Source organism: Bos grunniens, chromosome 28 (genome assembly GCF_055505025.1).
Source record: "Bos grunniens cultivar Pamir isolate PY7600 chromosome 28, Bosgru_T2T1.0, whole genome shotgun sequence".
NCBI lineage: Eukaryota > Metazoa > Chordata > Mammalia > Artiodactyla > Bovidae > Bos > Bos grunniens.
In genome coordinates, this window is record NC_141192.1 from 32,842,523 (window position 1) to 32,914,611 (window position 72,089).

Consider the following 72,089-nt stretch of genomic DNA (forward strand, 5'->3'; position numbering starts at 1 on the left):
CAGCGTCTCTGGGTCTAAGATTTGAGCTTCGGTGAAGGAACCATTCAGGCTGGGTGTTGAGGGACCTAGGGGTGTTTGGGACACAGCCTTGGCCTTGAGCCCCATAAGGGAAGCCACACGGCCCCTCCCCTGTGCTTCCCTCGGTAGGTCTGGCTGGAGCCTAATCCAGCTGTGCCCAGCGCCTGTTCCACCTCCCCCAGCCCAGCAGCACCCTTCCCACCACAGTTACTTCCACTTGACCCTCCAACTGGCCTGGAGCAACGCCGATCACAGCATAGCACTCTGCCAAGAAAGGAACCCGGTTAGAACAAAACATCAGCTGCGGACAGGCCTGTGTGGAGACTGCGGCGCTTCCTGCTCCCTGCGGCTGACATGACAAGCTCCCTGTCCTCCTGAGCCCAGGCCTGACGGAGGGGTGCCTGTGGGGAGGTGGCAGGGTGGTGGCAGCAGGGCCCTGGTACCTCTCGAGGCAGGGGTGGCCCCAGCCTGACTCCTGAGCGGAAGCTGACATGTTAATGGTGGCGGCCGGGCCGCAGAAGCGAGGCCTTCATTCGATTTGGGAGAGCCTTTCCCGGGCCAGGCCTCTGGTTTGGCTCCTATTGAATTACTCTGCTAAGCAGAGCAGGAAGGAGCTGTTCACCTAATTGCACTTGATGGATCTCTTCGTCTTGTTCAGATGCCAGACACAAGATAGATGCCCTCTCTTTGCATCTGAGCCCCACGCTGGTGCTTTGGGGTCAGCAAGTGGCCGCTCCACATACCGCCTCCCCCAGCTTCAGCCGAGGGGCTGGGCCCCCACGAGGAGCGCCCTAAGCAGGGGCCGCCAGGGACCAGAGGGGAGCTCAGTCTTGCTAGCGGGGGTGGTGGGGGGTGACAACAAAGGCGGACCCGCGGGCGTGCCATTGACTCCAGCTCCACGGGGTTAAGGGCTCCTTGTCCGGGTAATTGTCTCCCCTTTAATTACAGTGACTGAAAGTGCCTCCTAATTTACTTTAGGACCCTCAGATGACATCTCAAGAAGGATCACATCCGCTCCCCGGCACGGGCCCTGGGAAGACGGCGCTGGCCTCTGCGGCCATTCAAAGACCGCAGCTTCTGCTCGGGGTCTCTGTTCTGCATCTGCTCCCCTCTCAGCCCCTCAGCCCGCCCCGCCCAACACACTTCTGGTGATGATGCAAGAGAGAAACAGAGAACAGAACACAGGAGGGGAGGCAGGCTTCCTGTCTTAAGAGAACCCAGCCCGACTCAGCCCCAGCTGAGGGGCCTGATCTTGGGAGCCCCAGCCCCAGTTGCCAGGGGGCCAACTAATCAGCTAACAGCTTCTGTTATATCCTAGGTGATATGTTGTCTTTGGAACAAATTCTGTTGAGCACTGGGAATGTTGGCCAGGTCTGGGAGAAAGAAAGAAACCATTTCAAAGGGCCTAACACAGCCAGCAGAGGAAGGGGGTCATGGCTCCTGACACCAGGAGAAGGAAGAGCCCCCTTGTCCCCCGTTTCACGGGAAGGAAGCAGTGAGGGGCTGCCTTGTACCTAAGGGTGTCCTTGAGCAATGGGCCTCAGCCACTGCAGGACTTGGGACACCACCCTGAGGACTTGGGATCCCCTCGGTGTCTGTTGGCCTCTGCACCACTGCCTTCCTTTCCCTTAAGGAGACCCAGGGCCTCGCACTCAGCCCAGCAAATGTCAACTGTGGACAGAAGGTGTTTTCATGGCAGGCACTGGTGCATCTGATATCCAGCAAGAAAACGAGAGTGTCCCACCCAAAAATACCCCAAAATGCATCCCAGAGCAATTTACATTTTAAAATTAACAAGGAAACCAAGAAAAGCCAAATGGTAAGCATGGGGAAGGCCTTTCCAATCATAAAAAACACTGAAAACCGTTAAAAAAATGAAGGCTTCAACTCATAACAAAATTTAAAAGGAAAGAAAAAAAAGTTAACACACAAAGCTCCCAGTAGAGTTCAAAGGCAAAAAACACTGCCCTCGGGGGGAATGTTGTCACATGAATGATAACCAAAGGATTGTTGTCTTATTGTATAAAGATCTCCTGTAATTCAATAAGGAGATGGTGAACAGAAGCCAGTAACAAAAGCTGTCACATTATTGAGGAGGCAGGCAGGCCAGCAACCTTCGGAGACTGGTTCGCAAAGCAAGGTGATTTTTTTTTGGTGTGAGTTGCTAAATTGTGTGCTGTTTTCTGTTTTGCCTTCTCAGGAAATGGAAAGCCCCTAGTGGGTAGCCACTCCCTTAAGAGGCTAATGCCCAGAATGGATGATGCTGGGTGTCCTGGGAGGAGAAGGCAGAGAGAACATTTGAGAAGCAGAAAGAGGCCAGGGGCTTTGAGGAGCCAAGAATGAGTGGAAGGGTCTGGGTGCTACATCAGCAGAAGGACCCAGAGCCCAGGTCCCGAGAGAAATAGGGTGAGGGGTATCTTATGGCCAAGGTAGGGAAGGAACAGCAAAGACTACAAATCTCAAAGGTCCATGCACATTGGCACCCTGGGGGTCTCAGGGGCACCCAGTGTAGAAGGGCTTCTTAGGCTACCTGCCCCACGGGGAAGTTCTGAGCTTGGAGTGAAAGCAAGTTGGTTTTAAGAAAGACAAAGATGAGATCTTTCTCCATATGTGCAAATTATACATAGAGTGACCCATGATTTATGATAAGGAATGCAAATTAAAACAATGCAGTAAAAGATTTTACCCATACTAAAGGCAAAGGTGGGACTTCCCAGGTGGCTCAGTGGTAAAGAATCTGCCTGCCAATGCAGGAGAGGCAGGTTTGATCCCTGGGTTGGGAAGATTCCCTGGAGAAGAAAATGGCACTCTAGTATAGAGTATAATACTCTCCACTCTAGTATTCTTGCTTGGGGAATTCCATGAACAGAGGAGCCTGGTGGGTTATAGCTGGGGTCACAGAATAGGAAAGAGCTTAGCTACTAAACAACAACCACCACAAAGCAAATGCAGTATTTTAAAAATAATCAAACATCCACATAGAAGAATGTAGGGCACACTGTGTGGGAGTTAATTTGGGATTAAATTTTCCAGAGGGCAATCTTAAAAAAGACCGTATCCTTTGACACCAAAATTCCCCTTTAAGAGTGTATCTTAAGGAAACAATCAGAGACCCATCTAAAGATTTATGTGTGTTTTTGTTCACAAAACCCACTGCAAAAATTAGAAACACTTAAATACACAGTAACTGGGGACTTATGGTATATATCTGGAGAAGGCAATGGCATCCCACTCCAGTACTCTTGCCTGGAAAATCCCATGGACCGAGGAGCCTGGTGGGCTGCAGTCCATGGGGTCGTTAAGAGTCGGACACGACTGAGTGACTTCACTTTCACTTTTCACTTTCATGCATTGGAGAAGGAAATGGCAACCCACTCCAGTGTTCTTGCCTGGAGAATCCCAGGGACGGGGGAGCCTGGTGGGCTGCCGTCTATAGGGTCGCACAGAGTCAGACACGAATGAAGCGACTTAGCAGCAGCAGCATGGTATATATCCATAAATGCTAAAATCGTATTTTAGGACAATATTTGATAATATAAAGATATACTTGAATTATTGCTAAGTGAATGTGTTCAAAATACACATGCACTTTATTTTTTTTTTAAAAAAAAAAGATCATATAAAAAATGTTTGAAGGTGTCCCTGAGGACAGCAGTAGTCAAAAAGTGGTGGAAGAGGCAAAGTTTTTGAATACTTGCTCTCTCTACACTCTTTGATGCTTTCCAAATTTTCTCCAGTAGGAATGTAATTACTTCATTTGTTGTTGTTCAGTCGCTAAGTTGTGTCTGACTCTGAGACCCCACAAACTACAACATGCCAGGATTCCCTTCTCCAGCGGACCTTCCTGACCCAGGAATCAAACCAGGGCCTCCTGCATTGCAGGTGGATTCTTTACCAACTGAGCTATCAGGGAAGCCCTTTTAATGAAAATCACTCAGTCGTGTCAGACTCTTTGCGACCCCATAGATTATACAGTCCATGGAATTCTCCAGGCCAGAATCCTGGAATGGGTAGCCTTTCACTTCTCCAGGGGTTCTTCCCAACCCAGGAATTGAACTCAGGTCTCCCGCATTGCAGGCGGATTCTTTACCAGCTGAGCCACAAGGGAAGTTCCAGGCTTCCCCATCCTTCACTATCTCCCAGAATTTGCTCAGACTCACGTCCATTGAGTTAGTGATGTCATCCATCTATCTCATCCTCTGCCACCACCTTCTCCTCTTGCCCTCAATCTTTCCCAGCACCGGGGTCTTTTCTAATGAGTCGGCTCTTTGCATCAGGTGGCCAAAATTACTTCAAAATGTAAAATAAATGTTATTTTTAAGTTAATCACAGAATCAAACTGTTAGAAAGGTTTTCTGAAGATCTGCTTGGTGGGGGAAACATGCTCTGAGACAAGAAGCCTCAGTCTTCCCAGAAGTCCATTGCAGTGGGTATATGATCTCTATTTTCTGATGAGAAAGTGCTGAGAGCTGAAATAACCAAGCCACAGACCAGGCTGAGAGGCAACAGACCCTGTCCTTTCCTGACCAGGTTTCTCTGTCTTCTATACCATCTGCCTCAGTTAAGCTTTCATTTGCAAATGAGCATACCTGAAGCTCACAACTGTAGAGCACTAAATACTTGCATTAGAAAAAAGAGGGACTTCCCTGGTGGTCCTGTGGCTAAGACTCCATGCTGTCAATGCAGGGGGCCCAGGTTCGATCCCTGGTTAGGCAACTAGATCCCATATGCCACAACTAAGAGTTTGTACACAGCAACTAAAAATCCTGCATGCTTCAACAAAGATTGAAGATCCTGCAGTCAAATACAGACCTTTTAGAAAAGAAAAGGAAAAATCAAAAGAAAGAAGGAAAGAAAATCAAAAGAAAGAAAGAGAGAAAGGAAAAGAAAACAAAAGAGGCAAAGTCTCAAACTGACAATCTAAATAACTGCACCAAGAAACGTAAAAAAAGAAGGGCAAAATAACCCAGAGCAAGCAGAGTGAAGGAAACCATAAAGATAAAAGCAGAAGTCAATGAAACTGACAACAGGACAATGATAGAGAAAAACAGTAAAACAAAACCCTGGTTCTCTGAAAAAAAAAAAACCTCTGGCAAGACTGTCAAAGATAAAATAGTGAGTACACAAATAGCTAATTCTGGAATGAAACAGAGATATCATCACAGACCCTGAAGCCATTTAAAGGGAGTACTGCAAACAATTTACAATCTTAAACTTGACAACAGAAAAATGGACCAGTTCCTCAAAACCCACAAACTACCCAGACTCAACCAATATGAAATATACATCCTAAACAGTCCTATAACAATTTTAGAAATGAATTTGAAATTTAAAAGAAATCTACAGGCCTAGATGGTATCACTGGAAAACACTTCTATACGTTTACGAAGACTGCACCCCACTCCAGCACTCTTGCCTGGAAAATCCGATGGACGGAGGAGCCTGGTGGGCTCCTGGTGGTGCAGTCCATGGGATTGTCTCTAAGAGTCCGACATGACTGAGCGAGTTCATTTTCACTTTTCACTTTCATGCATTGGAGAAGGAAATGGCAACCCACTCCAGTGTTCTTGCCTGGAGAATCCCAGGGACGGGGGAGCCTGGTGGGCTGCCGTCTATGGGGTCACACAGAGTTGGACATGACTGAAGCGACTTAGCAGCAGCAATGCCAAGTTTACACAATCTTTTCCAGAAAATAGAAGAAGCCGTTATTTTACGAGGCTAGTATTAGCCTGATACCAAAACCAGACAAAAGATAGTACGCAAAAAGAAAACTAAGGTCAGCATCTCTCATGAATTTCAATGCAAAAATGTTCAACAAAATATTAGCAAATCAAATTCAGCAACCTGTAAATCAAATTCAACACCATAAGTTGGGACTTATTCCAAGCAGGCAAGCCTGGTTCAACATTACAAAGTCAGTGTGACACCCCTTACCGAGAGGCTAAAGAAAAAACCACATAATCATATCAATTGATACAGAAAAAGCATTCAAGAAAATCCAATGCTTATTCATGATAACAACTCTCAGCAGACAAGCAATAGGAGGGAATTTCCTCAACCTCGTAAAGATCATCCACAAAAAAACTATAGCTAATATCATAAGTGATTTAAAAAACTGAATGTTCTCCCTCTCAGATTGAGAACCATGCAAGGATGTCTGTTCTCACCTCTCTTATTCAATGTCACACTGGAAGGTCTGTGTGTGTGTGTGTGTGTGTGTGTGTACACACGCACACACGTGCACAGTCAGTTGCTCAGTCTGACTCTGTGGCCCAATGGAGTGTAGCCTGCCAGGCTCCTCTGTCCACGGAATTTTCCAGCCAAGAATGCTGGAGTGGGTTGCTATTTCCTACTCCAGGGGATCTTCCCGACCCAGGGATCTAACCCATGTCTCTTGCATCTCCTGCATTGGCAGGCGGACTCTTTACTACTGTGCCACCTGGGGAGCCCCACTGGAAGTTTCTACCCACTCCAATAAAGGGAAAAAGAGGAGAGGGCATACAGTTTGGAAAGAAAAAAGTTAACTGTCCTTATTTGCATATGACTGATAGTCTACATAGAAAATGTCAAGGAATCTACATGAAACACCTAGAACTAATAAGTGTATTCAGCAAAATTGTAGTATATGTGATCAACACTCAAAAAAAAAATCAATCTCATTTCTAAGCACTAATGATGAACTGACTAAATACAAGATCATTTACAATCACCCCCAAAGTAATAAAATATTTAGGTGTAGACTTAACAAAACATACAGGACCCAGTGTAAAAACAAGGCCAATTCTTTCCAAATTGATCTACAGTTGGATCAAAATGTTAGCAAGATTTCTTGTGTAGATATGGAAAAACTTCAAAAAGGCACAGGCCCTGAAACAGCAAAAGCAATCTCAAAAAGGAAGAATAAAGCGGGAAGAATCGCTCTGCCTGATATTAAAGCTTACTAATCGAGACAGTGTGGTATCAGCAGAGCGACAGACAAATCACAGATTAATAGCACCCAGAAACAGACCCACACAAATTTTCCCAACTCAACTCTGACAAAGGTATAAAAGCAACTGAGTGAAGGAAGGATGGCCTTTTCACAAATGGTGCCGGAGCTGTGGACATGACGGACGTGTGGTCAGTCGTGTTCAGTCCATTGCAGCATGGGGTCTGTAGCCCGCCAGGCTTCTCTATGTGTGGAATTTTTCAGGCGAGGATACTGGAGTGGGTTACCATTTCCTACTCCAGGGGATCTTCCTGACCCAGGGATTGAACCCAAGTCTCTTGAGTTGCCTGCTTTGGCAGGTGGGTTCTTTACCACTGCGCCACCCAACTGACATGAAGGCAAAAATAAGAAATCTTGATCTAGATCTTATGCCTCATACAAAAATTAACTCAAAATGGATCATGGAGGTAAAAGTAAAACTATAAAATTTTTAGAAAAAAAATAGGGTAAAAATTTTATAATCTAGGACTAACAAGAGTTCTTAAATTTGACTGAATTTCTTTAAAATTAAAACAAAATTTAATTAAAATGGAAAAACAACTGAATTTCCTTAAAATTAAAAATGTTGTGCTCTGTGAAAGACCCTGCTAAATGGATGAAAAGACAAACTACACACAGGTAGAGTGTTGTAAAATCCATCTCTGACAATGGTTTTTAGTCTCTAGAATAAATACAGAACTCTCAGGAATCAATACTTTAAAAAAATACAAATAATCCAATTAGAAAATGGGCAAAAGACATGAGCAGATATATCACATAAGAGTCTATACAGATGGCAAATACACCCATGAAAACATGTTTCATCACCATTAGCCATTAGAGAAATGGGAGTTAAAACTACAATGAGATATCACTATATATCTGTAAAAATGGCTAAAATAAAAAATAGTGACAACATTAAATGCTGGTGAAGATGTGAAGAAACTGGATATTTTTGTCACTTGCAGGAATAAAAAATGTTACAGTCACTCTGGAAAACAATTTGTCAGTTTCTTATATATAAACATACAATTCCCACACACTCCAGAAATTGCACTTCTGGGCATGTATCTCAGAGAAATTAAGACTTATATTCACATAAAAATCTTTACATAAAAGTTCATAGTAGTTTTTTCATAATAACCAAAAATTGGGAACAACTCAGATGCTCTTCAGTAAGTGAATGGTTAAACAAAATTGCAGTATCATGGAGTACTATCTGTACTTTAAATTTCTATTAAAAAGGAATCAACTATTGATACAGACCCTAACTGGGATGGGTCTCCAAGGCAGGGTGAAAAAAATCAAGGCCAAAATATTCATAAGGTAATGATTTCTTTCACATAACATGGCTCAGTCCCTGGGGGTCGGAGGGAAGTGGGGTGGTTCTAAAAGACAGCAGGAGGGATCCTGGTGGGGATGGGCATGTTCTGTCTCAATGTCAATATCCTGGTTCTGACATTGTGCTCCAGTTTTGCAAGGTGTTACCGCTGTGGGAAACAGCACAGGGGACAGGGGATCCCTCTATTATTTCCTAGCTGCCAGGGAATCTCCAATTATCTCAAAATACAAAGTTAAAAGAGAGAGAGAGGTGATACAACTTGGTGAGGTTGAAGCTAGTGGGCTGGGCAGAGGTCTATCTTGCACCATATTCAGTCACTCGTTGAAGGCCCATTACACTTCAGAGCTGCCTCAGGAGCCAGACATGAAGGGCTGTCAACAGAGCCACATGGAGACCCTCAACAAGCGGAGACAGTGAGGGATTTCCCTCATGGTCCAGAAGCTAAGACTCCGCACTTGTAAGGTAGGGGACCCGGGTTCAAACCCTGGTCAGGTAACTAGATCCCACATGCCCCAGCTATGTTCCCATGCTGCAATTAACGATCCTGCATGCCACAACTGAGACTCGGCGTAGCCAAATAAATCAATATATATTCTTTAAAAAACTGATTTCTGTCAAATTAAAAAAAAAAAAAGAGTTGACAATGAGCCTTAAGAACAGGCCCCTTGACTTTCAGGCTTCTGGTGGAGCCTATAGGCCCTTTTTAAAAAATTATTTACTTATTTATATTTATTTTGGGCTGTGCCGGGTCTTTGTTGCTGTGCGTGGGCTTTCTCTAGTTGCGGCAAATAGAGGCTACTTTCTAGTTGCGATTCCTGGCTTTTTATTACAGTGGCTTCTCTTGTTCAGGAGCACTGGCTCTAGGGCACTCGGGCTTCAGTAGTTGTGGCGCACGGGCTTAGATGCCTTGTGGCATGTGGAATTGTCCCAGACCAGGGATCAAACCCATGTCCCTCATATCAGCAGGTAGATTCTTAACCACTGGACCCCTAGGGAAGTCCCTGGCCCTTTCTTATAGTAATATTTTTAAATGTACAATATAAAAATACATATGATTACAGAGGAAACCAAATAAATAGACAATCATCAAGTTAAAAGCAGATTTGAGATGCAGTAATCCACAGGCTTCTTTATTGACATGTTAAATAAAGAGATCTGTGAGCAGGTCTAATAATTGCTGTCTTTAGACATATAAACATTTTAAACATCTGTAATGTTATGTAAAACATTCAGGGACTCCTGAATTTCAAAGCTTGAACAGAAGGACAGTAGGGGGTTGCTTATTAGGGATGTAGTGGTGCCCCAGCTGGAGGCCACGCACCCGCCTTCACTGCTGTGGGTCAGCGTCACTTCACGTGGGTCATGAGACAGAGGGTTTCTGTGGCTGGGTCTGGGGAGGGGAGGGCTGGAGAGGCCCCTCCTTGAGGACACATGGGAGCAGGCTCCCTCTGGAGCCCCAGACGCTGACCCGCAGCAGTGAGGGCCGGGTGCCTAGCCTCCAGCTGGGGCACCACTACATCCCTAATAAGCAACTCAGCACCTCTATTTCTTCACCCCTGAAATGAGGACCCTAGCCAGGGTCTAACTGCTATGCTTTGGGGGGCTCAAAGGAGCTAAAAGACAGACGGGCCTATAGAAAGCACTCAGTATGTCATGTTCTTATTTTTAGTACTACATCTTGTTGAATCTTCCTGACAACCCCACTGAGGAGGCCTGTGGCCCCTTTTACTTCTAAGGAAACTGGAGAACACAGATGTCCTGTTACGGGCAGCGGGTGGAGGCCACGTGGGCTCAGGGCCTCCAGTCTCCCCACTGTGGCCGATAGCTTGGCATCCCCAGGGTGAAAGAGTGCGGAAAGGCTGCCGGTAAGAGCCTGGCCTGGCAAGGTGGTGGCCTCCGAGTCGGCTGTGGCTGTGGAGCCCACCCTCCTGTGAACCCCACACAGCCCTGGATCATTTTCTTCTACATTGCGCCACCCCTCTCCAATGCTAACACACTATGGAAATCTGAGAATCCCACCCAAAGGTGTCCTGAGCCCCTCTGTCCTTCTGGCCAGACAATTGTCCCAGCTGGGAGGTGCTGCTCCAGGCCAGGTTGACTTGTCCCTCGGGGTCCCATGGTTCCTGATACGACCCCTACTTCGGCCAGCTCTCTAGGCCAGCCTTAAACACACCCTGCTCCTCAGTGTGCAAGAGCTCTGCAGGTGGACAGCCGAGAGCCGGTGTGGACTGAGGCCTCCTCTAGCCTGGGGCAGCAGCAGCCTCGAAAGCTTCACAGGCCACATGGGAATCTTAACTTTTGCTCAGAACAGAGGAGGGCTCTGAACCGGCTTTCATCCTACAGGACCCTCTGGCACGTGGTGAGAAGAGTTATGACAACTGATGATGCCCATGACCTTTGTGGGTTGGGCCTTGGCCAGCAGCGTGCTCAGAAGTGTTTGCTGTGGGACTTCCCTGGTGGTCCAGGGGTTAAGAATCCATCTGCCAACGCAGGGAACTTGGGTTCTATCCCTGGTCCCGAAACTAAGATCCCACATGCCTTGGGGCAAGTAAGCCCATGTACCACAACCAATGAGCCCACACTCTAAAGCCTGAGCTTTGCAACAATAAAACCCATGGCAACAAAACCTGCACTGCACCTAGATAGCCTCCCCCTTCTCACTGCAACTAGAGAAACCCCAGGCACACCAATGAAGATGCAGCACAGCCACAAATAAATAAAATTATGGGGAAAAAAAAGGAAAGAAATGTTTGCCGTGGTGATCATTGCTGTATTGTGTGAGAAGACAGAGACAAGTCCTGGAGGATATAAGCCCAGGGGTGGGTGGGTGCCTGGAGGGAGAAGAGCCCTTTCCACCCGTGGGGCTGGGCTAAGAGAGGGTTGGCTGTCGATGGAGCCCAGAGCAGGCCCCTCACGAGGGGAACATCTGGGCAGGAGGCCGGAGCCTACGATGTCATCGCTCTTGGACTCCGAGCCTGCAAGCCAGCACAGCCGGCTCACCCGGCCACCTGCTGTCCCCAGGAAACCCCTGCTCAGGGATGACGCATCTGCCCAGCGCACCCACGGCACTCCTCCGCGTTTTTGGACTTCCCTCCTGGGGACTTCTGGTCTCTGTCCTCATGCAGCAGCTGGAGCAGCCACCCCCTCAGCACACATCCCTCCCCCCCTGTCCTCCCAGTCCCAGGCTGTCCCAAGATAAAAGACACAGAGGCCCTGCCATGTGAGCCCAGCATGAGAGTGGGCAGGGGAGGGCAGGCCAAGCAGGGCATCCAGCTGTGAAGAGGGAACCCGAGCATGTCGAGCCTGTGTCAGTCTCCAAAAATGAGCACCGTGTGGGGCCAGGAGCACAGGGAGGCCCTTGCTTGGGCCACGGGCACACACACTCGGGCTGGTGGGTGGCAGCCAGGCTCTCCACCCCAGTGCAGAGTAGGATCTGGTTTCAGGGACTGGTCCACTGCTGGTCAATAAATAAGTTCAATAGACACTGGGCTCAGGCACAGAGAAATGGCCCCAGATAGCCTCCTTCTCCCTGCTCCCCTCCTTCTCCCCGCTCCCAGGGGTTGGGGTGGGTTCCCATGGCCAGGCTGACACTGCAGGCTGAGCCAGGGTGGGGCCTAGGTGGAGGGGGCATGAGTGGTGATGTTCACAGGTGCCCAAGGAGCTGAGGGAGCTGGAGAATAATCTCCCCTGACTTTGGTTCCCCTGGAGTGGCAGTAATGGCCCCTGGGAGGAGGAATGCCCAGAAGAAGGGCCAGTGGAGGCCAGGCAGCACCGGGTGTGAGTGTGGGACAGGCTTGCCTGGAGTCCAGAGGAGCCAGTCTGTGGGAGGCCTCGGAGCTGGCTGTTCAGGGACATCTTAGAAACAATGATGGTGTGCCATAAACATGATCATTATTGCTGTAGGTGCTTACAATATGTCAGGCCCTCCTGTAAACCATCATATCATGGTGAGTTATGCAAGAATGGTTTCCTTTTATTACAGAAGAATGAATAAAGATTGGCACATATATACAATGGAATACTACTCAGCTATAACAAGGAATGAAACTGCATCATTTGTAGAGACATGGATGGACCTAGAGGCTGTCATACAGAGTTAAGTAAGTCAGAAAGAGAAAACAAAATATCGTATTTTAACACATCTATGTGGAATCTAGAAAAATGGTACTGATGAATCTGTTTGCAGGGCAGGAATAGAGACACAGACATGAGGATGGACATGTGGACACGGCAGGGAGTGGTGGGATGAACTGGGAGGTTGGGAGGGAGGTATGTGAACTACCAAGTGTAAAACAGCTAGTGGGGACCTGCTGTGCAGTAGAGGGAGCTCAGCTCAGTGTTCTGTGGAGACCTAGATGGGGATGGGGGGAGGGGGGATATATGTACACATATAGCTAATTCACCTTGTTGTATAACACTGTAAAGTAACTATATCCCAATTAAAAAAATAAAACACAATGGAGTCCCGGAGAGGCTCTCACACCAAGTCACACAGGCAGCAAGAAAGGACAGGACTTCGGTGGGGCCCTCTGAGACTTTAGACCCAGGGCTCTGGGCTGATCTGTCTTTCTCTCAGAGGGGGTTGGCTCTGCTGGGCAGGCTAAGTCAGGGTCTGCTCTGAGCTGCCTGGGGAAGCAGCTCTGGAAATGTCACCCTTGGAGCGTGGACCACCTCGGAGTGAATCTAAATTGGGAAAACAATATGTGGTCTTAATATAGCGCCGGGACAATCTCTGTAAACAATCCCAAAGCTAATACTGCATAAACAGAAAGACCTTCTAAAGAGAGGCCAGGGAGGCCCCGGGGATGGAGGCTGTGAGCCGCATGGCTGAGTCCCTGCCTCTGTGGGCACTGTGCAGGGCTGGCTGGACCCCAAGGACAGCTGAGAGTACTTTGGAGACAGCCAACAGTGATTAGCCCTGAGAACATTCGAACAGTTGCTCCTTGGAGTGTCTTCTGCAGGACGGGCCAGTGGGCAGGTGGTCAAGGGTGGCTGTTTTCCCAGTAAGTGAGGCGCAGAGGGGTCTGGGGGTGAAGTGGCAATGGAAGCCGCACTGGCCATTCCTGGGCTGGTCTGTGAGGCCAGGGAGGCCCTGGGGATGGAGGCCGTGAGCCGTGTGGCTGAGTCTCTGCCTCCCCGTCACCTGAGCCCATCTGCTCCTCAGGGGCCTGCAGGCGCTCATGCCTCTGGAAGCAGTGTCTGCTTATGCTCCCAGTTCTCTGTCCCAGAGCCCTGTAGATGGAGGCACCACGCCCGCAGTGTGATCTCATTAAGGCTAGAGGGATGCCGGGGGCAGGGAGGTGGCTCCAACTGACAGCTGGACAGAAGCCTCTAGTGGGGTGTGGGCTGCCAGGCGTGGCTGCCTGCATGAGTGAGAGAGGTCCTGACCTGAGAAGCTCCCACTCTGACAAAAAGCCTATGTGAGCTCAGAAGCACCCAGTCGCTGACTTGAGCATCTCGCCTCTGCCAAGGATGACACTTTGGATGCCTCACAAGCCCAGATATCTGCCGGAGCCTTCACTTCTTGGCCAGAGTCTCTGCTGAGGCTTGGAGGAGCCCAGGAGGAGCTGGGCCACCTCTTACTTTGCCTTGCTGCTGCTGCTTAGTCACTTCAGTCGTGTCCGACTCTGTGCAACCCTATGGACTGAAGCCTGCCAGGCTCCTCTGTCCATGGGATTTTCTAGGCAAGAGTACTAGAGTGGGTGGCCATGCCCTCCTCCAGGGGATCTTCCTGACCCAGGGATTGAACCCAGGTGTCCTGCATTGCAGGCAGATTCTTTACTGCTGAGCCACCAGGGAAGATCCTGACTCTGCCTTAACAGCCCGTAATCATTGCCCTGGCACGTGACGCAGGCACAGCTGGTTCACAGCAGAACACCGACAGCTGAGCCCCTGCTGCCCTCTGTCCCTCCAGCAGCAAACCCACAGATGTGAGGCAGAGGAGTTGCAGGGGGGGAGGCAGTCCTTCTTCTGGAACCAGGGGATCCCATTACACAGGATCCACAGCCTCCTGAGGTTGCATCCAGCAGAAACTGTTCGCTGTGTTTTTATCTGTGTGTTCTCATCTAGCTTTCATCAAGTCTTAAAGAGGCCCATGACCCGAAGAAGGTCAGAGCTGGAGTCTAGGACACGGAGGACTCCAGAACTCCCCCGCCCCGCACAGGCTGCAAGTGCATGTTATAAGCGGGGTGGAGTAGAGGGTATGGCAGTTGGAAGGAAGAGATGTCAGCTTCTGTGGATAAGACTGATCTCTCAAATCTCCCAAAATCTTAGAGACAAAATGCATTGCACAATTTTGAAATTATATAATTTGGAAACTTAAAAATCCAACCAGTCCATTCTGAAGGAGATCAGCCCTGGGATTTCTTTGGAAGGAATGATGCTAAAGCTGAAACTGCAGTACTTTGGCCACCTCATGTGAAGAGTTGACTCGTTGGAAAAGACTCTGATGGTGGGAGGGATTGAGGGCAGGAGGAGAAGGGGACGACAGAGGATGAGATGGCTGGATGGCATCACTGACTCGATGGATGTGAGTCTCAGTGAACTCTGGGAGTTGGTGATGGACAGGGAGGCCTGGCGTGCTGTGATTCATGGGGTCGCAAAGAGTCGGACACGACTGAGCGACTGAACTGAACTGAACTGAACTGGACACATTGATAATATGCTTGGCTGGATACCTACATCAGGTCTTCCACTTAAAACAACTGAAAACCTGGACAAGATACAAAAATAATTTTCTAAAATGCATTTAAAAATTAGTCAAAAAAGCAAGAACTTCTTAAGTCAAAACATTTAGACAATACGGAAATCCAGAAAGACAAGCCGAGATCCAAGTATATGAAAAATCATACCCATGTTTTCTAAGATTTTAATAGCTTTGGCTTTTACATTTTGACCTTTGATGCCTTTGAGTTCATTCTTATATATGGTGTGAGGTAGGGTTCCTCCTTCATTTGTCTGCATGTGGATATCCAGTAGTACCAGCATCTTTGTTGAAGACTAACTTTTCCCTATTGAATTGATTTAGCACCTTTGTCTAAAATGGACTGATTATAAATGTAAGAGATTATTTCTGGACTCTCAGTTTTATTCCATTAGTCTCTAAAGTCTGGCCTTTTGCCATTACCACATTGTCTTGCTTATTGTAGCTTTATAGTAAGTTTTTTTTCAAACTTTAAACATTTATTTTACATTGGGGTATAGCCGATTAACAATGCTGTAGTAATTTCAGGTGAACAGTGAAGGGACTCAGCCAGACATATACTCCCTCAAACCATCCTCCTCTCCTCCAGGCTGGTTATAGTAACTTTTGAGATAGAAAAGCATGTGTCTTGTGATTTTGTCCTTTTACAAGATTACTTTGATTATTCTGGGTCCCTTGTATTTCCATATGAATTTTAGAATCAATTTCTTGTCAATTTCTTCAAATAAATAAGCTGGAATTTTGATAGGGAGTTTTAGAACTGTACGTCAATTTGGGGAGAATTGCTAACTTAATGATACTATCTTCCAATCAATTAATGTGGATGTCCTTCCATTTATTTAGGCCATCCTTCATTTCTTTCAACAATGTTTTATAGGTTTCAGTATATAATTCTTGTACTTTCGTTAAATTATTCCTTCGTATTTTATTCTTTTGATGCTATTGTAAATGGGTTTTTTAAAAAAAGATTTCACATAGGGATGTTCAAGTGTTTCCAACTACAACTGATTTTTGTCTATTGATTTTGTATCTTGCTGATTTTGTTTACTAGTTCTAACATTTTTGTGTGGATTCATTAGGATTTTTCACATGAAAGATCATACCATCTGCAAATAGAGAATTTTACTTCTTGCTTTCTAATCTGGATGCCATTTGTTTTTTTCTCACCAAATTGCCAGGGTATAACTTTCAGCACAATGCTGAAGAAAAGTGCAGACTTGCTTGTCTTGGCTTTGATTTCCAAGGGAACATCCTCAGTCTTTCAGCACTAAGTATGATGTTGGGTACGTGTGTGCTAAGTCGCTTCAGTCGTGGCTGACTCTGCGACCCTATGGACTATTAGCCTGCCAAGTTCCTCTGTCCATGGGATTCTCCAGGCTAGAATACTGCAGTGGGTTGCTATGCCCTACTCCATGGGATCCTCCTGACCCAGGGATTGAACCTGCATTTATTAAGTCTCCTGCATTGGCAGACAGGTTCTTTACCTCTAGTGCCACTTGGGAAGCCCCAAGTATGATGCTAGCTATGGGATTTTCATGGATGCTATTTAGAAGGATGAGGAAGTGCCCTTTTACTCCCAATTTGATGATTGTTTTTGTTAAAGAGGTATTGAATTCTGTCAAGTGCTTTTTCTGCATTGGTTCAGATGAGCATGGGTTTTGTCCTTTATAGTAATATGCTATGTTACATTAATTGTTTTGGTTTGTTAAACTAGCCCTGCACTCCTTGAATAAACCCCTTTTAAAAGACGATTACTCCTTGGAAGGAAAGTTATGACCAACCTAGATAGCATATTAAAAAGCAGAGACATTACTTTGCCAACAAAGGTCCGTCTAGTCAAGGCTATGGTTTTTCCTGTGGTCATATATGGATGTGAGAGTTGGACTGTGAAGAAGGCTGAGCACCGAAGAATTGATGCTTTTGAACTGTGGTGTTGGAGAAGACTCTTGGACTGCAAGGAGATCCAACCAGTCCATTCTGAAGGAGATCAGCCCTGGGATTTCTTTGGAAGGAATGATGCTAAAGCTGAAACTGGAGTACTTTGGCCACCTCATGCGAAGAGTTGACTCATTGGAAAAGACTCATGCTGGGAGGGATTGGGGGCAGGAGGAGAAGGGGACGACAGAGGACGAGATGGCTGGATGGCATCACCGACTCGATGGACGTGAGTTTGAGTGAACTCCGGGAGTTGGTAATGGACAGGGAGGCCTAGCGTGCTGCGATTCATGGGGTCGCAAAGAGTCGGACACGACTGAGGGACTGAACTGAACTGAATTATGGTATATAGTCCTTTTAAAAGATATTTATTTATTTATTTATTATTTGCTCCAGGTCTTAGTTGCAGCACACAGGGTTTTTGTTTGTTTGTTTGTTTTAGTTAAGGCACACAGAATCTTTGGCTGTGGCATGTGGGATCCAGCTCCCTGACCACAGTGGACCCCCTGCATTGGGAGCACCCAGTCTTTGCCACTGGACCACAGGTGAAGTCCCCATAGTCCTTTCTATATACTGCTAAATTCAGCTTCCAAGTATTCTATTGAGCAATTTGTGTCTATATAGTAATAAGACTTTTTGGCCTACAGTTTTATTTTCTTGTGATGTTTTTATCTGGCTTTGGAATCAGGGTAATATTGCCCTCATAGAGTAAGTTAGAAAGTGTTTCTGACTATTCTGTTTTTTGGAAGAGTAGGTAAAGGACTTTTTTTTTTAATGGCCCACCCTGGATTCTAAGTTCACTCCAATAGCCAGTTTTATCTGTTTTGCCAAATCCAGAGCTCTCTGAGCCCAAGTAGATGAACGCTGGCATTGAGAGATGGTCCAAATGACAGGACTCTTTAAATATTTGGTTTGCTTTACCCGTAAAGATATCTGAACCTAGATTTTACTTTGAGAGCAATATTTTGATTACCATTTGATTGCTTCCCTTGTCATAGGTCATCTCAGCTCTTCTCTTTCTTCTTGAGTCAGTTTTAGTAGTTTGTGTCTTTCTAGGAACTTCATCTGAATTATCTAATTTGTTGCACTCAATCATTCATAATATTTTTGTAATTATTTTTATTTCTATAAGGTCAACTCCAGAATTTCCACTGAGATCATTTTATAACTTCTTTTCATTGATATTTTATTTTTGATGAGACATTGTCATCTTAGCCTCTTTCATCTTTTAAACATGGTTTTCTTTAGCTCTTTGAGTGTATTTTAATAGCTCTTTTAAAGTTTTTGCCTGTTAAATCCAACGTCTGGGCCCTTTCACAGAAACTTTCTGTTGCCTGCTTTTTTCCTTGTGTATGAGTCACACTTTCATGTTTCCTTCCATATCTTATGATCTTCTGTTGAAGACTGAAGAGTTTAGGCAATAGATTGCAGAAATTCTGGATACTGATTCCCTTTTTCACCCTCTCCAGGGCTTGCTTTTGCTATTGTGATTCTCTTATTTTTTTAGTGAGCTGGCAAAATTCTTCTAGTGAAGCATTCTGCTACTCAGAGTGTACAACCTCAGATATATACACAGCCACCTTGGGATAACAGTGGCTTTCTCAGGGCTCTCTCTGACTTTCTCTTTCCCTGATCTCTATGTTCATCTCTATACCTCATTTGCCATCACATCCAATTGTCAGTTTCCATTAGTTGATGGTAGATACTCTATGTTTTTAATAATGTCCATCAATTATTCCATAGTCCAATTCAAGTAACTTATGCAGGGGTAATTTTTGGATTTTTTTTTTTTGACCCTAGGAGGTTTTTTCTTAGCTATCTCTTTGGTTCTTCCTGGCAAACTAGCTGTCCTACAATTTAGCTTGGTGCTCATAGAGTTACCAACTTCTTTGCCTACCAATAAAATCTCCATTCTCTTAGATAATTCTTAGGTATGAATTTGCCTCTATTCTGTTTCAAATGAAGACTTCCTCAGCAGAGAGTTTGGGAGCTCTGTGTTCTCATGGATGGCCTGTCCCTCAGGGAAAAACCTCATGGACACTCTTCTAGGTCACTGGGTGGGAGTGGTAGCCTCTGATCTTCTCACTTTGTTTTTCCTGGTGTGGAACAACTGCTTGTAAGTGAGTGAGAGTAATCAGGGACCCAGTATTCTTGGCCTGCTGTGCCTGAGTCAGGAAATGTAAGAATGGATTCCTCAACTTTTCAGCAGCACTTGACTGTAATTTCGCTTCTGCCACTCAGAGTTCACTAGAGGGTCCAACAGCAGGTTTGAGCAAGCAGATGATTGAATCAGTGAGCTTAAAGATAGGTTAATTGTGATTCTCCGTTTGAGGATCATTAAGAAAAATGAACAGATCCTAAGAGACCTACGGGATACCATCAAATGTACCAACATATGGATTATGAAAGTGCCAGAAGGAGAAGTAAGATAAGGTAGAAAATATATATATATATATATTTTAATTAATGACCCAAACCTCCTATGTTTGAAGAAAGAAGTGAATACATGCTTTAAAAAAATCATCAAGTAGGATAAACTCAAAGAGATCCACACTGAGACATGTTATAAATGAACTATTAAAAGATAAAGATGAGAAGAGAATCCCAAAAGCGAGTAGAGAGAAGCTACTTGTAATACACAAGAGATTTTCAAAGACATTAGGCAGAAACCATGGAGGCCAGAAGGCTGTGGGATGGAATATCCAAAGTGTTGAAAGAATAAGATGGTTAACCCCAAATTCCATATCTAGCAAAATTATCCTCCAAAAAACCAAAGAGAAATTCCCAGATTTAGAGAACAAAACTGAGAGGGTTCATCACTAGTACAAAATATACTAAAAGGGAGTCCTTCAGGAAAGGACACTAGTGAGTGAGTGAAGTTGCTCAGTCGTGTCCGACTCTTTGGGACCCCATGGACTGTAGCCCACCAGGCTCCTCTGTCCATGGAATTTTCCAGGCAAGAATACTGGAGTGGGTTGCCATTTCCTTCTCCAGGGGATCTTCCCGACCCAGGGATTGAACCCAGGTCTCCTGCATTGCAGGCAGATGCTTTACCATCTGAGCCACCTGGGAAGCCCTCGAAGGTTGTGGGATGAAATATCCAAAGTGTTGAAAGAATAAAATGGTTAACCCTAGATTCCATATCTAGCAAAACTATCCTCCAAAAAATCAAAGAGAAATTCCCAGATTTAGAGAACAAAACTGAGAGAGTTCATCACTAGTACAAAATATACTAAAAGGGAGTCCTTCAGGCTGAAATAAAAGGACACTAGACCATAACTCAAATCCACATGAAGAAACAAAGTGCACTGGAGAGGGTAACTGCATAGATAAATATAGAAGTCAATATTAACATAGCTTATTTAGCAATTCCCCCTTTTATTCCATATGATTTTAAAGACAACTACATAAAACAATAATTATAAACCTATGACAATTAATATCCAATTTAAAAAAGCTTAATTTGTAATAATGACACAGAGGAGGTGCTGCTACATAAAAGAAGAGCTTTTATATACTAATGAAACTAAGTTGGTATGAATTCAAACTGGATTTTTATAAGTCAAGGTGATAATTATCACCTGCAAGGCAATCATTAAGAAAATAACTAAAAATATATAGGTAAAATAAATAAGAAGGGGATCAAAATGGTATACCACAAAATATCTACTTATCACCAAAGAAGGCATTAAAGATGAACATGGGAAAGGGGAAGAATATGATCATAGAAAACAACAAGTAAAAAGGCAGATGTAACTCCAACTATATAATAACATTACATGTGAATGAACTACTCTTCAGCAAGTGGTGCTGGGAAGGTTGGACAGTTGCATGTAAATCAATAAAGTTAGAACACACTCTCACTCCATGCACAAAGATAAACTCAAAATGGCTTAAAGACTTAAATAAAAGACAAGACACCATAAAACTCCTAGAAGAGGTCATAAACAAAATAATCTCTGACATAAATCATACCAGTGTTTTCTTAGGTCAGTTTCCCAGGCAAGAGAAATAAAAACAAAAATAAACAAATGGGACCTAATCAAACAAAAATCTCTAGCACAGCAAAGGAAACCATAAACAAAACAAAAATATAACCTATGTAATGGGAGAAAATATTTGCAAACAATGCGACCAACAAGGGCTTAGTGTCCAAAAAATAAAAATTGCTCATACAACTCAATAACAAAAGAAACAAACAACTCAATCAAAAAATGGGCAGAAGACCTAAATAGGCATTTCTCCGAAGAAGACATACAGATGGCCAAAAAGCACATAAAATATGTTCAACATCGCTAAGAGAAATGCAAATCAAAACTACAATGAGGTAACACCTCATACCTGCCAGAATGGCCACCACTGAAATGTCTATAAATAACAAAGCTGGAGAGGGTATGGAGAAAAGGGAACCCTTTTATACTGTTCAGTTCAATTCAGTCGCTCAGTTGTGTCCAACTCTTTGCGATCCCATAGACTGCTGCATGCCAGGCCTCCCTGACCATCACCAACTCCCGGAGTTTACCCAAACTCATGTCCATTGAATCAGTGATGCCATCCGACAATCTCATCCTCTGTCATCCCTTTCTTCTCCCACCTTCAATCTTTCCCAGCATCAGAGTCTTTTCAAATGAGTCAGTTCTTTGCATCAGGTGGCCAAAGTATTGGAGTTTCAGCTTCATCATCAGTCCTTCCAATGAATACTCAGGACTGATCTCCTTTAGGATGGACTGATTGGACCTCCTTGCAGTCCATGGGACTCTCAAGAGTCTTTTCCAACAGCACAGTTCAAAAGCATCAATTCTTCGGCGCTCAGCTTTCTTTATAGTCCAACTTTTACATCCATACATGACCACTGGAAAAACCATAGCCTTGACTAGATGGACTTTTGTTGGCAAAGTAATGTCTCTGCTTTTTAATATGCTATCTAGGTTGGTCATAACTTTCCTTCCAAGGAATAAGTGTCTTTTAATTTCATGGCTGCAGTCACCATCTACAGTGATTTTGGAGCCCCCCAAAATAAAGTCTGACACTGTTTCCACTGTTTCCCCATCTATTTGCCATGAAGTGTTGGGACCAGATGCCATGATCTTAGTTTTCTGAATGTTGAAATTTAAGCCAACTTTTTCACTCTCCTCTTTCACTTTCATCAAGAGGCTTATACTCTTAGTGGGAATGGAAGCTGGTGAAGTAACTATGGAAAACAGTATGGAGGTTCCTCAGAAAATTAAAACTAGAATTAACATAGGATGAAGCAATTCCACTCCTGGGCATATCTGGACAAAAATATATTTCAAAAAGACATATGCACTCCTTTGCTCATAGCATCACTATTCACAATAGCCAAGACATGGAAACAACCTAAATATCTATTGAAAGATCAATGGATAAAGAAGCTATGGTACATATATACAATAGAATACTACTCAACCATAAAGAAGATGGAAATAATGCCATTTGCAGCAATATGAATGCAACCAGAGATTATGACACTAATTGAAATAAGCCAGAAAGAGAAGACAAATACCATATGATATCAGTTACCTGTTTATTTAACTTATATAGAGAGTACATCATGCAAAAAACCAGGCTGGATGAAGCACAAGCTGGAAGCAAGATTGCCGAGAGAAATATCAATAACCTCAGATATGCAGATGACACCACCCTCATGGCAGAAAGCAAAGGAAAATTAAAGAGCCACTTGATGAAAGTGAAAGAGGAGAGTGAAAAAGTTGGCTTAAAACTCAACATTCAAAAAACTAAGATCATGGCATCCAGTCCTGCCGGGGTCCAGCCCCAGCTGATCCAGGGAGTTCGAAGTGGAGACGGCGTCGGTGAGGATCAGGATACAATAGCTTCAATTAGATATTCATTAAAGATGTAAAGAGTAATAGAATGAGGATAGCTCAGTAGGAAAAATCAGTGGAGAAAAGAGGCTGAGTAGCTTGGTTTACACGGGAGATCAATAAAACTTCAAGACAAGAAGCTTGTACCACTTACGGAGGCCGCAGGCGTCCTTCTGTTCTCCCGAAGGAGAGGAGACACTGAGGCCTCCCCGGTCAGATCTTAGAAGCCCAGGCAAAATTAGTAAGCTTGGTGGGTTCCAAGCTCCAGATGGAGACTCAGCCAGAGTCTAAGAGAGAGAGCGACATGGGGAGACCAGTATTTTGAGAAACTGATCCCAATTCTTTATTTTCCATGGTCTACTTTTACACACTGAGATGTTATGCAAAAGTCACGTGGGGTCAGCAGTCCTGACTTTTATCAAAGTCAGGTGCTTCATACAAATGTATACAGAGGTCTTAGGGGTGTTACATCATCTTCTGGCCAGGGGGGCCTGCTGACAGTTTATGACCCTCTCCTTGCGACAGCGGTCAGTCAACCAGGACACTTATTTCTCCAGGGGTGATTATTCTTAAAACAGACACCACCCAAATAAAGTTACATTCCTATAGGGTGAGGGTATAGTGGGTTTTAGTTAAGGAAAGAATTTACTTAGCCTAAGGTCTAACATGATTTATATCAAAGGTTAATACTTATTTCTTCTATATATTCATTAATGTGTGTAAGGGCAGGGGATGTGGAGACTTAGCAACAAACATTGGCTCAACAAATGAAAAACCCTTCACCAATACAATTTCTAATCAGCCCATTATACTTATACTAATAGTTTTCTAACTTTTCTAAGGAACCTGTTTTTAGAAGGTTTAAAGCATCTCGTGCCTCTCACGGTTGGGAGGCTGTGAGCAATCACATGTGGCCGGACAAGCCTGTCAGGCAGGCTAGAGAACCTTCAGAGGAGTTTGTAGGTTAAAACACTCTTGTCATGCCCAGGAGTTTTTATTAACTGGAGCTCTAAGTTAACTCCTTCTCCGAAAGAGGTGGTGGGGGACAGCCCCCCGTAAAGTCAGAGGTGTAGGGGAGAGCACAAAGTAGTAAAGTAGGCAGGCTCTGGTTATGGGGGTAGATGCTCGAGGATTTCCAGGGGGACTCCTGAGGCTCGATCCCGCCTTTGCGTATGTCGAGCCTCCTTCCTCATGACCTTTGCCACGGGCCGAGTGCCTCACTCTGGCCCCCAACACAGTCCCATCACTTCATGGCAAATAGGGAAACATTGGAAACAGTGAGAGATTTTATTTTTGGAGTCATCACTGCAGATGGTGACTGCAGCCATGAAATTAAAAGATGCTTGCTCCTTGGAAGAAAAGCTATGACCAACCTAGACAGCATATTAAAAAGCAGAGACATTACTTTGCCAATAAAGGTCCATCTAGTCAAAGCTATGGTTTTCCACTGTGGTCATGTATGGATGTGAGTTGGACTATAAAGAAAGCTGAGCGCCGAAGAATTGATGCTTTTGAACTCTGGTGTTGGAGAAGACTCTTGAGAGTCCCTTGGACTGCAAGGAGATCCAACCAGTCAATCATAAAGGAAATCAGTCCTGACTATTTTTTGGATGGACTGATGCTCAAGCTGAAACTCCAATACTTTGGCCACCTGATGCAAAGAACTGACTCATTTGAAAAGACCCTGATGCTGGGAAAGGTTGAAGGCAGGAGGAGAAGGGGATAACAGAGGATGAGATGGTTGGATGGCATCACCGATGCAATGGACATGAGTTTGAGCAAGCTCTGGGAGTTGGTGATGGACAGGGAAGCCTGTTGTGCTTCAGTCCATGGGGGTGCAAAGAGTTGGAGTGAATGAGTGACTGCACTGATTGAAAATATGGCACAAATGAACTTATCTACAAAACAGATTGACAGACGTAGAGAACAGACTGGTGGTTGCCAAGGGCAGGGGTGGGAGAGGGATGGACTGGGAGTTTAGGGTTCAGTTTGGTTCAGTTCAGTCGCTCAGTCGTGTCCGACTCCTCGAGACCCCATGAATCGCAGCATGCCAGGCCTCCCTGTCCATCACCAACTCCCGGAGTTCACTCAGACTCACGTCCATCGAGTCGGTGATGCCATCCAGCCATCTCATCCTCTGTCATCCCCTTCTCCTTCTGCCCCCAATCCCTCCCAGCATCAGAGTTTTTTCAAATGAGTCAACTCTTTGCATGAGGTGGCCAAAGTACTCCAGTTTCAGCTTTAGCATCATTCCTTCCAAAGAAATCCCAGGGCTGATCTCCTTCAGAATGGACTGGTTGGATCTCCTTGCAGTCCAAGGGACTCTCAAGAGTCTTCTCCAACACCACAGTTCAAAAGCATCAATTCTTCAGCACTCAGCCTTCTTCACAGTCCAACTCTCACACCCATACATGACCACTGGAAAAACCGTAGCTTTGACTAGATGGACCTTTGTTGGCAAAGTAATGTCTCTGCTTTTGAATATACTATCTAGGTTCGTCATAACTTTCCTTCCAAGGAGTAAGCATCTTTTAATTTCATGGCTGCAGTCACCATCTGCAGTGATTTGGGAGCCCAAAAAAATAAAGTCTGACACTGTTTCCACTGTTTCCCCATCTATTTCCCATGAAGTGATGGGACCAGATGCCATGATCTTCGTTTTCTGAATGTTGAGCAGTAAGCCAGCTTTTTCACTCTCCATTTTCACTTTCATCAAGAGGCTTTTGAGTTCCTCTTCACTTTCTGCCATAAGGGTGGTGTCATCTGCATATCTGAGGTTATTGATATTTCTCCCGGCAATCTTGATTCCAGCTTGTGCTTCTTCCAGCCTAGCATTTCTCATGATGTACTCTGCATATAAGTTAAATAAGCAGGGTGACAATATACAGCCTTGACGTACTCCTTTCCCTATTTGGAACCAGTCTGTTGTTCCATGTCCAGTTCTAACTGTTGCTTCCTGACCTGCATATAGGTTTCTCAAGAGGCAGGTCAGGTGGTCTGGTATTCCCATCTCTTTCAGAATTTTCCACAGTTTATTGTGATCCACATAGTCAAAGGCTTTGGCATAGTCAATAAAGCAGAAAAAGATGTTTTTCTGGTGATAGAAGCAAGGTCCGATGCTGTAAAGAGCAATATTGCATAGGAACCTGGAATGTCAGGTCCATGAATCAAGGTAAATTGGAAGTGGTCAAACAGGAGATGGCAAGAGTGAACGTCGATATTCTAGGAATCAGCGAACTGAAATGGACTGGAATGGGTGAATTTAACTCAGATGACCATTATATCTACTACTGTGGGCAGGAATCCCATAGAAGAAATGGAGTAGCCATCATGGTCAACAAAAGATTCCGAAATGCAGTACTTGAATGCAATCTCAAAACCGACAGAATGATCTCTGTTTGTTTCCAAGGCAAACCATTCAATATCACAGTAATCCAAGTCTATGCCCCAACCAGTAATGCTGAAGAAGCTGAAGTTGAACGGTTCTATGAAGACCTACAAGACCTTTTAGAACTAACACCCAAAAAAGATGTTCTTTTCATTATAGGGGACTGGAATTGCAAAAGTAGGAAGTCAAGAAACACCTGGAGTAACAGGCAAATTTGGCCTTGGAATATGAAATGAAGCAGGGCAAAGACTAATAGATTTTGCCAAGAAAATGCACTGGTCATGGCAAACACCCTCTTCTAACAACACAAGAGAAGACTCTACACATGGACATCACCAGATGGTCCACACCAAAATCAGATTGATTATATTCTTTGCAGCCAAAGATGGAGAAGCTCTATACAGTCAACAAAAACAAGACCAGGAGCTGACTGTGGCTCAGATCATGAACTCTTTATTACCAAATTCAGACTGAAATTGAATAAAGCAGGGAAAACCACTAGACCATTCAGGTATGACCTAAATAAAATCCCTTATGATTATACAGTGGAAGTGAGAAATAGATTTAAGGGACTAGATCTGATAGATAGAGTGCCTGATGAACTATGGATGGAGGTTCGTGACATTGTACAGGAGACAGGGATCAAGACCATCCCCATGGAAAAGAAATATAAAAAAGCAAAATGGCTGTCTGAGGAGGTCTTACAAACAGCTGTGAAAAGAAGAGAAGTGAAAAGCAAAGGAGAAAAGTAAAGATATAAGCATCTGAATGCAGAGTTCCAAAGAATAGCAAGAAGATAAGAAAGCCTTCCTCAGCGATCAATGCAAAGAAATAGAGGAAAACAACAGAATGGGAAAGACTAGAGATCTCTTCAAGAAAATGAGAGATACCAAGGGAACATTTCATGCAAAGATGGGCTTAATAAAGGACAGAAATAGTAGGGACCTAACAGAAGCAGAAGATATTAAGAAGAGATGGCAAGAATACACAGAAGAACTGTACAAAAAAGATCTTCAGGACCAAGATAATCATGATGGTGTGATCACTTACCTAGAGCCAGACATCCTGGAATGTGAAGTCAAGTGGGCCTTAGAAAGCATCACTACAAACAAAGCTAGTGGAGGTGATGGAATTCCAGTTGAGCTATTTCAAATCCTGAATGATGATGCTGTGAAAGTGCTGCACTCAATACACCAGCAAATTTGGAAAACTCAGCAGTGGCCACAGGACTGGAAAAGGTCAGTTTTCATTCCAATCCCAAAGAAAGGCAACGCCAAAAGAATGCTCAAACTACCTCACAATTGCACTCATCTCACACGCTAGTAAAGTAATGCTCAAAATTCTCCAAGCCAGGCTTCAGCAATACGTGAACCGTGAACTTCCAGATGTTCAAGCTGGTTTTAGAAAAGGCAGAGGAACCAGAGATCAAATGGCCAACATCCAATGGATCATCGAAAAAGCAAGAGAGTTTAGGGTTAGCAGATGCAAACTATTACATATAGGATGGATAAACAACAAGGTCCTACTGTATAGCACGGGGAACTGTATTCAATATCCTGTGATAAACCATGATGGAAAAGAATATTACAAAGAATGTATACATGTGTATAACTGAATCACTTTGCTTTACAGCAGAAGTTAACATCACATTGTAAATCAACTATACTTCAATAGAAAAAGTAATTAAAATGCAAATCTTTCTTCAAAACATGTGAATGAACTAAACAATGAAATCTAAAGGCAGAGATTTTCAGATTAAAGAAAACATGGTCCAACTGTACACTGTCTATAGAAGATGCTTCCTCAATAAGTTAAACATAGAATTACCACATGATCCAGCAATTCCACCCCAGGTACGTACTCAAGCAAATTGAAAATTTGTGTCCACACAAAAATTTTTACACAAACGTTCACATGTTTGGTTTCATAATAACCAAATAGCAGAAACAACTCAAATGTCCATCAAGTGATGAACAGATAAACAAATGTGGTATATCCATCTAATGAAATAATATTCAGCCACAAAAAGGAATAAAATATTGATGCATGCTTCAAAATGAATGAACTTCAAAAACATGTTGAGCAAAATAAGCCAGCTAGACAGAGCCACAGATTGTATGATTCCATGTATACGAAACATCCAGAACAGGCAGATCCACTGAGACAGTAAACAGATTAATTGCTGCCAGGGTCTTGGGGGAAGGGTGAGGAGGGGGAGTTACTATTTAATGGGTACAATATTTCTTTTGGAAGAGATAAAAATGTTCTGAAATTAGATAGTAGCTATCGCTTTACAACATTGTGAATATACTGTAAGCTACTGAATTGTACTCCTTAAAATGGTAACTTTCAGGGGACTTTCTTGGCAGGCCAGCGGTTAAAACTCCACACTTCTAATGAAGGGGACACGGGTTCGATCCCTAGTCAGGGAAATAAGATCCTACATGCCACATAGCACTGCCAAATAAATAAATATAAAGTGATAACTTTCATGTCATGTGAATTTTACCTCAATAAAAAAGGAATATTTGAAAAAAAAAAAGAATATTTGACCTTGCTTGGTGAAAAAACCCTCAGAATGGGAGAAAATAATAACAAATGAAACAACTGACAAGGAATTAATCTTCAAAATATTTAAGCAGTTTATGCAGCTTAATACCAGAAAAACAAACAACCCAATCAAAAACTGGGCAGAAAACCTAAACAGACTTTCTCCAAAGAAGACATAGAGGTGGCTAATAAACACATGAAAAGATGCTCAACATTGCTCATTATTTGTTTAGTCGCTAAGTCATGTCTGACTCTTGCCATCCCATGGACTATAGCCCACCAAGCTCCTCTGTCTATGGGATTTTCCAGGCAAGAATACTGGAGTGGGTTGCCATTTCCTTCTCCATACTCATTATTAGAGAAATGCAAATCAAAACTACAATGAGGTGTCATCTCATACCAGTCAGAATGGCCATCATCAAAAAGTCTACAAACAATAAATGCTGGAGAGGATGTGGAGAAAAGGGAACCCTCTGACACTGTAGGTGGGAATGCAAATTGATACAACCATTATGGAGAACAGTATGGAGATTCTTTAAACAACCAGGAATAAAATTACAATAGGACCCAGCAATCCCACCCCTGGGCAAATACCCTTAGGAAACCATAATTGAAAAAGACACATGTATCCATGTTCATTGCAGCACCATTTACAATAGCTAAGACAAAGAAGCAACCTAGATGTCTGTTGACAAATGAAAGGATAAGGAAGTTGTGGTATGTGTACACAATGGAATATTACTCAGCTTAAAGGAACGCATTTGAGTCAGTTCTAACAAGATGGATGAACCTAGAACCTATTATACAGAGTGAAATAAGTCAGAAAGAGAAAGACAAATATCATATATTCATGCATATGTATGAAATCTAGGAAGATAGTACTGATAATCCTATGTACAGGGCAGCAAAGGTAAAACAGACATAAAGAACAAACTTTTGGACACAGTGTGGGTAGGAGAGGGTGGGCTGATTTGACAGAATAATATTGAAACATACACATTACCACATGTTAAACAGATAGCCAGTGGGAGTTTTCTATATGACACAGGGAACCCAAAGCCGGTACTCAGTTACAACCTAGAGAGATGGGGTGGGGAGAGAGATGGGAGGAGGGATCAAGAGGGAGGGGACACATGTATCAGTCAGTTCAGTTCAGTCACTCAGTCGTGTCCGACTCTGCAACCCTATGGACTGCAGTATACCAGGCTTTCCTGTCCTTCACCAACTTCCGGAGCTTGCTCAAACTCATGTCTATCGAGTCGGTGATGCCATCCAACCATCTCATCCTCTGTCGTCCCCTTCTCCTCTTGCCTTCAATCTTTCCCAGCACCGGGGTATACCTATGTATGCCTGTGTATCTGTAGACACATGTATACCTATGGCTGATTCGTGCTGATGTATGGCATCACAATAGTGTAAAGTAATTATCCTCTAACTTTTTAAAAAGGAATATTTGATAGAGATTTTGGGTGGAGAAAGTCTAGGGAATGGGAGAAAAAAGATACTAAGAAAAAAATATGTGAAAACTAAATTTTATGTTCTATACACTACAATGGTTGAACAAAGTTCAAACTAATAATAAATTTAAATACAAGATACATGGTAAGTTGTAGTCTAAGAATGACATAAATAAGAGTCAGAGAGGAGGACGAAGCCCTCCAGAGAGGACTAGAATGTCAGATCTAGAATGTAGAGGCCCCCGAGGTATCACTCAGCATGTTAAGATAACTCAGGTTCACACAGAACAGATACTTTTTCTCTAGGTCCACCTTCAACCACTTAAAAGGTGAAAACTTGAGCACTACCTCTAATACTTCTATGCTGGCTCTGGGAACTCGGTTCTGGAAATTCTCATAGCTAGTCCCTGCATTCACAAATAAAGGATTGCTCAGCCACACCCTTGGCTGAAGGGCACGCTTCCTAACAGCGAATCCCCTAATTGTAGTATCTTTTGCAAACTGGATAGGCTGAGAATTTTCTAACTCATCAAAGGCTGGTTCTTTTTTGCCTATCAGTTCTTTCCTCAATTTCTCTATCGCACATTTTTCTGTAAGCAACAAGGAAGAAAACAAAAAACAAAAACCTGCATCTTTCACACTAAGCTTGGAAATCTCAACCAAACATCCAACATCACTGTTAGAAACCCTGCTTTCCATACAACCTGGAACACACTTCAGCTCAGTTTCCTGACATTAAATACCGAGGATTGCCTTTCCTCCAGTTTCCAAATGTTCCTCATTTCCTTCTGAACCTTCCCCAGAAGTTCCTTTAATGTTCCTGTTTCTAACAGTGTTGTGTTTATGATGATATATGGATTCTCTATGACAATGCAGCCTTGCACACCTGAGCCCTCACAGGCCGAATCTTTAACAACCATATTTTTACCAACTGTCTGTTCAAAGCAATCTTGGATTTTTCTATCGTATTCTCACAATTCTTCCAGCCCTACCTATTATCCAATTCCAAAGCCACTTGCCTATTTTAGGTATTTGTTACAGCAGCACTCCACTCCCCAGTGTCAAAATGTGTATTAGCTTGCCGTGGGTGCTTTAGCAAAAGACCACAAAGTCGGTAGCTTAAAACAACAGAAATTCACTTTTTATGAAAGTACTCACGGTACAATTGCAGAAGGGCAACTCTGTTTCTGTTTTCCCTTTTCTTATTTTCCCTTTACATAAATCAAGTCTGTGTTATGAATCCATTTTATTTCCTTTTTAAGCTCATGAGCTGTAACCCTGTTTTGTTATTTTATTTTAAAGTTTAGAGTACATATCATTACCTGATCACAGTCCACCCCTTCAAGTGCTATTGGCCCAGTCATCTATATTTAACAAACCCTCCAGGGGTGCTGGATTTTGTGATACACTGCGGTAGAGATGGCCACGTCTCCAGCTGTATCACTGGAGAGCTGACTAACTCAGGTAATAACTACACAGTCACCATCTATTTTTAAAAACATCTATCAAATTCCAAGGGTTTACATACACTGCCATTTAATCTACACATACCCTGAGCAATGGGACTGTTCATTCTTTTCACAGATGAAGAAGCCAAGGCTCAGTGGCTATAAATGACCCGCCCAAGGTCCCCTGATGGCCAAGGGCAGCACCCAGGGTCAAGTCCAGTGAATATGATTCATACAGGCCATCCTCTGCTCCCAGCTTACCCTATCACCCTTGAGAGATTCAAGGCTGGTGGGGTTCATGGAGCATCCCCTTGCTCTGTTCATGCAGGAACCCCCAGAGTACGCCTGGCTTGGGAGAAGGCAGTGCACACTGCTGTGCCTTTTATCTCCCTGTATGGTCCAGAGGGGCCTGGGACCAGAGAGAAGGCCCCAGATGTGTGCTTAGCTGCTTCAGTTGGCCAGAGGAGGGAGTGGAGGCAAGGAGTGCTGGCCACCTACCCAGGGATCAGATGGAGGGCAGGCATGGCCTGGACAGACTGTAGCAGTAGGAGGCAATGGCTCACAGTTAAGGAGACTATAAGGGAGGAAGAATAAGTTCCTGATCATCCCCCTTGGTCAATACACCCAGGGAGACATCTGTATCAGAGTAAGGGTATGGTTTTACTCATGAAGCTTGGAGCACAATCAGAGGCAGTGTCCTAGCTCTTGCCTGTCCCCACTGACCACTGAACATGCAGCCAACTGTCCAAGTCCAATGCCGGCACAGGGCCAGGCACCTGGCAACTTCGGTTTAGGGGGTCTAGCCCTGAGCCCCGTCCTTCCATCCTAGGCCCACCCTCTCTCCAGCCCTGCTCAGTCCTCTGCACAGGTTGGCAGTGACCTCTTCCCAGGGAACTCTGCTGCAGCTGTTCCTTGCGCCTGTCCTGAGGCCCACACTCTCTGGTGTCTCTGGCCTTCAAAGTCACACCAGTTCAGCTTTGGTCCTTTGTGAGACTCCTCTGATGGCTCAGACAGGGTGATGAGGGCTTTTCACAGGACCCCATATCGTGTGGCCTGTAACTCCTCATGGGACCATCATGGCTTCCCTGGAATCAGGCTCTCTCTGCAAGTCCTCTCTGTAACCTGTTGAGTCTGTGAGATCTTGTATGATGGGCTTGAATCAGGGTCACCTCCAAAGACGTCTGAGCCCCTTTGCAACCTTGCCAAAAGCTCCCCTGATCGTCACCAGCAGACTTCATAATCCCAAATTAGGCAAAAATGCCCATCCTGCTAGTCACTCTAGAGTGCCCTAACCAATCACCTAATGCCAAACTTCCAGCAGGAATTTTCTTTGTCCTGAGGCCATAAAAGTTGACTACTAACCCATGAAAATCGTCGATTCCCCCTGGTTTCTCAGGAGGTCAGCCAGCTGTGCTTGCAGTGCCCACATTAGCTCTGCTCTTTGCTCTTAATAAACTCATTCCCTCTGAAATTCTTTTCCAAGCTCATGTTTGGACTCTGCCTCAACACAAATGGAGCCTCCTGGAAGTCCTGATGGACTTCTGGCTAGCTCTGGGGAGCTGGGGGGTCTGTGGGCCCTGGCAGTGCCCAGACAGGTTGGACAGCTCTAGCTCACCTGCCCTGGGGAGGGAAACAGTGCCCAGCATGCCTGCTGCCTGAGGATTCCACACTCTCAAAAACCTGAGTCACAGCTTGGGGTGGCCCCAGCAGGAGGTGTCCCTGGGCAACTGCAGAGGGGCTATTTTAGGTTCTGTTGTATTTTTCATAAGAAAATATTTTTAGACCAGATTCACCCTGAGTGGCAACATGTAGCTTCGAGCTAATTATGCAATTAATCAGTGGGAGTGGGATGACGCTGGTGAGTGTGTGAAGAGCACACTGTGCCACTCGGCTGGCTGGGACCCAGGTGGGAAGGCCACAGCCACCAACAGCAGAGACCACACAGAGTCCAAGACACTTGCCACTTCTCAGACCAGCCTGCCCTGAGTCCAGCAAGGAACCTGAGCACCCCCCTGCCAGGGGCTGGGACTGCTTACCCACAGCTGCAGCTCCCCTGAGAGAAGGAGAAAGGCCCCCTGTCCTGCTCCTGGGAGCGAAGATAACAGCCAAGACTGGGCCCTGCAGAGGTCAGAAATCTGGGAGCCAGCCTGCTCGGGAACTATGTGGGGCCCACAGTGCAGAGGTGCTGCATGCAGCTATGGGAGCCACACCCCGAGTCAGGGTGTTCGCCAGCCTGGAGATCAGAGCCAGGAGCCCACCCAGCCCACCACCCACCCTGACTCAAGGCTGCCTCCTCTTCTTAACTCACACCAAGCCTCCCTAAGAGTCAGGGCGGTTCAGAGTGATTCCCTGATGGCCCTGCTGAGCGAACGTGTGGGTGACTGAGCTGCAGGTCAAGAGGCCTTTCCTCTGCCGGATTCCAGGGAAGCCCCGCTACCGGCAGATACATCCCTGCTCTGAAGGACGACAACACATTCTGTCCCGGAGTCCACGGCCAGGGTGAACCCTCTGACCAGTGCAGCCGCACCCCGCCTGCTGCTGCAGCACGTGGCCTCTGCACTCAGACCCCAAGTTTCTGCCATGGGACTGGGGACCGCAGTGGGTAATCAGGATTCTTTCTATCTTTCCCTTTTGCTCCTGCACCTAAGAAGTGGGGAGTTGTGACTTTTCAAAAGGTTGACTTTGATGGTGCTTCACTCAGTTGTTGGGCTTCCCCCATGGCTCAGCACTAAAACTCTGCCTGCGATGCAGGAGACCTGGGTTCGATCCCTGGATGGGGAAGATCCCCTGGAGGAGGACCCGCCCAGCACCCCACTCCAGTATTCCAGCACTCCAGTGGCCCGCTCAGCACCCCACTCCAGAAAATCCCACGGACAGAGGAGCCTGGCAGGCTAGAGTTCATAGGGTTGCAAAGAGTCGGACATGACTGAAGCGACTAAACACGCACACCCTCAGTTGTGAGGGTAATAAGAAGGTGAAACTGGCCAGGAGACACATCCTGCCTCCTCAGATGAGGGAATGTCACCTCCCAGGTAGCTGTAAGGGTTGCTCAGAGCTGTGGGAAGCAGCTGCTTCCACTATGCCAGCCCTGTTGGGAGCCCCCCAACTCCTGGCCCTATGACAAAGCCAGAGCATCCCCAGGAGAGGTTCCTGCCCCCACAAGGACTCCCTGAGCCTCCTTCCTTGCCTTTTGCTCTTTGCCCAGAACTGCTCAGCTTAACAAACTCCTATGCTCTTGCCCTATTCAACTGCTGACTGGTAGTGAAGACTGTCCCCAGACCCCAGCCCACCCAGAGACAGTGCCTATGGCCTGCGTCATGGGGTGCATCCTTCGCCTGGCCGGCCTGGCAGGTATCTGCTTAGACACCTGTCCCCTCCCTAAACTGAGCACCACAGAAGCTGATGTTGACAGGAATCTGATTTCCCTGCTCCAAGGGCTCCTCCAGGCTCTCCTCCAGGGGTGTTGACCCCTCACCCAGCCTGAGCTGGGACCAGCCTGGCCCTGTTCCCAGGCAGCTGGAGGAGGTAGGCGAGCCTGCCACTCACCACCCACGGTGCTACCACGGCAGGTGCCTGCTGCCTGACCCAAAATAGCCCGAGCTGGGGAAGCCGAGCGTGACAAGGACCACACAGCCCAGCTGTTGGGAACGCAGCACCCTCTCCTCCTCCTCCTCACTCGCTCCCGTTCAGCTGAGCTCCATTTCCCTGGTGACATCTCTGCTGACTGCCTCAGCCCTCCAGGTGGGCCCCCCGCCCCTCCCTCGGGTGTGGAGTTTCTATCCCTGGGAGATGAGCGGCAGGAAGAGGTGACGGAGCTCTGTGGGGAGAAGACAGGACAGCAGATGCAGGCTGTCACAGAATTTTGAAAGATGGAAACTTGGAGGATGAGCGGTACCTAACTTCACAGAGTGGAAAAGGCCGAATCTTAGCACCAAGGGCAGGCAGGGCATCAGTAAGTGAGAAGCGAGCCTGACTTCCAACAAGGTGGGGGGCCCCGGGTGGAAAGGGGGACTGTTAGCTCCCCCCCGACCCCCTGCCGCCGCTGCCCAGGCTCTGATGTCATCTCCTCTGGTTCCCTCCTCTTTTCCATCGCTCTGTCTCATCAGCCTGGGGACACACCAAGCTTACTCCCACCCAGGGCATTGGGGCTTTCCGTTCCTCCTGCCTGGATAAGCTCTTCCTCCAGAAACCCACAGGGCTCAGATCCGTGATCGCCCTTGTCAGGTGATCTAACTTCTACTGTTAAAAAAAAAAAAAAAGGAAAAACCAAACCCAATGCTCAAGTATTTGGACTTTTTAAAAGTTATTTTGATCAAGTATCGAAGACACGAAGTTCACCTTGTAATGGCCAGAAGAATTTAGGAAACAAGATCTCCCTTGTCAGGCCCCTAGTGTCTCCTCCGTTTGCTCTGAGAAGACTGGAGCCCTCCCTGGAGCTGTCCTCAGCTAGTAGTCGGTAAGGCTCTGTTGAGAGATCCAGGGAGGGTTTGAAAGCTGCTGGGAAGAATAACACCCAGAGTCGTCAGCATTTTTATCTATTCTTACTTCATCCCTGATATCAATTTACTTCTGCATCTCAGTTTTTCATATTACCTAAAGGAAAGAGTCGGACACAACTGAGCGACTGAACTGAACTGAGAGGAAATAACTAAGTAGATATTAAATTCTACTTCAATTTTTAGGTACTGTGTTCTGTTTTCTATGTTTGTTTAAAGGCTGAGTGCAAACACTGTTCCCTTTTTAGCACCTATACCATTTTATACACCATTTCACACACACACACACACACATGCTGCACAGATCTGAGAGTTGGCAATTCTCAGTAGTCCTGTTTCCTAAATTCTTCTGGCCATTACAAGGTGAACTTCGTGTCTTCGATACTTGATCAAAATAACTTTTAAAAAGTCCAAATACTTAGGCATTGGGTTTGGGTTTTCCTTTTTTAACAGTAGAAGTTAGATAAATTTTTAGATCAAACCATGATGTATTCCAATACATAGACATTATTACATCTCTAACACACAAGCTCGTGACATTAAAAAAAAAGAAAGCATGCAAATGCTGAAGACCTTCAAATCCAATTGACTAGGAACAGAAGTAACTGACATGGAGGTTGGCTGCTTCCCCACAAGACACTGGCCCAGTAATATTTCTTCCCATTCCTCTTTCCATCTCTGACCATTTTTTCCCTAATTCTTACACCATAAAGGTTTTTATCATTTTTTTGTTCACCTATTGCTTTGCCCTGGCCCAGAAAGATAATGTTATCGTTCACATATCTCAGGCTGCTACAGTTCAGTTCAGTTTAGTTGCTCAGTTATGTCTGACTATTTGCGACCCCATAAACCGCAGCACGCCAGGCCTCCCTGTCCATCACCAACTCCCGGAGTTCACTCAGACTCACGTCCATTGAGTCAGTGATGCCTTCTAACCATCTCATCCTCTGTCATCCCCTTCTCCTCCTGCCCTCAATCTTCCCCAGCATCAGGGTCTTTTCAAATGAGTCAGCTCTTCGCATCAGGTGGCCAAAGTATTGGAGTTTCAGCTTCAACATCAGTCTTTCCAATGAACACCCAGGACTGATCTCCTTTAGGATGGACTGGTTGGATCTCCTTGCAGGCCAAGGGACTTTCAAGAGTCTTCTCCAACACCACATTTCAAAAGCATCAATTCTTCGGTGCTCAGCTTTCTTTATAGTCCAACTTTCACATCCATACATGACCACTGGAAAAACCACAGCCTTGACTAGACCGACCTTTGTTGACAAAGCAATGTCTCTGCTTTTTAATATGCTGTCTAGGTTGGTCATAACTTTCCTTCCAAGGGGTAAGCGTCTTTTAATTTCATGGTTGTAGTCATCATCTGCAGTGATTTCGGAGCCTCCCAAAATAAAGTCAGCCACTGTTCCCACTGTTTCCCCTACAAACAAAGCTAATTCATGTTACTCTCTCCATACATCCCTGGAAACATATATACCATCATATGTAAAATAGATAGCCAATGGGAATTTGCTGTATGATGCAGGGAACTCAAACCAGGGCTCTCTAACAATCTAGACAGGTGGGATGGGGAAGGAGGTGGGAGGGAGGTTCAAGAGAGACGGTATGCAGGTATACCCAGGGCTGATTCATGTTGATGTATGGCAGAAACAACACAATGCTGTAGAGCAATTATCCTTCAATTATAATAAGTAAATTTCATTCTTTTAAAAAGAAAGGTAATCTAAGCTTCAAACGTTGGATTTGCTACAATGTTGGGAATCCTATAGCTCTGCCAGTTGCAAACTTCTGCTTGACTTCTGAGGCCTCTGTTTCTCTGAAACAAGAGATCAGTGCTTCTGGGGAAGTGGAGACACAGTTACATGAAATACATAAATAGGTCAACTGGCTTCAAGAAGTATCCCTAAGGTATGCAACAGGGCCAGCTTTATATATATATGAGACTTAGCTTTCTCCATTGCCTTAAAAAAAAAAAAAACTTGACATGCTTCCTATGTGTCTTTATATTAGAATTGTTGTTCTCCTTCCTTATTTCTGCAACTTGTCACCTTTAAAACAAAACTGTCCTCTTTTTTTTAAATTTTAAAGACAAGGTTTTCCCCATTATTCTTGATATTTTAGGAAAACAAGAATGTATAATAAATTGGAAAATCACATATCTCTGCTATAATACCAAAGAAGCATTTTAATCAAAGCTCTACTAAAAATCCTAACAAGAAAAGGCAGTGCAGCCATTAGGGAAAACAGTATGGAGGCTCCTCAGAAAACTAAAAATGGAGTTGCCAAAGGATCCAAGAATCGCACTCCTGGGCATATATTCAGGCAAAACTATAATTTGAAAAGATACATGCATCCCTATGTTCATAGCAGCACTATTTGCAATGACCAAAACATGGCAACAGTCCAAGTGTCCATAGATAAGTGAATGGATACAGAAGATGTGGTATATATACACAGTGGAATACTAATCAGCCACAAAAAAGAACAAAATAATGCCATTTGCAGCAACATGAATGGACTTAGAGATTGTTTACTGTGAAGTAAGTCAGATAAAGAAAGACAAATATCATATGATATCACTTAAACATGCAATCTAAAATAGGGCACAAATAAACTTAGGAAATAGACTCACAGACCTAGAGAACAGCCTTGTGATTGCAAAGGGAGAGGAGGATGGGGGAGGAGGAAGAATGGATTGGAAATCTGGAGTTAGCAAATGCAAACTATCACATATAGGATAGACAGACAAGAAGGCCCTACTGTATAGCACAGAGAACTGTATTCAGTATCCTGTGATAAACCATAATGAAAAGAGTATGAAAAAGAATGTATACATATATATATAACTGAATTACTTTGCTATACAGCAGAAATTAACACAGCATTGTAAATCAACAATCTTTAATAAAAAGAGACATTGCATGATTATAGAAAAATCAAAAAATGAAAGTTAATAGAAAAAAAATCATGAATGTCAAATTATCACCAAAAGGTGATGCTGCTGCTGGTACTGCTTTTTGACCTAAGCATGAAAGTTACAATACGATTGACAGTTACTCAACATTCAGTGAAATACCTGACACAGAATTATTGGGTTGGCCAAAAAGATTGTTCAGGTTTTTCTGTAAGTTGTGATGGAAAAACCCAAACGAACTTTTGACAATACTTCTATATTGTGGGCTTTTGTAGGGGAGGACTAGTACTCATTCTGAATACTCATAGTCTAACACAGCACTAGGAATAACAGTAGACACTCAAGCATTTGCTGTATTGACATGTTCCTTTTCTTATTAATATAGTCAATTCTTGGCAGTTCATCTACTATATAATATTTTGTGGTTATTGCTCAAGAGCATTTTGCACCCCATTCTCTAATCCTCTGTAGTGCTTAAGACTAGAAAAATAATCACATATTTGTTTCTTATCCAGCTCCTTGAGCCTCAATGCAAAGCATTTCATTTGTTTTGTTCTGTGCTGGGTCCTCAGTACCCAGAACAGTGCCTGGCTCATACTAGGCGTGCATGCCTGGGTGAACGAATAGAAAAGGATCTGACTTGGCTATAAAAGATATTTACTTAATCATATATTAAGAAGTAAAATTAATTTAAAACGATATCATAAGAGGGACTTCCCTGGTGATCAGTAGCTAAGACTCCGTGCTCCTAATGCAGGGGGCCTGGGTCCGATCCCTGGTCAGGGAACTGGATCCCACGTGCCACAACTGAAGACCCTGCTCACTGCAACTAAGATCTGACACAGCCAAATAAATAAATACATATTATTTTTTTAAAAAGAAGCTGTCATGAGATAATGCCACTGGAAGTTGAGGGCAGGGGGTGGAGAGAGGAGGGGATGTAAGCAGAACCAAACTCTTAGTTTCCTTGAAAGCAGGTTCATCACTTAGTTGACATCTAAATGGAAAAATCAAGAAATAGCAATGTAAGCATTTTTCTTAGAATCTGAAAGTATATACCAGATGGAAGATCTATAAAGCCTAAATGAGATCCTTCTAGGGGTGGAGAGCGTTAGGGCAAAGGACTGCCATTTTTCTTTATAAGCCTTGTAATAGGCTTAAACGTTTTATATCGACAATGTATACAGATCACTTGGATGAAGTTTAAAAGTCAGGTAATCAAAGGTAACTTTGTTTTAATGCTTTATGTCATTAAATTCACAGCTTAGCTTGATTTTGTTAAATCTAGGCAACTTTCTTAGTACTTTTTAATGAAACTTTTAATTTTTAAAAACAGATTCATATGAAATTCTAATAAATAATACAGAGGTTTATTAGTACATTTATAATGTACTTTTTACCCAATTTCCTCCAATGATAACATCTTGTAAAACTATACTACAATGTCACAATCAGGATAACCATAGATACAGTGGAGAGACACAGTATTTCCATCACCACAAGGATCTTCATGTTGCCATTTTATTGTTATACATGTCCCCCCGCCTCAGCTCCCCCAAGGAAAGGAGCTCCCTGCCCCTTAACCCTGCCCCATCCTTAACCCCTGGGAAACATCAATCATTTCAAGAATGTTATGCAAATGGAGTCAGAGTATGTATCCTTGGCTTTGGTTTTTTTCACTTGGCATAATCCTCTGGAGTTTCATTCAGGTTGATGCATGGACCAATAATTTGTTCCTTGTTAATGCTGTGTAAAATTCCATGGTGTGGATTTGCCATAGTTTGTTTAACCAATCACTCAATGAAAGACTGTTTTCTAGGGTGTTTGCAATTTTCAGCTACTACCAAAAAAGCTGTTATGTATCTTCTTGTACAGATTTTTGTGTAAACCTAAGTTTTCATTTCTCGTATATAAATGCCTAGGAATGCAGTTGCTGGGTCACAGTGTAGTTGCATACTTAGGGATTTTGTTGTTGTTGTTATTGCTGCTGCTTGTTTTGTTTTGTTTTGTTCTTAAAGAACTGCCAAACTGTTTCCCAGAGTGGCTTTACCATTTTATGTTCTCATGAGCAATGTATCCAATGGATCTAGTTTCTCTGCATCCTCACCAGCATTTGGTGCTGTCACTATTTTTATTTTAGACATTCTGATAGATGTGTAGTGGTTTTAATTCTCATTCCTCTGATGGTCAGTGATGTTGAATATCTTTTCATGTGCTTATTCGCCATCTTTGGTGAGATGTCTCTTCATGTCCTTTGCCCATTTTCTAATTGGGTTTTTTTTTTCTTTATTGCCTCCTGAGAGTTCTTTGTATATTTTATATTTTTATCAGATATGTGGCCTACAAATATATTTTCCAAACATATTGTCTATAGCTTGTCTTTCATCCTCTTAATAGAATATTCTGCACAGCAAAAGTTTCTAATTCTGAAGAAGCCCAATTTATTGATTTTTTAAATGGATTGAGCTTTTAGTGTCAAGTCGAAGAACACTTTGCCTAATCCTAGGTCCCGAATTTTTTCTCTTATTTTTTTCCAAAAGCTTTATAGTTTTAACTTTTACATTTAAGTCTATCATCCTTAGTAAGTTAATTTTTTAAAATCAGATACGAGGTTTAGATTGAAGTTCAACTCATTTTGTTCCCCAATGACTATCTGATTTCTGCAACACTATTTGTTGAACAAGCTATCTTTCCTCTACTGAGTCACTTTTGCACCTTGCCAAAGATCAGATAAGATCAGTTGCTCAGACGTGTCCAACTCTTTGTGACCCCATGAATCGCAGCATGCCAGGCCTCCCTGTCCATCACCAACTCCCGGAGTTCACTCAGACTCACGTCCATCGAGTCAGTGATGCCATCCAGCCTCTCATCCTCTGTCGCCCCCTTCTCCTCTTGCCCCCAATCCCTCCCAGCATCAGAGTCTTTCCCAATGAGTCAACTCTTCGCATGAGGTGGCCAAAGTACTGGAGTTTCAGCTTTAGCATCATTTCTTCCAAAGAAATCCCAGGGCTGAACTCCTTCAGAATGGACTGGTTGGATCTCCTTGCAGTCCAAGGGACTCCCAAGAGTCTTCTCCAACACCACAGTTCAAAAGCACCAATTCTTCGGCGCTCAGCCTTCTTCACAGTCCAACTCTCACATCCATACATGACCACAGGAAAAACCATAGCCTTGACTAGACAAACCTTTGTTGGTAAAGTATGTCTCTGCTTTTGAATACCCTATCTAGGTTGGTCATAACTTCCCTTCCAAGGAGCAAGTGTCTTTTAATTTCATGGCTGCAGTCACCATCTGCAGTGATTTTGGAACCCAGAAAAATAAAGTCTGACACTGTTTCCACTGTTTCCCCATCTATTTGCCATGAAGTGATGGGACCGGATGCCATGATCTTCATTTTCTGAATGTTGAGCTTTAAGCCAACTTTTTCACTCTCCACTTTCACCTTCATCAAGAGGCTTTTGAGTTCCTCTTCACTTTCTGCCATAAGGGTGGTGTCATCCGCATATCTGAGGTTATTGATATTTCTCCTGGCAATCTTGATTCCAGCTTATGTTTCTTCCAGTCCAGCATTTCTCATGATGTACTCTGCATATAAGTCAAATAAACAGGGTGACAATATACAGCCTTGACGAACTCCTTTTCCTATTTGGAACCAGTCTGTTGTTCCATGTCCAGTTCTAACTGTTGCTTCCTGACCTGCATACAAATTTCTCAAGAGGCAGATCAGGTGGTCTGGTATTCCCATCTCTTTCAGAATTTTCCACAGTTTATTGTGATCCACACAGTCGAAGGCTTTGGCATAGTCAATAAAGCAGAAATAGATGTTTTTCTGGAACTCTCTTGCTTTTTCCATGATCCATTGGATGTTGGCCATTTGATCTCTGGTTCCTCTGCCTTTTCTAAAACCAGCTTGAACATCTGGAAGTTCACGGTTCACATATTGCTGAAGCCTGGCTTGGAGAATTTTGAGCATTACTTTACTAGGGTGTGAGATGAATGCAATTGTGTGGTAGTTTGAGCATTCTTTGGCATTGCCTTTCTTTGGGATTGGAATGAAAACTGACCTTTTCCAGTCCTGTGGCCACTGCTGAGTTTTCCAAATTTGCTGGCATATTGAGTGCAGCACTTTCACAGCATCATCTTTCAGGATTTGGAATAGCTCAACTGGAATTCCATCACCTCCACCAGCTTTGTTCATCAGGCAGGCTTTATTCTGTGGGTTTTCTCCTGAGTTCCATATTCTGTTCCATTCATCTATGTAACTAACCTCTACCAGTACCATAGTCTTGATTACTGTAGCTGTATAATGTCTTAAAATCATGTGGACTAATTCCTCCTATTCTATTTTTCTTTTTCAAAACGATTTTGGTTATTCTAGTTCCTTTGACCTCCCATGTAAGTTTTAGAATAATCTCAATTTGGGAAGAATTGATAGGTATCTCTACCATGTTCAGTCTCCCAGTATACAAACACAGTATGTATCTCCCTTTATTTAGATCTTTGATTTCTTTCATCAGTGTTTAGTAGTTCTCGGCATTCAAATACTCTACATGTTTTGTTTCAGTGATTATAAATAGTATTGTATTTTTCCAGTTTTATTGAGGCATAATTGACAAAATTGTATTTAAAGTGTGAAAAATGAAAGTGTTAGTCACTTAATCATGTCTGACTGTTTGCAACTGCATGATCTGTCCATGGGATTCTCCAGGCAAGAATACTGGAGTGGTTTGTCAGTTCCTTCTCCAGGGGATCTTCCTGACCTGGGGGTCTAACCCAGATCTCCCACATTGCAGGCAGATTCTTTGCCATCTGAACTACTAAGGAAGATTATTTAAAGTATGCAATATGATTATTTGATATATATAGACATTATGAAATAATTACCACAATCGAGTTAACACATCTATCACTTCACACAGTTACCTTTTTTGTACATGGTCAGAAAGCTTAAAAATCTACTCACAGCAAATTTAAAGTATACAATATAGTATTATTAACCATAGTCACCATGTTGTGCATTATTCATCTTATAACTGAAAGTGATAATATAATTTATTCATCTTATAACTGAAAGCTTTCACCCTTTGACCAACATCTATCCACTTCCTCCTCCAACCCCCACCCAAGACCTTGGAAACCACTCTTTTCCTCTTTTCTTCTCTGAGTTTTTAAAAAATTCCTCATATCGATGAGATCATACAGTATTTTTCTTTATATGGCTTATTTCACTTAGCATAATGTCCAGATTAATCCATGATGTTGCAAAGGGAGGATTTCCTTCTTTTTTATGGATAATTATATATAACATTTTCTTTATCTATTTACAACACTCAAGTCGTTTCCTTATCTTGGCTATTGTGAGTAGGGCTGCCATGAACATGGGAGTGGAGATATCTCTTCAAGATACTGATTTCATTCCCTTCAGATATACCCAAAAGTGGGACTGCTAAATTGTATTATAGGTCTATTTTAAATTTAATTGCAGTATTCCTGTGTTCAGACTAATATATAAAAATACATTGATTTTGTTCATCTTTTATCATGTGACTTTGTTGAACTTACTTAACAAGGGTTCTCAGAGGGTTTGGTGGGGTTTTTGCATGTTTTTTTGAATTTTCTATGTAAACAATCATGTCACCTGCAAACAGAGACAACATTACTTCTTCCTTCCCAGGCTGAATGACTTTTATTTCATTTTCTTGTCTTATTGCACCATCTAGACCCATCAGTACAATATTGTGGCAAGAGTGGTCACTCTTATCTTTTTCCTGAGCTGAGGGGGAAAGCACTTAGTCTTCCAGCCTAGAAGATTGATTTAAATTTAAATTTAAATCAAAATTTAAATTTTGATTTTTACAGAATAAAATATATTTTAAATTTTATAAGTCTTCTCTCATCCTAAGAGGGTATTTTTTTCTATTAAACCCTTGGGAAGTCAATTATTAATTTCAAAAAGCACTTGTTAGTGAAATTAATGATAAATAACTATTTTAATCAAATTTAAATCAAAATTTAAATTTTGATTTTTACAGAATAAAATATATTTTAAACTTTATAAGTCTTCTCTCACCCTAAGAGGGTAATTTTTTTCTATTAAACCCTTGGGAAGGCAATTATTAATTTCAAAAAGCACTTGTTAGTGAAATTAATGATAAACAACTATTTTAATTATTAATAAACAATATATATAAAATGAAGAATGTTATTCAATTGATTTGTTAATGCAAAAGTCCCAGAGAGATAAAGACAAAAGAAATCAATAAGAACAATGGAAACTACATACAAGATTATTGCTACAATTAATTAGTAAATTACTTTGAGCACTTAAGGCAGCCTGTACTGACTGTGAGTCTGGATGAGGGCTCTCTTTGCAGGTAGGAATAGTTCTAGTATTAAAAAATGTGAATAAATGCCTAGTAAGTTAAGGATAGTAGCTAAAAAAGTATAATGTCAACTGTAGGTTTTTGATATTAATAAAAACACTTTATCAAGTTGAGCTATTTCCCCTTTGTTGTTAATTTTTCTGAGACTTTTATCATGAATTGGATATTAAATTGTTATAAACTTTTTGTCATAAAATAGACATAACCTAAAATTTACCACTTAAGTGTTTTAAAGTGTACATCAGTGTCAGATGGTGTAAATTCAGTATACTGTTTTGTAGAGAAGGAAACAAAGAACTCGGCAAGGACACCTTGTCCCAGGCCTCTCAGTGGGAGGAGTGGAGCTCTGCTGTTGGCAGCACCCCGAGCTTGCGCAAGTACACAAGCTCCTTAAGGAGGGACAAGTTCCCCAGGCTGCCAGGTGTGAGGCCTGCCAGGCTTAGCACTTGGGCAGACCAAGGGGCCAAAGACAAGCAAGAACAATCTGCCAGTTCCCTATTGAAAAGCCCCTTCCAGCTTCCTATCTCCTCCAGGAGAATGTCTTACCTCTTCAGGCTAGCATCCAGTGTCCCTCAGACTGACTCTTCTAAAAGCATCAACCAGGGCAACTCTTGCTCTAAACCCTAATGTCCTGCCCTTAGAATGGAACCCAAGCCCTGCCTGCATCCTCAATAAGGAACAGTGCCCAGTACTTAAGTGGGGCATGTTGTGGATACACTAACATACATCACTGTCATGGATAGATAGAGGGACAGATAGGTACAGATATTCTGGTGAAAGGCTTATGGTTATCATTTAAAAGTTTATGGATTATTATTTCAAAGTTTATGATTATTATTTGAAGTTTCATATCTGTTACCATCTTGCCATTTATCAAGCACATACTTAGAAAGTGTAGATCCAACATGAAACTTTGTCCATTGTGAAGGGAAAGAGATAATGCTGATTATGTGTGTGTGAGAGAGTGAGAGGAAGGGGGAGGGTGCTGATCAGGGGCTGGGGGGCACAGGCCTGCTCGGGCTGGACCACTGCCCCCTATAGGACCTGCTCCTGGATGCACTCAGCCTGATGCTGCCCACATCCAACACTTCCAGCTTATCCAAGGGGAAGGTGGGGGTGGGAAGTGTCATATCTCATTTCCTTTGACTAGCTCAAGAAGAAACAGAGCTTGGTTTTCTGAGACTCATAATTAAATGAATTAAAATGTTTTCCTTCACCGTGACTTTGCCAGCTCCCGTCCACCTCTCCCTGGCCCTGTTCCCAGCAAGGGGATCGAGCCTGGGAGGACACAGAATGACATGCTGTGTACTTCCAGAGCAATTAGCTTGTGCATCGTCATGTTGGGGAGAGATTTATGGCTGGCTCTCGGAGCATTCCAGCCCAGACCTCTGCAGCCCAGATTTGTCTGCTGGGGAAGTTCCTGGAAGCGGAGTCTCAATATTAATTCCAATTACAGTCGGATGAGAACCCATTCATAAGGACTGCCTTTGACAGGCTCCTCTCCTGCCGCTCTGGCCTGACCTTGAGCTGCCATCACTGTCGCCAGCCTCAGAGAGAGAGGAAATTGCACTGGGCTCAGCCCCAGACTTCCCAGCAAGCTGGGAAGGCAGGCCACAGTGTGCTGGGCTTGGAGGGGAAGAGCTGAGGGAGCATGAGGAGGAAGAATATGAAGGACATGATGTCTCATCACCTTTAGTTGGGGGACCATCCTCAGTATTATCCCTAGAATCTTCTGGAAGAGTGGCAGTATACAGAGGGGGAGGGTCTGAGCTTTCCCTGGGACCACCCTTTGACCTCTACTCCCAGAGCAGGAACCCAAGCCCTTGATGGACCCAGGTTTCGCTGCAACCACATCCTCCGAAGGCTCCTGGACGCTGGGGACAAAGCCTGACCATCAGTGTCTGCTTGCTGAGCTGTCCCTTGAGGGGTCCTGGGTAAGCAGGGCTGTCAGTGACTGACACACACTCATTATCACATCTGGAGACGGATGATCCTCATGATGCCAAGACCCCAAGGACTAAATACAAACCCAAGGAAGCAATTACCCGAGTATCGATTATGGATTAGGCTAACAACATTGCTAATTACATCAAAAGATGTGTAGCCACTGCACCAGCCTGTTAATGGCTTTCATGAGGTATTAAGGCTGCTAATTGGGAAAAACAGCAGGTTTATCACCAGTGTAATGACAGGGTCCCTGGAGAAACAAGATGGCCAAGGCGTGTAGCCTTCTTTTCCATGACCCCGGCTTTCCAAGGATTTCCCCGCTGCGATGGAGGCCTTGAGGACCATGTCCATCACCTAAGATCAGAGTGAGTGCCCTGGTCAGCCAGTGAGTGGTGAAGTGTGACACGGGCCCTCCCTTGCAAGGGTGGTGGCTCACGAAGGCCAGGGACTGGGCCCCTTCCTCCAGGACAGGAAAGTGGGGGAAGCTTTGGGTCCCTCTACCAAAAGGATTATCTCATGCTTCTCTCTCTGCCAGGACCACTTCTCCCCTTTCCCATCCCCACCACCACCTACCACTTGCCTTACTTGCCTTACTGCTTAGGGTCACTCCTGGAAACCTCCCCCTGTTTCACTGATTGGGTGAGTCCCTCTCCTGGCTCTCAGAGGCCAGTCCCTCCTGGGATAGAAGGTTGAGTCCACCTTCCTCTATCCAGACCATCAGCTCAGTAAACAGTGACTAAACAGACCTGATTAGGTAAGAGTTACTGGACCAACCATATGTAGTTCTAGTTTTTTATGTGTTTAGCTTTTTTCACAATTTCTGAGCATTCTATATACTTTCAATATTACAGGGGTCCTATTTCACTTTTCACTTTCATGCACTGAAGAAGGAAATGGCAACCCACACCAGTGTTCTTGCCTGGAGAATCCCAGGGACGGTGGAGCCTGGTGGGCTGCCGTCTATAGGGTCACACAGAGTCGGACACAACTGAAGTGACTTAGCAGCAGCAGCAGCAGCATTCTGAATAAGATATTTCCTCATTATATTTTCTTTTAAATTATTGCATTTTATTTACTCAAGAAATACACAAATACATTTTTCATTAAAAACCCAGACCTTATAGTCAGTCTCCCAAGGCAACAGAAATAAAAGCAAAAATGAACAAATGAGGCATAATCAAATTAATAAGCTTTTACACAGCAAAGGTAACCATAAACAAAACAAAAACAACCTATGGACTGAAAGAAAATATTTGCAAACAATGCAGCTGATAAGGGCTTATTTCCAAAATATACAAACAGCTCAACAACAACCAAAATATAAACCAAATAACCAATCAAAAAGTGGGCAGAGCTGGGGAAGATGTAGCTGCCTCTTCCCCGGGCCACCCCTTTGCCTCTAGACTTCTCTGGGGCCAGCAGCCACCGGAGAAGGGGCCCGGGATCGCCGGCTCAGCTGACTACCATGGGCTCTGTGTCAAACCAGCAGTTTGCAGGTGGCTGCACCAAAGCGCTGGAGAAGACACCAGAGGACGAGGCCAGCGCAGCTGAGGAGCTGCAGCTGCTGGCATCTGTAAGTGGTTCAACGTGCACATGGGGTTTGGCTTCCTGTCCATGACCGCTCGCACAGGGGTCGCACTCGACCCCCCGGTGGATGTCTTTGTGCACCAGAGTAAGCTGTACATGGAGGGCTTCCGGAGCCTGAAGCGGGGTGAGGCCGTGGAGTTCACCTTTAAGAAGTCCACCAAGGGCCTGGAATCTATCCGAGTCACCGGCCCTGGTTGGGTGTTCTGTATTGGGAGTGAAAGGCGGCCCAAAGGGAAGAATATGCAGAAACACAGATCAAAGGGAGACAGGTGCTACAACTGTGGAGGTCTAGACCATCACGCCAAGGAATGCAAACTGCCACCCCAGCCCAAGAAGTGCCACTTCTGCCAGAGCATCAGCCACGTGGTAGCCTCGTGCCCACTGAAGGCCCAGCAAGCTCCCAGCTCCCAGGGAAAGCCAGCCTACTTTCCGGAGGAGGAAGAAGAGATCCATAGCTCTGTCATGCTCCCACAGGCCCAGAATCAAGTCACAGTAGGTGGGGGCTATCCTTTTGTGATCAGAAAATTTTGAGGAGCAGGCATCAATCGGCAGAGTGGAAAAAGTGGGGACAGGGTGGGTAGGGAGCAGCTGGCACTGCCATATATCTGAGGCTAGAGTCCACAGAATCACCTCTTCTTCCCTCTTGGTGGGAAGAAGGGGTGAGGCAAAGAAACTCCAATCAGCCCTATCCAAATGCACATGAGGGCTTTGGGGGTTAACCTTCCCTTCATGCTTTACCTGAGTCTCCAACTCCAGAATCTCCAGCTTTTGAAAGTGGCCTGGGTAGGGAAGTTGTTTGACTCTTAAAGAAGAATGTGGAATAATATTTCCCATATCCGAGTGTAAAGATTAAGAAGAGAACAGATTGATGGACCCAACCCGCAAACCACTACATTCTGTGGGAGGAAACATCTCAGGGGGGTGGCAGGGTTTTCCTCATTTTCTCTCCTCATAACCCCATCTTGGGACAGAATGCTGAGAAATGTCTCAAGAAGTGGGTTGTGATGACAGGCAAAGGGGGTGATCGAGGGAACAGCCACAGACCTGCCGCTTCTAAGCTCATTCTCACCCCAACCTGGGCCAACACAATATTATTTATTTGCTGCCTTTGCTGACTGTACCTTGGGTCCCACTTTCTCCAGGATGTCAACTGCACTAGCTGTGTGCGAATGATGTATCTTGTGCATTTCAACTTTTTTTTTCCCGTAATATAAATATTCTGGTTTTGTATTTTGTGTATTTTAATCTAAGGCCCTCATTCCTGCACTGTGTTCTCAGGTTCATGAGTAATCTCAGGGATAAGTAGGCAGCAGCTCCGGGTCTGCATGGCAGGAATGCTTTTTGTTGCTGCACCACCAGAGAGAACAACTATTTGGAGTACTCTTGCCTGGAAAATCCCATGGACAGAGGAGCCTGGTGGGCTGCAGTCCATGGGGTCTCTAAGAGTCAGACACGACTGAGCGACTTCACTGTCACTTTTTCACTTTCATGCATTGGAGAAGGAAATGGCAACCCACTCCAGTGTTCTTGCCTGGAGAATCCCAGGGACGGGGAATCCAGGGGGCTGCTGTCTATGGGATCGCACAGAGTCAGACACGACTGAAGCAACTTAGCAGCAGCAGCAGCAGCCTATTGAACTACCTTATTTTTGCCAATTAGAGGTGGCTCTTCTGCTATAGTGTCCTCTTGAAACCCCTCCATCTTTAGCGTTTCATGAGAGACTAGGTTTTAACTGGGTTGCCCTATGACTTGGGTCTCCTTCCTACTGAAAGATTGGAAATTGGTCTGAACAGGAAAACATGGTGCAGAGAGGTTAGGAGAGGCTGGGTCAGGTAAGAAGTGCAGGGAGGGGAAGCCAAGATTAGGCAAAGGTCATCTATATGTGTGATAAAGGATTCCTGTTCCAGATCAATAATCCCAGGGCACAAGACTCGCTTTATATACCAGATCCATCCTTCACCTGACTGGGCTAGGCCGACCCTGCACAACAGGGTGTAAGTGTGTGTTTTTATAAGAAATGGAAGTTGGTAAGGAGAGGTTTTTAAGAACAATGCCTCTGTACCCATCTTGAGCTGCCCAGGGATGGATATGTGAAGCAAGGACAAGATCTTTAACGATTCTGGGGTTTTCCTCCTTGGCTTCCAGAGGGACCATCAGCAATGGCTTCTTTTGGTTCCCAGAGCCAGGGTCCTGCCCTGCTGAAGCAGTGATTAGTATCATGGCAGCTAAAGGAGCAAGTGGAGGGGGGTTCATTTACATGCTGTGAGATCACTGCAGACCTACCTCACTGTGTTGTCATGGGGCAAATGCAATAGAACGCATTGGGTGATGCGTGTCTGATCCCTACCTCCCCCAACTGCTGCCCCTTCTAGTTATTATATCTGTCTGGGCTTTGTAGGACTTCACAAGTAGCTGATTTGGTGACTTCTAGGTGGCCTAGTTTGTGTAAATATAATGTGTCGGTCTTCTCCATATTCTTTTGGGGTTTTATTGTTTACAAACTTCTTTTTATATTGAGAAAAATAGCCAAAGCATCTTTGACAAAATGTTCTGCACCAGGCAAAAAGAAACATAAGCTTGGGGGCCCCATTTCTTGAAGCAGGATCATCTTGAATCGCACTTTCTTTTGTGTTCCCCTTCCTTTATTTCCTATTTCAAACAAGATCTGTCCTAAAAACTAAATTTCTACCCCCTCCTCTTTCCACCTTTGTGCCTCCCAAAATAGACCATATAACTATATGTTAAATTTGTGGGGTATCTGCAATTAAATGATTTGTGCAAAAATCCTGAAGAAGCTAAGATCTCTCCATCCCTTGTTCCCAATCTTGAGTCATGTCCATTCCTTGATTTGATTCATGCTAGGACTGCTATATTTGGATGGATTAAGACCAACTTTAATTTATAATCCAAGGGTAGAGAGGAGCAATAAAGAGGGCTTTCTATGTAGAAGATGGGCTGGGAGACCACGAAAGGAAAGATGAATATATATCCAAGTCACTCAGGAACGATTATGCGGGTGCAAGAAACTTACGTCAAAGTAGACACAACATTGTTTAATAGCAGATGGGCGAATGTAACTCCATGTTTACTGCTAGAAACCAAAGCTTTGTATGAAATCTTGAATTTATAGGGAGGGAGGGTAGAAAAGTATGTACCCATCTGTTCTTTCCCTCATCCCTTCTCATTCCTGAACTGCAGGAGACATAGCCCCCTGGACCTTGGCGACCCCATCTGGGCAGTGTTCATTTGACGGCTGGTTTTGCTGTGCCAGGTACTTCCCTTCCCATTTGCTATCATTTTGTAACATATTTGCTGACCCTTTTCCCTTCCCTTTCTTTTCCTTGGGAATATACAATGAATAAAACCTTATTGGTACTGAAACTGCAAAACAAACAAACAAAAAAAAGTGGGCAGAAGACCTAAATAAACATTTCTCCAAAAAAGACATACAGGTGGCCAACAGGCATATGAAAAGATCCTCAACATCACTGATTATTAGAGAAATGCAAATCACCACTACAGTGAGGTACCACCTCACACTAGTCAGAATGACCATCGTTAAAAAGTCTACAAATAACAAAGGCTGGAGAGGGTGTGGAGAAAGGGAATCCTCCGACACTGTTTGTGGGAATATAAACTGGTGTGGCCACTATAGGAAATAGTAAGAATGTTCCTCATAAAACTAAAGATAGGATTAACATAGGAAGAGCAAATCCCACTCCTGGGCATGTATCTGAACAAAACTATAATTTGAAAAGATATATGCACTCCTGTTTTCATAGCAGCACTATTTACAGTAATCAAGACATGGATACAACCTAAATGTTCGTTGACAGATGAATGGATAAAGAAGATGTGATACATATATACAATGGACTACCACTCAACCATCAAAAAGAATGAAACAATGCCATTTGCAGCAACATGGATGGATCTAGAGATTATCATACTAAGTACTCTAAGTCAGAAAGAGAAAGACTAATTTCATATGATATCACTTAAATGTGGGATTTAAAATATGACATACATTAACTTATGAAACGTAAACAGAAATAGACTCACAGACATGGAAAACAAACTTACCGTTACCAAAGAGGAAAAAGGGTGGGGAAGAGATAAATTGGGAGTTTGGGATTAGCAGATATAACCTGCTGCAGCTGCTGCTAAGTTGCTTCAGTTGTGTCCGACTCTGTGTGACCCCATAGATAGCAGCCCATCAGGCTCCCCTGTCCCTGGGATTCTCCAGGCAAGAACACTGGAGTGGGTTGCCATTTCCTTCTCCAATGCATGAAAGTGAAAAGTGAAAGTGAAGTCACTCAGTAAGTGTCCGACTCTTTGTGACCCCATGGACTGCAGCCTACCAGGCTCAGATACAAACTACTATATCTAAAATAAACAACAGGGCTTCCCTGGTGGCTCAATGAAAAAGAATCCACCTGTCAATGCAGGAAGCACAGATTCAATCCCTGGTCCAGGAAGATCCCATATGCAGTAGAGCAACTAAGCCTGTGTGCTGCAACTATCCAACCTGTCCTCAAGAGCCCAGGAACCACAACTACTGAGGCTCACACACCTAGAGTCTGTGCTCCACAGTAACAGAAGACACGGCAAAGACACGCCCGCGCAACACCATGAAGAGTAGCCAGTGCTCGCCGCAACGACAGAAAAGCCCCCGCAGCAACGAAGACCCAGCACAGCCATAGAATAAATAAATAAATTCAATATCCTATAATAAACCATAATGGAAAAGAACATGGAAAACAATATCTATATTAGGCTTCCCTGGAGGTGCTAGTGGAACACACCTACCAATGCAGGAGACATGAGATGAGAGTTTGATCCCTGGGTCAGGAAGATCCTCTGGAGGAGGAAATGGCAACCCACTCCAATATTCTTGCCTGGAGAATCCCATGGACAAAGACGCCTGGTGGGTTACAGTCCCTGGGGTTGCAAAAAGTTGGACACGACTGAGCGCGCGTGTGTGCGCGTTTACACACACACACACACACACCCCTGAATCAGTTATATACATCTGAATCACCTTGTATTAGTAGTTTCACCAGAAACTAAAGAAAGTGAAGTGAAAGTTGCTCAGTTGTGTCCGACTCTTTGCCACCCCATGGACTATATAGTCCAAGGAACTCTCCAGGCCAGAATACTGGAGTGGGTAACCTTTCCATTCTCCAGGGGATCCTTCCAATCCAGGGACTGAACCCAGGTCTCCCGCATCGCAGGAAGATTCTTTACCAGCTGAGCCACAAGAGAAACCCAAGAATACTGGAGTGGGTAGCCTATCCCTTCTCCAGCGGATCTTCCCAACCCAGGAATTGAGCCGGGGTCTCCTGCATTGCAGGCAGATTCTTTACCAACTGAGCCATCAGGGAAGCCCTGATATTAATAGTTTCACTAGAAACTAAAACAACATTGTAAATCAATTATACTTCAATAAGATTAAGTTACAAAACCAATCCAGGAACTTGTACTGATTTACAAAACAAACAATGACTCCTGAAAAAAAAATAAAACTCAGACCTTCTGAATAAAGTTAAATCTCCTCTTTGCTGCTGTCTATTAATACAACCCCAGAGGGGGCACAGTTGTAAGCTGGTGTGGATACCTGTAGACTATTTGTGTGTCTATGCACATACATTTGTTCCTACAGAAATAATGTTTTCATGCTGGTGTGTGTGTACCCAGCTACATGACTTTCTCGTCCCACGTGCCGAACCAGAGTATGGCAAGAATGAAGGGAGGACAATCTATCCTGCCGTAGATGGTTTTCTTGACCATCCTGATAAAGAATGAGAAATGGTAGCACTGGAGTATCAATAAAAATAATGTGGACACTGACTTACGTTGCAGTGAACCACTCCACAACACTGACACAGGTGCCGTTTTCCCCTCCTGGGACATGCATTGGGATATTGAGAAGGACACCGGGGGCCCTGGGATCACAGGCCCCTGACGGTCCCTCCCACCTCCTTCCCCACTGTGGCTCAGGCTATTGTGGGCCAGGACCCAAGTCTTACTCTTCCCTGTAGTGGTACCTACACAGGCCTGGTGTACCCGGTAGATGCCCAATGAATGCCTGTCAAAGGCATGGAATAAATCCAAGGAGAGCCATGGTAGAACAAGCAGCCTCCAGCCAGTGGCACCAGCTGGGACCCCAGTGCACCCGAACAAGGACATCTGATAATAGAGAGTCTGTCTATAAAGGTGGGGGAGGGCAGAGAGCAGTGAGCAGTGACGTCTTGAGGTATGAAGGGACAAGGGGAGGGTGTGGCCGTTGCCCTGGAGACGGGGCTTGACAGAAGCCAGGCATTTAGTAGAGGATGTGGCCACCCAGTGCAACCTGGCAGTGGAGGAATAGGGAGAAGAAATGCTCCCAGGTCCCTCTTTGCGATTTGTCGGTGCCTCCTGACGTCTGAGCCCAGCAGGAGCCAGAGGTCAGAGAGCCTGCCGCCGGACAGAGCTACGTGGACAGCATTAGGCCTGCCACCTCCTTGGAGCCATTTGTTGGTGTGAGAGGGGAGAAGAAGGCAGCAGCAGGAGCATGCCCTTCAGGGCTTACACCTGTGGCCCGAGCCTGAGTGACATCAGAGCCTCAGGAGTTCCCTACCTGCCCACCAGCCCCACCACACTCCAGCAGCAGTGGGGGATGGACTGCACACCTGGGCACTCGGGGGGAAAACCGAAGCATACTCCTGTTCCTTTGCAGCCGGTGACATCAGTCGGTGACCTCACCAGGCTTGTCCTGCACGTAGAGGGCGTCAGAAGTTCAAATACCTCATCAGGGAGGTGGGGGGAGGGATGGCGTCAGCCGTAAGGGCTGTGCCAGGAATGCTCCTGCTGGTTTTGGGAGGGGCCCCGCTTGTGCAGCTGTCTGGGGTTGTGACCCCAGCTCTGAGCAGGAAAGGTCTGTTCACAGCTGGGCTACTTCCGAGCGTGTGTGACTGGTGCTGCGGGGTGGGTGCCTGGCCCCGGCCCGTGGGACTGTGTGAAACTGCAGGTAAAATGCATCCAGGTCTCCACTGGGCTGGAGGTCAGTGCCTACCTGTCTTCTGCAGCCCAGCGCCTCCCCTCCACCGGCAGCCCATTCTCTTCTTCTGCTGCCCCAGCCTCTCCCCACCTCTCACATAGGCGTCTCCAGAAGAAGAGTCCAGACCCACTCAGAAGCTGCCTCAGAATACAGCACAGAGCAAGTGTAAGGGAGGGAAGGAGATAGTCGGCTGCACCCGCCGGGCTTGAAGTCTGCTGTGTGTCCTTCCACATCCCCTTGAGAACTGCAGGGCTGAGGTCTGGGAAGTTGGGTGTGGTGGCTTCCCAGCCCCTGCCACCATGCCAGTCTTCACACCTCACATCCTTGCACACCGGGCCTTCACTGTCTCCTCCTGCTCACCAGCTGCCCGCAGCACCCTGCTGTCCAGTGAAGTTAGCCCCACGGCCCCACCTCCCCCTAGCAATCCACAGCTTCCCCAGCTTTCCCAGGGCCCCTCCTGAGCTGTCACCTTGGCCCTCGCTTCCCTTTGCCTCAGGAATCTCACCGGTCCCCTCTATGCTTCCTGTAGAGAGAGGCCAGGTCACTGTCCAGGGTGGCACTGCTCTCTGGGAGGTTCCCATGTCGGGGCCAGCAGGGAATGACCGTGGAGGGCACCCAGCCCTGCACTCAGGCCCAGAGAGCCCTGCCCGGAGCACGCGGTTCTGAGCAGAAACCCGAGAGACCGAAGGGAGCAGACCCCCAAAAAGCTGTTCAGGTGCCTGAAAGGAAGGAAGCTGGCAAGGCTCCAGCAGGACAACCTTCTGCTGCTTCTCCCTCCTGGAAAAGGCGAGCCATGACGGGAAAGAAAGGGAACAGCAGGGATGAGGCCTCAGCCAGGGCCTGCCCGGCCTGTGCTCTGCAGAAACCGGAGGAGCCTGAGTCCCACCCCAGTTTGCAGCCTCCAGGCCTTCTGTGTCCTACTTCCTTCCTCAGAGGTACCTGGCCCACCAAGAGGAGGAACCATGCAGCTACCAGCTGTCACCCAGCGAGGATCCCACCCTGGCTACTAGCCACCCCCCTCCTCAGCATCCCCAGGGACAGGTTCTGAGCTCTCCCCCAACTCCGCCCACCCTCCAACAGCCCCAGAATGACAGCCCCTGGGGTCGGCAGTTAACGGGAGTGCGTCCTTAACCCTAACCCACAAAGTCCTTTTCTCACGTGCACTGGAAAAGGCCGCACCCCACCTCCCCTCCACTCACTGCCAATCTTGCTTCTGAATTTTTAATGCAGGTTCACCAGATAAAAGGCTCTGAGAGATTCTGCAGCAAATAAACATGCAACATTTCCCACATCTATCTGATCATGAAGTCCTTTCGCATTTTGAGAAGAGCTAACTAAAGTACAGGGCCGATCACTTCTTCCTTCAACACTCGAGTGTCTCCTTGGACCTGTCCTTTCAGTCACAGATAGGCACCCTGTTGGCCTTCATCATTCCTGCTTGCCTCCAGGACACGGGTCCTTTGCTTCACCTGCCCTCTGGGCCACCCCGAACCCGGCCCTGATCTCTCAGCCTGGGCTCATCTCCCTCTGCACACTCCGCACAGCCTGGTACTCACACACTCTCTATACACAGCATATGTTGTAGGCCTCCTCGCCCTCTTCCAGCGCTTCTCCAGCCCAGACTGCCCTCTCCCATCTCTTCTTCAATCCCTTCAATTGTAACGCATCATCAAAGTCTCAAATGCTGCCCCTTCCAAGGAGCCTTTCCTGATTTCTGTCAGGATGACTTACTCCAGATGGATACTGTTTCTTGATTCTTCCCTTCCTGTTTCAGCCAAGTGCTCTCCATCTCCTGCAAAGAGCAATCCTTGTGGGAGAGCACCAGATCTGATCTGGCTCAGTGTCCCTCCCCAACTCCATCTGCCAGGACCTTGCACAAGACTGTTTCAATAATACTATGAAAGTGAAAGTGAAACTGTTGGTAGCTCAGTTGTATCCAACTCTTTGCGACCCCATGGACTGTAGCCTACCAGGTTCCTCTGTCCATGGAATTCTCCAGGCAAGAATACTGGAGTGGTTTGCCATTCCCTTCTCCAGGAGATCTTCCTGACCCAGGGATCGAACCTGGGGCTCCTGCATTGCAGGAAGATACTTAACCGTCTGAGCCACTGTAGTTTTGCCAATAAAATTATACCAAGCAATAATACACCAGTAGTAATAGACCAAGCAATATGTAGATGTTATTGGAATCACTTCTCACACCTCTCTGCTTCGTCCCTGGGAAGAGCAAGAGGCCAGGTTGTTCCTTTCATGGGCACTCTGGGATTACAGCATCATGTGCAAGCCATGAGAAGTCGTATATATAAGAATAACACATCTTACTAAGACTGAGGTGGGGGCTCCTTTGAAGCACGCACATAGTGAAGTATGGAGTCAGCCCCAAGATGAGCTATCATCTAAGGCACCCCTGAGGCCTGGGACCTTGAGGACCAGCACAGCGTGCTCTGTCCATGCAGGTAGGTATGGGGAGGAAGTGTTGGGGAGATGAGGAAGAAATGAGGCAAATAGGAATGGGAAAGAAGTAAAAGACAATAAAGAAGCCCAAAGAGGGGAGAGGAAGGGTCGCCAAGGAATCCTGGTGTGTCCTCTGTTTTTTTTTTTTATTTAATCTTGGCTGTGCTGGGTCTCTGCTGCTGTGCAGACCTTTCTCTAGTTGCAGAGAGTGGGGGCCACCCTCTAGCTGCTTCTCATTGCAGTGGCTTCTCTTGTTTTGGCGCACAGGCTCTAGGGCACTCAGGCTTCAGTAGTTGCAGCTCCCAGGATCTAGCGCACAGGCTCAATACTTGTGGCACACAGGCTTAGTTGCTCTGTGGCATGTGGAATCTTACCAGATCAGGGATTGAACCCATGTCTCCTCAATCTTTACCACTGAGTCACCAGGGAAGCCCTGTCCTCTGGTCTTGTCAGACATTTGGGGGACAATCAGGAGAGTGCTGGAACAATATAGCACATCCTGCCTCACGTCTCTCTGCTGGTGCTGCTCTGGGGAAGCTTCGCGGGGTAATGTGTGCCACCTTGAGAAGGACAGTGGTGCAGGGCCAGGTCCCTGGAGTGAGTGGTGAGGACAAGGTGGGCTAGTGCCAAAAGTGGGGACAGGCCCCCTGCCACACCCTGGGCTGGCATGGGTCGCCTGGGTGCACGTGCCTTCTGCAGGGGACTGAGAAGTGATGGAGGAAGAGACGGCAGGGGAGAAGGCTCTGCCTCTACCACGTCCCTACTGGGGCCTTAGGCCCCCGCTGGTCCTCCCAGCACAGCTGTGTGCACGGACCCTCCCCTTTCCTGGGTGCACCTTTCTGAAAATGAACTTCTGAGCCCAGAGGTCATCCCAGGCCCTGCTCCTCAGCCTGTGTCCTTGAAGCAGCCATATCCTATGACCTTCTCGGTCATATGACAGGCTCCTTGATGTGCGATCCCGTCTTAGGTACCTTGGTTCTCTCTCCCCTCCCCTTAAACACACCCATATAAGTTGTCCCTAAACCTGAAGGGATGCCAGTGCTCAGCAAGGAATGAATAAAGCAAATGAAATCAGGCCACTGGGCTCAGCACTCTCTGGGTCTTAACTGATAATACTCTGATCATGGGAAACCGTCATCAAATATTTGCACTGGCATCTCCACTTTAGGTCATCTGTCATTAGAACCGGAGTTGGACAGGAACCCAAGACCCTCCTCACTCAATTTGAAGAAACCACAGGGCTCAGTTTACCCCCTCTGCTGGGGGTGGGTTGAGGGAGTGATGGGCGTGGGGTGTGTGTATGTGTGTGTGTGTGTGAAAATCTTGCTTGTTTCAGAGGCTTTGGAGAACAATGCCTGTGCCTGTGAATGCGTGCTGAGAGCTGCCAGCTTCTGTCATGGTCCCATTAGGCATATGGGGATTCTGACCGGAAGTCCCACTCGGGAAAGGCAGCTGTTCCCGTTCGCAGGTGGAGCATCCGCCTGACGTCACCGGAGCTGGAGGCAGACAGGCCCCTGGACAGCAGGGGACGAGGGCGGTGGCCTTCCAACACAGCCACCTGCCACCGCCTGACAGATTGACGCAAGAAAGGTGGAAACGGCCTGTTCCTGGCCTTCTCCGACCAGAGGAGGATTGAGAAATGTGTCTGGCATCGGTGCCGCAGGAGAATACATAAGCAGCCAACTCGCTTACTGGAAAAGAAATGAGCTCATCCGCCAAGCCAGCCTGAATCTTAATAGGAACACCATGCGGTGGGGTGGGAGGGCTGGAAGGGGGTTTTGTCCCAGCCTGGGGTCGGGGGCACGGAGTACTTTCCATCTCAGGCGCTGCCCCAGGAGCAGCAGAGTCCCTTGGAAAGCAGTGATGATTCTGAACACAATAGTCTTGAAGCCAAGAGCCAAAGTGGAGGAGAGAAATGCACCCAAGAAAAACGAGGCTTAAAATGAGAGTGGTCGGCAGGAACCCAGACTGCTGACCTGGCCCATCTGCCACATTTTCAGATGGAAAAGAACCAGGAAAGGTCTGATGACAATGAAGCCCACCAGTGTGCATTGTGGAGAAGGCCTATCACTCTTTCCCCCTCTTTATGCCAATAATATACATTAATCAAAAATAAATAAGCAGGGGGCTGGGGAGGGAAGGATTGGGAGTTTGGGGTTAAAAGACACGAAGTTAGAATGGATAAGCAACAAGGTCCCGCTGTATAGTACGCTAAGGCGCTTCAGTCGTGTCCGACTCTGTGCGACCACATGGACAGCAGCCCACCAGGCTCTTCTGTCCATGGAATTCTCTAGGCAAGAATAGTGGAATGAGTTGCCATTTCCTTCTCCATACTGTATAGTACAGGGAACTATTGTATAATACCCTGTAATAAACTATAATGGAAAATAATATGAACAAGAATATATATATATTACTGAATCACTTTGCTATACAGCAGAAATTAGCACAACCTTGTAAATCAATTATACTTGATTTTTTAAAAACCCCAAATAAATTAAATTTTAAAAAATTAAATATCAAGTTAAATAAATTTTTAAAAATCTCAAGTAAATAAATAAGCATAAAGAAGGGATGAAAACCCCTCATCGTCCCATATGCAGACATGGAGAGTGAGTATATGACACACTGAACCCACTCAGGTCTCTGACGAGCTCCTGGGTCATGAGGAGGCTGCTGGGGGTGTGATGGAGGTGGGTGTGTGAGGGGAGAGGAGGCTGTCAGGGAGAGAGCTGAAGCGACCTGAGCCATGTCCATCCGCTCCTGGGGACCGGGCGTGCATGGTGCTGGTCCCAAGTCCTCAGGACCCAAGATGCACTTGGGATGAATGGCCCAAGTCAGCCTGGGATGCGGTACCAGCCCTTACTTGTTCCCGTGTCCCTACTGCCCTCAGAGCTGGGGGTGGGGGTGGGACAACTCCTGCTGAGCTCTCCCCTGAGGGTGAGGAGGAGGAGGAACTATGCTGCCAGGGCAGGTGGCAAGCCAGTCAGGGACCATAAAACCAGGCCTGGACTAGGACAGAAACAGAGGGACACCCAGGAGTGGTCAGTTGGAGAAATGGATCTGAGGGCGGGTCAAGAGGACCTATCCCTGACAAAGAGGGGAAGGAGAGCATGGTGTCTACGGTGATGGGACATTTTCCTCTGGGTATTACAGGACATAGAAAGAGAAAGTATGGGGGCAGAGGTTAAGAGAATTTAGGACACAGGTGAATCTGGAATGACTTTGGGCTAGCCCAGTGGACACATGTGGTAGAAATTTGGACAAGAGGCTCGGGAAAAGTTGATCACCATGATGGTTAGTTTTAGTGTCAACTAGACTGAGAAAAGGGATGCCCAGAGAGCTGGTAAAACATTATTTCTGGGTGTGTCTGTGAGGATACTTCCTGAAGAGATGGGCATTTAAGTTGGTGAACTGAATAAGGCAGAGGGCCCTCTCCAGTGTGAGTGGGCTTCACACTGAGCATCCAAATAGACAGACATCAAAAAGACAGAGAGAAGATAAATTCATTCTCTGCTTGGGCTGAGATGTCCATCTTCTCCTGCCCTAGCTCACTGGTGCTTCTGGTTTTCAGGCTTTCAGAATCAGATGGGAACTGGCACCACCAGCCCCACCTGATCCTCGGGTCTTCAGGCTGGAATTGAATTTCACCTCTGGCTTACCTGGTTCTTCAGCTTTCAGATGGCAGGTGGTGGGACTTCTCTGCCTCCATAACTCCATAAGCCAATTCCTTCAGTAAATCTGCTCTTATATATCCATCCACCTATATCCGATTGGTTCTGTCTCTCTGGAGAACCCTGACTAGTACAGGCACTTACCCTCCTGAGATCCAGTGGGAACCCATGAGAAAGTTGGTCTAGGAGTCCTTGGACTCAATGCCTGGTGAAGCAGGTAGGGTGGGTGGACACAGCTCAGGGAAAGAGCATCACCAGAGCAAAGAGGGCTGAGCAGAAAGCCCTGACCCTCCGAGGGTTTCTGGACATTCACTGGGCAGATAGAAAAGATGCAAAGAGGAGAAGTTGCAAAAGAGGGTCCAAGAAAGAATACACAGGGAGGTGTTGAAGGAGGAACATTTCCTAAAAATGATCCATTAGGGCTATAAGTGCAGCTTCCTGTTGACCCACAAAGCTACCTCCAAGAATCTGTCCTTCAAAACCACTTACACAAATGCTTGAAAACGCTTACAAAGATATTCATAGTTTTTGTAAGACAGAAAAAATTGGAGGCAACCCCAGTGCATATGGCAGCAGCTGGCATGCTGTAGCACTTCATAAGCCATTCATTTAATGAATGAATAAATTCAATTTCATGAATAGGACTACTGATCACCTAAATTATGGAAGATCAATTCCCTAGGCAACTTCACTACCATGAAAACATTAAGTAGACTTACATTCAAGGGTGTTTATGGTGTCCTGTAAAGTGAAAAAGTCACCAAATGGACTCCTTTCTGAAAATACATATGTGTATATTTGCAAACATACACCTATGTTTTATGGGCTTCCCAGGTGGACCTAGTGGTAAAGAACTCAACTGCCAATACAGGAGTATATAAGAGACATGGGTTTGATCCCTGGGTCAGGAAGATTCCCTGGAGGAGGGCATGGCAACCCACTCCAGTATTCTTGCCTGGGAAATCCCATGGACGGAAGTGCCTGGTGGGCTACAGTCCATGGGGTCACAAAGATTCAGACATGACTGAAGTGACTTGGCATGCCCACACCTGTATATTATACATTATATAGTAACATTTATTTGCAAGGGATTTGTTTAGAAAGTGCTCTCAGGTGAAATTTTTAAGGGACTGAGGGAAGCAGGAAAGGGCAGAGAAATAAGCCAGGGAAGATCCTGGGACCATAGAAAGCCTCACCCAATCCCCAGGGGAGCTCTAGAGCATGAATGGAACCACAGAGCTGCCCCACCTCAAAGAAAGGGGACCAGATTTCTGTTCCTTCATGATGCAGTCATTGATTTCCCAGGTGGGCAGTGGTAAAGAATCCACCTGCCAATGAAGGAGACGCAAGAGATACGTGTTGGATCCCTAGGTTGGGAAGATTCCCTGGAGGAGGACATGGCCACCTACTCCAGTATTCTTGCTTGGAAAATTCTATGGACAGAGGACCCTGGTGGGCTACAGTCCATGGGGTCGCAAAGAGTTGGACATGACTGAGCACACAGCACAAACACATATGATGCAGTCATTGGTTGGGGGCTGTCCCCATGGGACATGCTTTGACCTCCCAGACACTGCTGGGTGAAGCAGATCATTTCTACTAAGGGTGATTCTCCAGAAAAGGTGCAACTCTGAACCATTAGCAGCTAGGATGGGTTTATTGGTCAGATGAACAACATGTAGGCAAGCACTAACAGTATCCAATGTAGATGTGCAAATATGTGTGTGTGTGTGCAGGTGTACAGAGAAAAATCTGGAAGAATATTCTCCAATGTATCAACAGCAGCTACCTCCAGAATTGGAGATGGGTGTTGGAGGAGGGCAATGAGAGAAGAAAGTGTTATATTTCACTTAATATGCTTCTGTCTTAGGTGCATTTTCTTGCATGTAGCATGCATTACATTTGTAATAAAAAAAAAAAAAAAGGAGGTTGGCCAGCAGAGTTAAAAGATGCAGCTAGGCCAGGCTATCTAAAAATGGAGAAGTGCCCTAGTGGGTTCATAAGAACCCTCTGACTGCAAAGTGCTTGGGGATCAGGAATGGGAACACAGGGGGGCCATGAAATAGGACTAGCAGTTTAGCAGAGGATGTTGGAGACCAGAGGGGTGGCCAAGAGCCACACCTCCAAGCCATGCAGGGACCCTCAGCCAGATCAGCCTTTCTGGGGCTGAGTCTCCCTGTCTCTCCTCACTCTCAGCACTCTCTCTGTAATGAATGATTCTTTTCTTTCTCTTGAAATGAATGAACTGATGCTTAAGGAACTGATGCCAAGGGCTGGGATGTTCCTTCCCAGAAGATAAATCATACATATTGTCATGAGGGAGAACAGGAATTTGTCAGGAATTATGGTTCTTGGCCATCTGAGGTTCCTCTTAGAAACTAGAGTGCCAGGGCACCTGGCCCACTCAGAGGTGGTGAGTGGGGAGGAGGTAGTGAGCAGGCTGGCCCAGAGGACACTAGCCCCATGGGCAGCAGAGACCTTGCAGCCAACCCTCTGCCAAGCTTCTCTTGGGCCCTGTAGCCCAGCAACATCCTGGTCCCCATCGAGGGGTGGGAGCCAGGCTGAGAGCCTGACCACCAAATAAGGGTCACAGACAACACAGCAGGAAGTGAAACTCTGAGAGACTCAGCCAGTGTCTGCTGGCTCAAAGCAGGGGCCGTCACTCACTGGTGCCTATCTCAGGGAGTCTGGGCTGCCACAGACCGGGTGGCTTAAAGAATGAACATGTTCTTCCCATAGCTGTGGGGGCTGGGAGGCCACGATCTGGATACCAGCAGGGTCAGATTCTGCTAAGAACACCCTTTCTGGGTTAGTCAGCCACCTTCTCGATGTATCCTCACATGGCAGAGAAAGAAGAGAGGCCTAGCTCTTTGCTGCTTCTTATAAGGGTACTAATCCCATCATCAGGGTTCTACCCTCATAACCTAGTTATCACCAAAGGCCCCAGATCTGAATACCGTTGTATTGCCGTTAAAGTTGCAACATATGAATTTGGGAAGTCATAAACATGCAGCCCATACCTACCGTGATGTCTTCAGGGAAAGACAACCTCATGAAGGTGCCTAGTGAATTTAGAACAACACTTAGTATGATGGTGATGACACTTAAGCGGGTGGTTCTGGCAGGATCTGAAAACATAGAGAGTGCCAAAGAAGGTGTTCTGTTGGAGCAGATGAACCTGTAAATGTGACTGGGCAAAGAAGTCACTCGCTAGGAATCACTGATGATCCCAGAGGGGACAGCCCAGCCCCTGCCTTAGCTCCTCAGAAACCCTCTATGGAATGTTTCTGTACCATGGCGAGCCTGTTTGACAAGCATGAAGTCAAGAGAAAGGAATGGAAATATTAATGATAGATGAATTGACATGATAAAGCAAGTAGGTAGGATAGGTTTAACACTCTAAAATCTCCATGTGCTAAGTTGCTTCAGTTCTGACCAACTCTTTGCAACCCTATGGACTATGGCCCACAAGGCTCCTCTGTCCATGGGATTCTCCAGGCAAGAATACTGGAGTGGGTTGCAGTTCCTTCCTCCAGGGGATCTTTCCAACCCAGGGATAGAACCTGCATCTCCTGCATTGGCAGGCAGGTTCTTTACCACTAGCACCACCTGGGAAGCAAAATCTCCATATGTAGAGCCAGCTTTTCTCTCTGTTGTTAAAGATGATCACAGGATTACACAAAATGATGCTTGGACATATGAGATATGTGGTTAGGGTGTTAGAGACAAGCCACTGTGGGTGACCATGGATCTCAGTTTAACTTGAAAGTTGAAACTTGACCAAAAATGAGATTCAAAATCAGTTGTTTTTTTTTTAAACAAATCTAAATGTATTTGATGTGACTTGACTTTGTTGGTAAGATGTTGAGGACAGTTCTTATTAGCAAAATCTTAATTTCTGGTAGATCTATAAAAAGAGGTATGTCCCCAAATTACAAATGAGAGAATGAGATATAAGGAAAACCTTGGTTAGGTTAAAATGTTTTGAAAAGTAGTAAGATAATATTTATTTGGCAAATACAGAATATATAACAAATTAGTATTATCAGAATGGGGCTGTTCTATCTGAAATTTACAATTGTATTAAGATGATTTTTTTGGATCAAGAATAATTGGTTACATATCATCTCTTTTGGTGTTTGATATGTATTTTAATCTTTTTCCTTCAATAAATGTGGTATAATAAAGAAAATAAAGTATGATGTAAGGCAAGAGCTTAAATTTTATATAATTTATATCTATTGTGAGAAAAGATTGCTTGCTTATCATTAGTGAATTCCTTTGTTTTCTAGGGGAAATAAAAATATATTTATCTTTTTACCTAAGTTTTTCAAATAAAGTACTAAAGTGTTTTTTAAAAAAAAAAAAAATGATGGCTGTGGGTCACACAGCCCCGTAATACCTTGACCAAATCATTTCAGAGTGGAATGTAGAGACCTGGAGTACAAACATGGGAGTAGCATGTGAAAGTAATTTTTACCCCAGATAGATTACAAAAATTATAGGGTAGTGGAAAAAAAAGTGCAGTGCAAGTCGCTCAGTCGTGTCTGACTCTTTGTGACCCCATGGATGATACAGTCCATGGAATTCTCCAGGCCAGAATACTGGAGTGGATAGCCTTTCCCTTCTGCAGGGGATCTTCCCAATCCAGGGGTTGAACCCAGGTCTCCCACACGGCAGGTGGACTCTTTTGCAGCTGAGCCACAAGGGAAGCCCAATGGAAAAAAAGGAATAGACTTTATCCTCAGCAAAAGTAAGACACAGTAATGATCTATGGATTGAAATTATCTGTTGTTGTCTAGTCGCTCAGTCATGTCCTTCACCATCTCCTGGAGCTTGCTCAAACTCATGTCCACTGAGTCAGTGATGCCATCCAACCATCTCATCCTCTGTTGTCCCCTTCTCCTCCTGCCTTCAATCTTTCTCAGCATCAGGGTCTTTTCTAAGGAGTCAGTTCTTCGCATCAGGTGATCAAAATACTGGAGCTTCAGCATCAGTCCTTCCAATGAATATTCAGGGTTAATTTCCTTTAGGATTGACTGGTTTGATCTTGCAGTCCATGGGACTCTCAAAGAGTCTTCTCCAACACCACAGTTTGAAAGCATCAATTCTTCAGCACTCAATCTTCTTTATGGTCCAACTCTGACATCCATACATGAATACTGGAAAAACCATAGCTTTGACTAGACGGACCTTTGTCTCTGCTTTTTAATATGCTGTCTAGGTTGGTCATAGCTTTTCTTCCAAGGAGCAAGTGTCTCTTAATTTCATGGCTGCAGTCACCATCTGCAGCGATTTTGGAGCCCAAGAAAATAAAGTCTGTCACTGTTTCCATTGTTTTCCCATCTATTTGCCATGAAGTGATGGGACTGAATGCCATGATCTTAGTTTTTTGAATGTTGAGTTTTAAGCCAACTTTTTCACTCTCGTCTTTCACCTTCACCAAAAGGCTCTTTAGTTCCTCTTCGTTTTCTGCCATAAGGGTGTTGTCATCTGCATATCTGAGGTTATTGATATTTCTCCTTGCAATTTTGATTCCAGCTTGTGCTTCATCCAGCCTGGCATTTCATATGATGTACTTTGCATGTAAGTTAAATAACCAGGGTGACAATATACAGCCTTGATGTACTCCTTCCCTAATTTTGAACCAGTTTGTTTTTCCATGTCCAGTTCTGTTGCTTCTTGACCTGTATACAGATTTCTCAAGAGGCAGGTCAGGTGGTCTGATATTCCTATCTCTTTCAGAATATTCCACAGTTTGTTGTGATCCACACAGTCAAAGGCTTTAGTGTAGCCCACGAATTAAAAGTAGATGTTTTTCTGGAATTCTTGTGTGTTTTATATGATCCAATGGACATTGGCAATTTGATTTCTGGTCCCTCTGCCTTTTTTTAAATCCAGGAAATTGTACATCTGGAAGTTCTTGGTTTATATACTGTTGAAGCCTAGCTCGAAGGATTTTGAACATTACCTTGCTAGCATGTGAAATGAGTGCAATTGTGCAGTAGTTTGAACATTCTTTGCTCTTCTTTGGGATTGGAATGAAAACTGACCTTTTCCAGTCCTGTGGACACTTCTGAGTTTCCCAAATTTGCTGGCATATTGAATGCAGCACTTTCACAACATCATCTTTTAGGATTTGAAACAGCTCAGCTGGAATCCCATCACCTCCACTAGCTTTGTTTGTAGTGATGCTTCCTAAGGCCCACTTGACTTCACATTCCAGGATGTCTGGCTCTAGGTGAGTGATCACACCATCATGGTTATCTGGGTCATTAAGATCTTTTTAGTATAGTTCTTTTGTGTGTTCTTGCCACATCTTCTTACTATCTTTTGCTTCTGTTAGGCCCATACCATTTTTGTCCTTTATTGTGCCCATCTTTACATGAAATGTTCCCTTGTTAGCTCTAATTTTCTTGACGAGATCTCTAGTCTTCCCATTCTCTTGTTTTTCTCTATTTCTTTGTATTGTGCACTTAATAAACTGAAATCTGCTTAGAATTCACACGGGGAGAAGATGACCTGGAGAGGATTCCTTGTGAGCAGCAGATCTCAGGAGACAATCACAAAACCCACCTTTCCTATAGGCAAGGGGCACACTCTGGAGTGATAGTCTTATATCCATGACTGTGAGACAGCGGGAGCAGTAAGCAGGAGGCAACAGAAGTGCTGGGACTTCCTGGTGGTTCAGTGGTTAAGACTGCATGCTTCCATTGCAAGGGCCATGGGTTCAATCCCTGCTCAGGGAACTAAGATCCCAGATTCCACTCAGCTTGGTGAAATAAATAAATAAACTGTTTCTAACAAAAAAAAAAAAAAAAGGAAGAAGTGCTATAACAACATCCAGAGAGTGAGGCTGCAATTCTCAGAAACTTCCAGTAAAAAACATTCCCTAAAATAACCTCCTGCTGATATTGAAGCAAGGGATATCCAACTCATTACACAGTGAACTAAAAGGCTGCTGGCATGGCATCAACATAAAGAAAATCCCAGGGGGCGAAAGTGAGTAAGATCAGCAAAAATTACCAGGCCAAAAAAAAAAAAAAAATCTCATCTGAAAAATGTTACCATAAAATGTTAACAACAAAACATCTTTCTATGAATTAAAAAAAACTTTACAAAGCAACAACGTATTTGAAGGAAGATCACAAAGCAGAAATACAAAATAGTGAGAAAACCAAAGAGAATAAAAAAAGAGTATAGCATTTCCTTTGCGGTGATAAGAATCTACCTGCCGATGCAGGGAACACAGCTTGGATCCCTGATCCAGGAAAATCCCACATGCTGCTGAGCTCGCACTCTAGAGCCCATGCTGCTGCTAAGTCGCTTCAGTCGTGTCCGACTCTGTGCGACCCCATAGATGGCAGCCCACCAGGCTCCCCCGTCCCTGGGATTCTCCAGGCAAGAACATTGGAGTGGGTTGCCATTTCCTTCTCCAGTGCATGAAAGTGAAAAGTCAAAGTGAAGTCGCTCAGTCGTGTCCGACTCCTAGCGACCCCATGAACTGCAGCCTATCAGGCTCCTCCGTCCATGGGATTTTCCAGGCAAGAGTAATGGAGTGGGGTGCCACTGCCTTCTCCGCTAGAGCCCATGCTCCCCAACAGAAGAAACCACTGCAGTGAGAAGCCTGAGCACCCCAACTAGAGAGTAGACCCTGCTCACCACGACTAGAGAAATCCTGTGTGCAGCAACAAAGACCCACAGCCAAAAATAAATAAAGAAAACTCTTTTTAAAAAGAGTATACACACGAGGGAAACATATTAAAGGACCTGGAGGATAAAAATGAGATAGACAACCAAAATGAAACTCACAAGAAAGAGCTAAAAGAGTTTGAGAGAAAGAAAGAAGGATTTGAGACAGAGATCAGAGTTAACATATTTGGCGTATAAATAATTGTAAGTGTCCCTCATCTGTTTTTTAGAAACGGATTTTCAGATTACATCACAAAATAAAACCCAACTCTAAGCAAATACAAGATAAGTACCAACAGATGGACAAATATACCAGGCAAACGTTAATAAATAAAATCACTCCCTCATACACTTCTCTCTGTTAATCACATTCTTTAAACATGTCTCACCGAGCATGAACCACAAGAACTACACACTTCCAAACTAAAGGCTTTACAAAGACAACTGTGTTCATCTTGTCACGCAGTGTTGAAACATATCTCAGAGTCTCACTCTATAAAACACTGTGTTTAGAAGTGTTTGGTTCCTGTAGTTCATGATGAAAATGCAAAATGGTATAGCCGCTCTGAAAACAGTTAATAATTTTCTTAAAAAGTTATAGATACCCTTACTATATGACCCAGTAATCCTACTCTTGGGGATTCATCCTAGAGAAAAGAAGACTTACATTCCCACAAACACCTGTACACAAACATACCCAGCAGCTCTATGCATAACCGCCAGAAAAGTGAAGTGAAAGTGTTAGTCCCTCAATCCTGTCCAACTCTTTGTAGCCCCAGGGATGGTAGCCTGCCAGACTCCTCTGTCCATGGAATTCTCCAGGCAAGAATACTGGTGTGGCTAGCCATTCCTTTCTCCAGGGAATCTTCCTGACCCAGGGATCAAACCCAGGTCTCCTACACTGGGGGTGGATTATTTACCGTCTGAACCACCAGGTCATAACTGCCAAAACCAACCCAAATTTTCTATGATAGACAAATGTCATATAGCCATACAATAGAATACTACTTCACAATGAAAAGAAACAAAATACTGATGCCCAGAACAATTTGGATGAATTTCAAGGTATTGTGCTTAGTGAAAGTAGCTGGTCTCAAAAGGTTATAGGCCATATGATTCTATTTCAACATAATTTTCTAAAAGACAAAATTACAGTGATAGAGAACAGATCAGTGGTCTATAGGAGCTAGAAATGAGGGGAGGGTGTGAATAGCATAAGTTTTTTTTTTTTAGGTCATAGAACAAGTTTGTATCCTAATTATTGTGATCGCTATGTAAATACATATATATATTGTATACAAATACATATACATGTTTCATAACTCATTGAGCTATACACCAAAATAATTTTTTAAAAGTCAGTTTTACTGTATAATTATTTTTAAATAAATGCATTTAGTCATTTAAAGAAAAAATAAACTGAGAGAAAACCTAAAGAAGTCATTAACAAAGATAAAAACATAAATTGATGATTTGGAAAAAAGAAAAATAGCATAATTGATGAATAAATTCTAAACCTGGTTGTGGGAAGGCTGGTGGTAGGCTAGAATCTATAAACCACCTACATGAGGAAAAAGGGTTTTATTAATATCACAAAGAACAAATGATAAGAGAGAAATAACCAGAAACAGAAGATTAAAAGAATTACAAATACTTATGTGGTCAATTATATTCAAATATGTTTGAAAATATTTAAGAAATTAATAATTTCCTAGAAAAATATAACTTTATTAGAACTAACTTCAAAAGAGTTAGGAAATTTAAATAGAGTGATTTGCAAGAAGGAAATAAGATTGTTGTTACAAGTTGAATTGTGTCCTCCAAAATTTATATATTGAAATTCTAACCACCAGCAACTCAAAAGGTGCTCTTGTTCAGGGATACAGTTATTGAACATGTAATCAGTTAAGTTAGGATGTGTTAGCTGCTCAGTTGTGTCTGACTCTTTGCGACCCCAGGGACTGCAGCCTGCAAGGATCCTTTGTCTATGGGATTCTCCAGGCAAGAATACTGCAATGGGTAGCCACTCCCTTCTCCAAGGGATCTTCCTGACCCAGGGATCGAACCCATGTTGCCTACACTGCAGGCAGATTCTTTACCACCTAAGCCACCAGGGAAGCCCAAGTTAGGATGAAGTCTCACTAACTTGCATTAGAGCAGGTTGGGACTAATACAGCAAGACTGATGTCCTTATAAAAAGAGGAAATGTGAACACAGACGCAGGCACACAGGGAGATGCCACATGAAGA

The 72,089-nt window shown here is 44.7% G+C and overlaps 1 pseudogene; it reads left to right on the forward strand.

Annotated features, from left to right (window-relative positions):
- The first annotated feature begins 48,765 nt into the window (after positions 1-48,765).
- Positions 48,766-60,054, forward strand: LOC147343103 (protein lin-28 homolog A pseudogene; annotated as a pseudogene).
- Positions 60,055-72,089: the final 12,035 nt, after the last annotated feature.